Source organism: Eubalaena glacialis, chromosome 12 (assembly GCF_028564815.1).
Source record: "Eubalaena glacialis isolate mEubGla1 chromosome 12, mEubGla1.1.hap2.+ XY, whole genome shotgun sequence".
NCBI lineage: Eukaryota > Metazoa > Chordata > Mammalia > Artiodactyla > Balaenidae > Eubalaena > Eubalaena glacialis.
The window spans coordinates 30,896,115-30,962,206 of NC_083727.1; the positions used below are offsets into that span (position 1 = coordinate 30,896,115).

Genomic DNA, 66,092 nt, shown 5'->3' on the forward strand with positions numbered 1-66,092 from the left:
GTGCCATAATAAACATATCAAATCAACATTTGTATACCTTAAACTTACGCAACGTTATATGTCAAACATATTTCAATTTAAAAAAAAAGCCTTAGTATGTGAAATTTTGCCTTAAGCTGTATTTTTTAGGAAACTTGGACTAAGACCCTTCTGTGAATTGTCTATGCTGAGCTTTTGCTTATTTTTCTAGTGTGATGTCTTAGGTTAGTTTTTCTAGATGCAGAAACTAAAGTGGGGAGCAAGAGAAGGTGAGAATAAAGTTCAGAAGAGAAGGGGAATAGGGAAAGGAGGTTGAGCCACGGGAAAAGCTAAGAATGTGGTCTCAGCTAGAGACCAGCTTCAGTCCATCCCACAGGGAAGTTCTAGAGCACAAGTTGCACCAGAGAATCTGTTCTTCCACAAGTCCAGGAGCTGAGGTCAGTCAGTCATTGACTAAGTCTATGGGGTCAGGGGATCTTGACTCCTGAGTAGGGCTGCTCACCTTGGGCCAAGGGTAACTCTCCAAAGAAGGTGGTTGTGATTTGTTCTTAGCAGGTACAGCAACTGTGGTTTGGTTCCAGTGGCAGTTAAAGGGAATTTGATTGGAGAATCAATAGCATCCTCTACATGAGATTTGTTTTTCTTATAAGTGATGAGGATGTGAACCATTTGTGTTAGAGCTTGCACATATTTTCTGTTCATTTGTCATTCTCTTTCATTTTGTTTATGATTTTAATAAAGAAATTATAAATTTTTGTGTGAAGATGAACAGAATATGCCACCCCAAAATATACTACTTTGACATAAAGATAGTTTTAAGCTGAAAACATTTGAGATTCAACAGATGCAAAAACAAAGAAAAAGAAAAAAAAAAAGTCTTCTCAAAGCTCCTCTTACCTGACAAAAAGTAGCAACTTCCAGGAAATTAGGCTGCTATAAAGTTCCTTTTCAGTGCAGATCTACTCCCAGAAGGGAGAACTCAAATAAAACCTACCTCCAATCCCTTCTCCAAGGGAGTTTTAGTTTTAAGACCATTCATGCCTGTATAGATGAACATTAACCCAAACTTAAACTTTTGTCCTGTTAATCTGTCTTTTGTTAGTTTAATTCACAAGCCCCAGGTACTGAACTTAAGAGGGTAGAGAAAAAATTTTTTTCTCCACTGCTACATGTATCAAAAATACAAATCATCCTATTCTGCTTTCCTTGCCTTTTTCACTCCAAGATGAAAATAGTCATCAAGGTATATGGAATATGACATAGACCATAAACTTGGATCTACACAAAGAAATGAAGAGATTCAGAAATGAAATGTATGAAGGGAAAATAAATTTTTTCCTCATTTTAAATTACTCTAAGATATGGACAACTATATCAAAAATAGTAAAATATATTTTATAGCATGTAAAAGTGAAATGTATGACAATAGCACAAGGAGAGGGAGGACTTAGGAATATACTGTTATAATGTCCTTAGAAATATATTACTTGAAGGTAGACTCAGATTAATTCTAAAAAGAGGTATAAAATATTTCTAAAAGAAGTATCAATATATATAATAAGTCAATAGAGGAGATAAAATAGAATCATTTAAAAATTCTTAATTAAACTCAGGGAAGGAAGAAAAAGGAGAATAAAGAAAGAATAAATGGAATAAATAAACATCAATTATCAGGATGGTAGATTTTAATTCAAGCATATCAAACGTATCATAGATTTAATTCAAGCGTACTTTAAATGTGAATGATCTGTACATATCAGTTAAGATCAAGTGGAATTTGAAATAAAAAATACATTTATATAGTACCAAAACAAATGAATAAATTACATATGACTTACAAAATATGTGCAGGCTTTGTATACTAAAAATTATAAAACACTGATTAAAAGTAAATAAAAGGGGACTTCCCTGGTGGCACAGTGGTTAAGAATCCGCCTGCCAATGCGGGGAACATGGGTTCGAGCCCTGGTCCGGGAAGATCCCACATGCCAGAGAGCAACTAAGCCCGTGCGCCACAACTACTGAGCCTGCGCTCTAGAGCCCACGAGCCACTACTACTGAGCTAGTGTGCCACAACTATTGAAGCCCGTGTGCCTAGAGCCCATGCTCCAAAACAAGAGAAGCCACCGCAATGTGAAACCCGCGCACCGCAATGAAGAGTAGCCCCTACTCGCTGCAACTAGAGAAAGCCCGCGCACAGCAACAAAGACCCAATGCAGCCAAAAAAAATAAATAAAATAAATAAATTTAAAATAATAATAATAAATAAATAAAAGAAAATCTAAGTAAATGCAGAGATATACTGTGTTCATGAATTGAAAGTCTCAGTTTTGTTAAGTTGTTAATTCTCCTGAACTGATTTTTGACAAGAGTGCAATAGTAACTCAATGGAGAAAGAATAGTCTTTTCTATAAATGGTGCTGGAATAATTAGACATCCATATGCAATAACAAGCAAAACTTTGATATATACCTCACATAAACATAAAAATTAACTCAGTATGTATTGTAGACCTAAATGTAAAGGGTGAAACTATAAAACTTTAAGAAAAAAATATAGGAGAAAATCTGTGTAACTCTGGGTTTGCTAATAAAAAGATTCAACACCAAAAGCAGGATCCACAAAAAGAAAAATTTGGCAAATTGGACTTTATCAAAATTAAAAATTTTGCTCTGTGAAAGACGCTGTAAGGAAAATAAAAAAGACAAACTACAAAATGGGAGAAACATTTGCAAATGACATATTTGATCAAGAACATATAAAGAACTCTTAAAACTCTACAACAGGGAGATAATCTAACGAAAAAATGGGCAAAAGATCTGAACAGACACTTCAGTAAAAAAGACATATGAATTTTAAATAGGCCTATAAAAATATGTCCAGCATCATTAAGAAAATGAAGTTAAAACCACAGTGAGATGCCTCTACACACCTATTAGAATAGATAAAATTAAAAGAGAAAATCTAACACTACCAAATGTTGACAAGGAATTAGAGCTACAGAAATCCTCATTCACTGCTGGTGGGAATGCAAAATGATACAGCCACTTTGGAAAACAATTTGCATTTTCTTATAAAACTAAACATATATGACCCAACACTCCCACTTCTAGATATTTACTTAAGTGAATTGAAAACTTATACTTGTATCAAAACCTGCATGCAAATATTTATAGAAGTTTTAATTGTAATAGCCAAAAATTGGAAACAACCGATAGGTGAAAGGCTAATGGGCATTACATCCTGACAATGGAATAATACTCAGCCATAGAAAAGACAAACTATTGATTCATAGAACAATGTGGATGTATCTTAAATGCATGCTGCTAAATGAAACAAGTCAAACCCAAAAGGTTACTCATTGCATGATTCAATTTTTATACCTTTCTGGAAAAGGCAAAAAGCTATAGGGAGAGAAAACATAAGTGGTTATCAAGGGTTGGGGGACAAATTGACTAAAAGTTACTGCAAAAGGGAACTTTTAGGGAGATTAAACTGCTCTGTATGGTATTGGGGTGATGGATACATGACTCCAGGGATTTGTCAAAAATCTATAGAGATATATACCAAAAAGAGTGAACTTTACTTAAATTAACAAAAAAAAAAATCAACCAGTATGTTTGGTGAGATCCAGATGGAATACAGGCACATAACAAATGAACCAAAGTGCAATACAAACATATAATATACATTCACTGAAGGGAGTGAGGAAAAAGAGCTGATCTTGGTAATTTTGGAAAACATTGTTTTGACTCGGTACCGTAAGGCTAAAGGCAAAAAGAATTGTCCTTACACACTGTTCTCAAGTTTTTCTCTCACAGGAGTATGAGTTAGCAGTTCTGAAACTACCTTACATTATACAAATAAGTAATTGATGACAGATACTGGGGCTGGGTTCCTTACTGTCAGAAGAGGAAGTTAACAATAAGGAAGCAGGGCTTCCCTGGTGGCGCAGCGGTTGAGAATCCGCCTGCCAATGCAGGGGACACGGGTTCAATCCCTGGTCCGGGAAGATCCCACATGCCACGGAGCAACTAAGCCCGTGAGCCACAACTACTGAGCCCGTACGCCTAGAGCCCGTGCACTGCAGCAAGAGAAGCCACCACAATGAGAAGCCCGCATGCAGCAACGAAGACCCAACAACAGCCAAAAATAAATAAATAAAATAAATAAATTTATATATATTAAAAAAACAACAATAAGGAAGCAGAGAAGGCTAGAATGAACCCTGTGATGCTGGATGAGAGTTGGAAATAACTGTATGAACTCATGTTTATTTATATATTCAATAAAGTCAGATAAACTTATAGATACATGTGCATACATGAGCTAATACACAGACATTTATTTCCTAGTCCTGTCCACTGAGAGGGCACAGAAGCAATGACACCCCAGTAGCAATAAGAAGGCTAGTGCCCAGATCTTGGTTTCTAAATACTATTTTCTGGTAGAAGGAACAATGACTTCACACCAAAATGACGGATTTTAGAGCTGGAACAAGGAAGATACAAGATAAGCCTGGAGCATCTTGTTATACTAACAAGTAAGGAAGTGCTAGGGGAAAAAAAAAAATGGGGCCTGTCAAAAGGACACAGGAACCAACCTGAAAAAACCTGAAATGGTGGAGAGGTAACTTAATTATAACCTAAAGAACAAAATAAAAATCCATAAATTCATAGTGATATAAATAAATGATTGAAGAAATAAATAAATTTGGGAGAAGTAACAAATATTCCTCATAGAAGAATTGAAGAAAATAGAAAATCACCTTTAGAACACAATAGTAATAACTGCGGTAGGCAGTATGGCAATACCAGAAGAGAATACAGGAAGGAAAAATTGAGGTTCAAAAGTGTAAAGAGCTAGATGAAACATTCACGGTCAGGATCTTTCTTTAGAAAAAGAAGGCAAAATTACAAAAACAAAATTAGTTATGTACATGAAGTTGAGAAAAGCAATCACAGCAGTTTCTTAGTTTCTGCCTAAGAAACTAGGTAGAGTGGAGCCTGAGAATTTTTCTTATTATCAAGCATCTGATGTGAGAGGTACTTTCCATAACTATCCACTTGAAAATTTTTTCTTTCCATAATAATAACTGTGGCCTCTGATGGTTTAGCCTCAAAGGATCTCTGTCCAAATATTTATTAGTTCTTGTGGTAGTTTCAACATATGTTCATAAATGTTTAATATTCCTCCCTTCTGGAGGTAGAACTCAATTCTCCTCCTCTTGATTGTGGACTGGACTTTGTGATTCTCTTCTAATGGGTATAGCATAGAAATGGAAAAATAGTAACTCAAAGACATCACCTTAACCAAGGTGTGAAGATTAACATCACCAGAAGACAGATCATTCTGATATCATGTATCCTCTGAAATGATATGTTGAGAACACTTCACCTCCCTGGTATTCTTTTCAAAAATCTGTAACTCAGTCTAAACGTGAAAACATCAGACAAACCTGAATTGAGGGACATTCTAACAAAATGCCTAACCAGTACTCTTAAAGTGTCAAGTTCATGACAGAAAAGGAAAGACAGAAAACTGTCACAGATTGGAGGAGACAAAGGAAACATGCTATGTAAATACAATGTGGGATTGGATCTTGGAATAGAAAATGGACATCAGTGGAAAACTAGGGAAATCCAAATCAATAGTTTAATTGAAACGACTATGCCAATGTTAATTTTTTAGCTTTGACAAATGCACCATGGTTATGTAAGATGTTAACACTGGGAGAATCTGCGTGAGGTGTATATGGGAACTCTGTACTATTTTTGCAACTCTTCTGTAAGTCTACAATTATTCTAAAATGGAGTTTACTTTAAAAATGAGAAGGAAGAAAGCGCATTCTAGTTAAAGGCAACTGATAGAGCAAAGCACAGAAATAAGGGAACCCCTGGTGTGGGTTTGGAGAGCTGGTGGGAAGGAATTGGGAGCAGAAAGAGATGGAGAAGTTCTTTAAGCTAGCATATTCCAAAGCATAAATTTTGGTGCAGGGAAAGGCAGAATCCAGATCACATAGGTCCTTTTATATAAGGTGACCATATAATGTATCATCTGAATTGGGACACTTTTGAGAAGGAAAGGGAGTGCTCAGAGACAGAAGCCTGGAAAAACCAGCCTAAACTGGGGCTGTCCTGGGCAAACTGGATGTATGATCACCCTATTTATATGCCATGATAAGGGGCTTGGATTTGATTTTCAGAGCATGTAGATACCATGTAGATCTCTACAGATAATAATAGATACCATGTAGATAATAGATACCATGTAGATAATAGATACCATGTAGATCTCTACAGCCATTAAGTATAAAAAAAAGTTCTATGGTCAAATACATTCAGAAAATACTGGGTTAAAGAAAGTTATACTTGTTTCTTTACCGAACCACTTCTCAGATCATTTAATTTATAAACATGCATCTCGAATCTTCAGGAAGGCATCGTAATAAGATTTTCAGACATTTCTCCATAGATGCCCTTCTATGATTCCTCCCCCTAATCTACACAACCTTTCACCCCTGACCAACCCCAGCACTTTTATTTTTAAGAAGTACATTTGGGGGCATGTGGCAATCATGGTGATGGCATGAAGCCTGGAGTGATGTTTTCAGATTTGCGCTTCAAATACTCAGTGGTGGCTTTGAAGATAATGACGTTGAGTAGAAATGGAGGTACAGATGCCAATGAGGAAGGTATTGTAGTGGACTGGGACACAGAGAGAAGAGGGCACACAACGATACTATGTAGGAGGTAAAATTAGAGATGAACATACCAATCGTCATGCTATGATGGTCCATGTAAGATTTCTGTGGGATTCCTATTAGCTCTATGTTTAAAAGTGAGAGCGGGCTTCCCTGGTGGTGCAGTGGTTAAGAATCTGCCTGCCAACGCAGGAGACACAGGTTTGAGCCCTGGTCTGGGAAGATCCCACATGCCGCGGAGCAACTAGGCCCGTGAGCCACAACTACTGAGCCTGCGCGTCTGGAGCCTGTGCTCCGCAACAAGAGAGACCGCGACGGTGAGAGGCCCGCGCACCGCGATGAAGAGTGGCCCCGCTCGCCTCAACTGGAGAAAGCCCTCGCACAGAAACGAAGACCCAACACAGCCAAAAATAAATATAAATAAATAAATAAATTTATAAAAAAAAAAAAGTGAGAGCAAAATCTGCTCTGTGCTTGGCATATAACTAGGGGCAGAGTGGTCTTAGAAAACAAGCAGACTGCAGAGGGAGATGAGAGGTGCTTAAAAACAAAGCACAATGGAACAAACTCTAGTTTATTAGACATTAATTTAAGCTGACTTTTTTGGGGGGGGTGGTGCCACGCTGCTCAATATGTGGAATCTTAGCACGTGGGATCTTAGTTCCCTGACCAGGGATCAAACTTGTGGCCCCCTGCAGTGGAAGCGTGGAGTCTTAACCACTGGACCGCCAGGGAAGTTCCTAAACTGCCTTTTAATCTAGCACAGATTTCTTAAAACAGCTTTGGTTTTCCCCTACATTATAATCAAAAACAAACTTTCACAGGTACACTTGTACCTCTCATTTATCAATAAATTCCTTGCCTTTTTGTATTTTCCTTTTTGTGTCTTTTACTTCTCTGGCTGTCCCACAAGATCACATGGTGGGCCTTTAAAAAAATATTTTAGTTCAGGGGCTATTATGTGAACAGCCAATTGTCTCCTATTTGCTAGAACTGCTATTCCAAACACTGGAGATACAGCAGTGAAGAGTTCCCTAGCCTACATGGCAGAGGTTATTTAGGTGGTATTTACATTAATAAGGACACAAGTATGAAGATAACAATTCCCACTCAAAGACTTACTTCTGATTGCCCTTCGAATTATTTCCAAGAAGACCCAAATTCCCCAAATTACTAGCTCTGAAAAATCCAAATCACAAGCCTTCAGACATAGGGAATTCTTGCAAGTATAAAGGATTTGTTTGGGGAGAAGTGAAATGATCACCTGTTAAATTGGCAGAATTTTTGATCCCTGCTGTGTTCAAGGCACCTGGCTAAGTTTCACTAAGAAGCAGGCTGATGCTCAGGTGGGATACCATAAATATCAGGAACTCTTCTGGAATTCATTTATCCTCTGTACCTCTAAATTTTGCAGGGCTACCTAAACTATACCTATTTTTTTTCACTTGAATACAAAGGATACAAAGGAGTGAAATCTTATTCCTAGTTTTCAAAAGACCTGGAAGAAATCCACTCATGTTTTGAAACATGAGAAATTGGAAGGAGCCCAGGAGGAGGATTCAGACAGCTGAGCTTTGGTCGTCATTCAGTCAGTAACTAGCAGGGTGACCTGAAGAGACCACCAAGCCTCCAGTTCTTCAACAGTGCTTCGTGATGTCCCCTCTCACAGCCCAGGGTTCTATCAAACATGATAGGATGTTTGGAAAGTGCAGCAGACACTACGTAAATGTAAATTCTTTGCGTGATAGTTCCTTGAATGACTGAAATGCCTCTTCCGAAATTTACCAACCACTTCCTAATTTCCAACTCCAATGCACAACTTTCGGTTCTTAATTTACTTGAACTTTCTGTGACATGTGCTATCATAGACCATTCCCTCTTTTTTGAAATGGTTTCCTTCATTCTCTACTACACCTTTTCCTGGTTTACTTCCTATCTCTCTGATTACTCCTTTTCAGGGTTTTTCTTCCTCTGCCCTCCCTTAAACACAGAAAGTCCACAACATCCCATCCTTAGAGTTAGTGAGCTAATCTCTTCCTGTAGCTCCAACCAGAACCCCATCCGGAACTCCAGATCACATTCTCAAGTACCTGTAGGACACTGGACATCTCAAACTGAGTCTCACTTCCCCAAAATCTTCAACACAACACGTCCCAAGCTAAACTTACTGTCACTTTGCTCCCTCATTTCACCACCTCCATCCTCAAACTGCAATTGCTTTATCAGCAATCTTAGATCTCAGCTACATCATGTTCTGCTCAGTTTTGTGTCTTAAAAAGAGGAGTCATCTCTTTCATTCTCCATATCTAATTGATTTCCAAGTCTTCTTAAATATTTCTCAAAGCAGTCCTCACCTCCTGTTCTCCAATGTATTTGCCTTACTACAGTCCTTCAATATCTCTGATATTGGGGAGATTCTTAGTTGGGGGATGCTACCATTGCAACAGCCTCCTAAGTGGTCAAAACTCTCTCTCTCACTTTTATTTCCCTTTATTTCCCCCCGTTCTCCAAAGGTTTCTTCAGAGCATGGAATTATGAGCACATCACACCTTTGCTTTCATAGTTTAACTCCTATTAGATATTCATTTAACATGATATAGAGGCTTTTCATTATATAAACTCCACTTGACTTTCTAGTCTCATGCCCCTCCATTCCACCCACTCTGCTTTAGTCTAATGAAAATTATAAGAGATCCCGGAGAGTTTGCACTTGCCTGTGATTTTATGAAGTTTTATGTGTTCTTCCTTTTGGTTGGAATGTCCTTTCGCATCTTGTCTTCCCAGTGAAGTCTTACACATTTTTCAGGATTCTATTAACACTTCCCTTTTGGAATGGTCCCTGACCCCACAGTAAGTCGTCCTCATCTCTGGGCTCCCTCTGTGCTGTGTACAAATCTTTATCACAGCATCTCTTGCAGTGTTCTGGGAAGGATCTCACTCCTTGAGCAACCTGAGGGAAAATACTGTATCCTACTCATCTTGATATCTGCAGTGCCTGCCACAGTCCCTGGCACATGGCAGATTCCCAATGAACATGTGCTGAGTGAATTATATGGTAGGAAGAAATCAAGATTCTGAATTAGGTCATCTGGATCTGTGCTTCTCATAATTATTTGTGTGATTTTTTTTTTTTTAACTTTTGGGTTTATTTATTTATTTATGGCTGTGTTGGGTCTTCGTTTCTGTGCGAGGGCTTTCTCTAGTTGTGGCAAGCGGGGGCCACTCTTCAACACGGTGCGTGGGCCTCTCATTATCGCGGCCTCTCTTGTTGCGGAGCACAGGCTCCAGACGCGCAGGCTCAGTAATTGTGGCTCACGGGCCTAGTTGCTCCGCGGCATGTGGGATCCTCCCAGACCAGGGCTCGAACCCGTGTCCCCTGCATTGGCAGGCAGATTCTCAACCACTGTGCCACCAGGGAAGCCCTATTTGTGTGATTTTGATGACATTTCTTTGGGTTTCAGATTTTTTTCATCTGTGAAATGAGGAATTAGAGGTAGCTTTTCTGGTAGGCTTTCTCCAGCTTTAATACTCTATGGCTGAAACTATCGCCTATTACAAAGGCTGAAATACGTATTTTATTTGATCACAGAATGTTTTATAAAAACTTATGGGGCTTCCCTGGTGGCGCAGTGGTTGAGAATCCGCCTGCTAATGCAGGGGACACGGGTTCAAGCCCTGGTCTGGGAAGATCCCACATGCCGCGGAGCAACTAGGCCCGTGAGCCACAACTACTGAGCCTGCGCGTCTGGAGCCTGTGCTCCGCAACAAGAGAGGCCACGATAGTGAGAGGCCCGCGCACCGCGATGAAGAGTGGCCCCCGCTTGCCGCAACTAGAGAAAGCCCTCGCACAGAAACGAAGACCCAACACAGCCAAAAATAAATAAATTAATTAAAAAAAAAAAAAAACTTATGGATACTGAAAAAAAGATTTTTCACATAAAAATTAGAATTTACACTGTATCTTGACAAAACATAACTTGATTACATTGGGCCAATATTCCTAAAAGTCTACAATCGGCTCTAGCTGAATCATGCTGTCCCTTTCGATGGGGTGTGTGCCTTCTGTTTGGCCAGCCTGCCCATCTCTCTCTTGCCCTCTCTTCACAGAGGCAGAGTATAAGTTGCTGCTTATTACCACACTTATACCACAGTTTTCTTCTGGAAAAAATGAGAAACAGAAAAATTTTCTTGTTCCCATTTCTCTTAAAAATAGAAGAAAAAAAAGAAGTAGAAAAATGAAAAATAAACGGAGAGCCTCTTATGTTTCTTATCGTTGGTTGACCTCACTCACTTATGCACATATGTATGTATAATTCCAAACAACCTAGAATTTGCTCACGTGGTACCAATCCAAAATATTCTGGTTTTAGTTTTTTTTCCACCTTAGTCCATCTGGACTTTTGATGCCCTGATGATCCTTTCAGAAAATATTATTGCCTTAATACAAAGGCCTAATTAATTAATTTGTTCTTTCTCTCACCTGAAGCATCTGATGCTTTTTATCTAACAATTACCTTATGTTTGAATATTTATCATGAGAACATTCTCTGCTCTTTTCAAATCCTGTTGAAACTACTTCCTGCCCTTCAAGGATGCTTCGAACGACTTGAATGTGCTACGAAAACTTGGTTACTAAGTGAGCACGCGGAAATGACTCCACTCATTGTTCCTGCTACAACTGCGTATTTGCGTTCGCATTTTTTAATGGACTTGGGAATATGTTCTACTGCGGTTAAGGGTTAGGAAACAAGACAGGCGTGAGTTGATGGGGCGGGCTGAAGACACGAGTCTAGGGAGGCCGGCATCACCTGATAAAGAAAACAGCTGCTCTCCATTCCCTCCTGTTGTTTTTTACACGCAGGATAAGGCGTTCACCATCTACACGTCAGGCCTCAAAACGTACCTCCCTTGCAGTTTTGCTGGAACCCCTATTACTTAGCGTAGAACCAGAGGGGGCGGGGAAGGGCCGCTGTCACTCAACCCCGCTGGCCAATAAGAGGGGGGCTATCCCCGCCTCCTTCCCAGGGAGGGATTGAGAGCATGCGCAGTGGGCGTTCCAGCGCCGCCACCCATCAGCTGAGGCTCGTAGCTGGCGGCCCTGGGGCCCTTGGGTGGCCGGGGCCGAAGAACGAGAAGGAAGCCGAGGAGGTCGGGGTAAGAGGAGCCTCTGGAGGGGGTGTCCCTGGCTGGGCGCCCCGAAAGCGCGTGTCTCCGTGGCTGCCGCGCCACCTTGTGTGAGCGCGCTGTTAGGTGGCCGCCGCCCTGCGCTTCGCTGCAGGCTTTCGGGAGTCGGAGGGCCGGCGCTGCCTCAGCGCCGGGAGCGCGCTCCTCCCCACGCCCCCCGGGCCGGCGCGGGTGCGCGGTGCGGTCCGGCTGGTGCCGCCGGCCCAGTCAGCCCGGCCCGCCCTGCGCCGGCTGCGCCGCAGCCTCGCCGCCTCCCCCGGCCGCCCCGGCCGCGCTCGCTCAGGCGCACCGGCGGGCTGAGCGCTCCGGGGCGGGGCTGGAGCCCGAGCCGCTCCGGCCCAGCTCAGGAAAACAGCTTCTGCCTCAGGCTGGGCACGAATTGACCTCTTCCTCTTTTTAACGCACGGATTTAGAAAACGCGCTTTAAAGTTCTCCTCCCGAATATAGAAGAACTGAAGATATATATTTCTATAGTAGAGGAACCGTACACGTTTATTCGGAGGCTCATCGTAGTTGGTTTTGTTTGGCCTGGAGACTTTGACACACTACCTTTCTTTGATCTTTTCAGTACCTGTCCTTAGTTGGTTTGCATAAAGCCCTTTATAGATACATAAAATATTCCAAGATGCCTCCCCACCTCACCCCACCCCTCTTGTTTTTTAGGTTGTTACTTTCTTTAAATTCAGACAAAAAGAAAAAAAAAATGCCTTTCCCGTCAAATGCTATATATTTTTTTACTCTAAAGTTTCTTACATTTGCTTGGTTCTTATAGACATACATTAATTTTTGTTTAATTCAGATCAACAGATTCTGACCATAATTATATATAATTTAAAGCTTGTTCGGGTTCTGGAAGAAAAGGAAATGATTTTGAAATGCTGTGCTGTTTAGTAATATTGGAGGTGGACGTTTCTTCTGGGGTTGGCCTGATCATCCCTCCAGGGCAGAGACTGATAGTAGTGTTCAGCTGTGTCTTGTGATGTGGACAGGCCTCTGCTTTGCAGGCCACTTTGAGAAGGTTGTCTCAGACTTGTGACTAGTTAAGAATTATGCTCTAGTTTCGGAGTTAATATTGATACCATGTGAGCTCATTAACATCTACATTTTTCTTCAGATATTTTACTTCTGCTGCTCCCCATCTCAAAGTCAATCTTAATTTTGGTTATGATCTCAAACTTTAGCCAGGTGCTGCTGGGTGAGAAATTGTATAAAACACCTGCAGTAAGTCTGAATAAGATTTGCCATAATTCTATTTAATTTGAAAGTTTAGTGTGTGTGAAAGGGTGAAAAATAATTCTCAGTATTGTGGACTAAACCCAAATGGTATGATAGTTTAATGGATGGAGGAGCTGAGCTAATGAATGCAGTTAATGTAGTTTATGTAGAGAATGCTCACGTCTGTTAGGAGAGTGATCACCCTCACATTCGTGGAACATCTTCTATGTCCCCGGCACTGTGGATTCTACAAGAAGATAGCCTTAGATTAATCTCCAAAATATATAAACAGCTCATGAAGCTCAATATTAAAAAAAACAAACAACCCAATCAAAAAATGGGCAGAAGACCTAAATAGACCTTTCTCCAAAGAAGACATACAGTTGGCCAAGAGGCACATGAAAAGCTGCTCAACATTACTAATCATTAGAGAGATGCGAATCAAAACTACAGTGAGGTATTACCTCACACCGGTTAGAATGGGCATCGTGAGAAAATCTACAAACAGTAAATGCTGGAGAGGGTGTGGAGAAAAGGGAACCCTCTTGCACTGTTGGTGGGAATGTAAATTGATACAGTCACTATGGAGAACAGTATGGAGGTTCCTTAAAAAATTAAAAATAGAATTATCATATGACCCAGCAATCCCACTACTGGGCATATATCCAGAGAAAACCATAATTCAAAAGACATATGCACCCCAATGTTCATTGCAGCACTATTTACAATAGCCAGGTCATGGAAGCAACCTAAATGCCCATCGACAGACGAATGGATAAAGAAGATGTGGTGCATATATACAATGGAATATTACTCAGCCATAAAAAGGAACGAAATTAGGTTATTTGTAGAGATGTGGATGGACTTAGAGACTGTCATACAGAGTGAAGTAAGTCAGAAAGAGAAAAACAAATATCATATATTAACACATATATGTGGAGTCTAGAAAAATGGTACAGATGAACTGGTTTGCAAGGCAGAAATAGAGACACAGATGTAGAGAACAAACATATGGACACCAAGGAGGAAAGCAGGGGTGGTGATGGTGGTGGTGGGATGAATTGGAAGATTGGGATTGACATATATACACTAATATGTATAAAATAGATAACTAATAAGAACCTGGTGTATAAAAAAAAAGATAACATTCAAAAAAAAAAAAAAGAAGATAGCCTTGTCTCTCTCATGTTTATGTTCCAGAGATAGGGATAGATAATAAATGATATACTAACTAGATAATTTTAAATGGTGATTAGTACTATGATGCAGTAGGTTAGATCAGCAGAGTGACAGAGTGGTGACTTCTCACTTCAAATCAAAGTGAATATGGAATGCTTCTCTAGCACGTGATGAGACTTTGCTGGGAAGAGGAGCAAGTCACATGGATATCATGGGAAGAGCCCTTCAGGGAGAGGAAATGGCACCAAGCAATAGTCCAAGGCAGCGATAAGCCTGGGACATCCTGGATCTGAAAGAAGGCCCTGGAGTTCACTGTCTTAGAAATGGTAATATTTACCCTCAGACTGGGTGTGTGTTCTTAGGAAATAGGTACATTTATTCATTCTACAAATATTTATTAAGCACCTATTGTATATCCAGATACTGAGAGTAGAGCAGTCCACAAAATAGACCAAAAAAAAAAAAAACAAAACCAAAACTGAAAACAAAAAACCTGCCCTTCAGGGAACTTACCATTTTGGAGCACAGGGTGGAGGGAAGTCCTGTGCTTTATACTGGTGCTCACCATTAAGAAAGTGGAACTGACTATTTCTGTTGCTTTATCCGCACAGGATTTATAGAGCATGAGATTTATGTTAATGGGAATCTTAAGGATTCTACACTGTGTCCAGTAGTTAACTAGGGGTAATGTTTGACACTCAAGATTTCTTTTTAAAATTCCCTTTGTTCTTTTATCTGTGCTCTTTAGAAACAGTCTTGAGAAGATTCTCAGTATGAGTATTGCACCTTGATCCTCTCTTCCCGTCTTTCTCTTTATAGTGTTTATATATCCTCATAGCAAGCTAATTATTGAGATTTTTGGTGAGCACTGTTCAATAGAACTTTCTGCTGTGATGGAAATGTTCCATACGTGAGCTATCCAAGCCAGTGGCCACACGTGTGATATCTGAACACTTGATAGTGCAGGTATAGATAATGAGTTACTGTTATTCTGAGCAATACAACTAGGAATTCTGAATGGGCTTTCAAAAGTATACAGCAAAAGTACTTTAGTGCATCTTAGCTCTGGGCTAGGTGCTGGAGACTGATGTGGAAAGCAGACATCAGAATAACTTGGTTGATGTAGCCTGTGTGCAAAGATCGTACACTGTTAAGTCAGTTTATAGTTAGCTGTCTATCTCTCTGTTTATATACATATATTTTAAAGTATAGTCAGTTATTTGGATCCTTTATTTCTCATGTCTCATCATCAGGAGAGCCAACCACTGTTGTCTTTTAGGTATCACTGTTAACAGAATAAGAGAGAAGAGGTGTAAGCTATTCGGCAGTGTTACCTTGATCCTTGCATGTAGTTATCCCAAGCCTATTTCCTCATCTTCCTTGTGGGTTTAGCAAAACTTCATACAGGGTCTGCAGAAAGGTGATAAATTTGGTTTTTCTAAATTGAGTGGGCTCACCTGTCCTTAATTTTGTTATACAGGGAAGCAACAATATGGTTTTGTGTTTTCAAAACATAGACTCTAAGATTTAGTGTCAAATTTTAGCTTTCTTGCATTAAACATGTTGCTTATTCTCATTATGCCTCAGTTTCTTCATTTGAAAAATCATGATTATTGTTGTACCTACCTCATAAGCTTGGTGGAAGAATCAACTAAGAAAATACATGTGAAAGTCCTGAACACAATGCTTAGGAAATAATAAGTTAGCTATAGTTAATCTTGTTGAATTTTTCTTTCTTTTCCATCATTCACAATTTCTTTTCATTCTTTGCTCAGCACTGAGCTGAGGGAATCACCATTGCACCCCTTCTCTAAGGAAATGCCAACCAGTCCAACAGTGGCAGCTCTTTGGATGAATGAAGCTTAGTTATCTCACCAGCAGGAACTTTTCTCAAATTTAGGCGCTTGAGTAAAGGGATGAGGAAAACTGGTAGTATGTAGCTGATTGGTTGATTCTCTAAAGACGGGAAAAGGAGACCATAAAAGAAAACAGGAGAAGGTTTAGGCCAGACTTGTTGAGTGTTGAGGGTTGAGGGAAATGCTACAATACTAAGTGGCAATCAACAGGACTGATTATACTCCCTCTTTGGGGGAGAGAGCAGGCCTCAGCTAATCGTGTGGTTGTGTGGTCCTGATGCAAGTGATCTGATCTGTTGATGCTGGTCCTGTAGATGCAAGTGTGGATCTTTACCTTTCTTCTGTATAGAGTGGGAAAGTTCTTGGTCCCTGGATGTGCAGTATCTTATTTGGATCCTGGCAGCAGGCCCAAATGCCAAGTGTCTTCCCCAAAGTAGAGATTTCCTGTTGCCAGTTCCACTGGCAGCTAAAAAGGCAGTTGGCGAGTTCCTATAGCTTCAAAGGCATATAGACACTAAAGAGAGTTAAGAGTGTGACTCGGAGACGTGGATGTGAGATTCATTTGTGTGTAGGTGTATTTGTGTATGTAGATGGAAGAACACCCCTAAGAGAGTACATAAATAAGAAAGAGGAACACTTTCTCATACAGTGTGTTTGTGTGAGCTAGATTTCAACCCTAGTAGGATCGTCAGATTTGTACTTGTAAACTCCCAGATCGACAATTTGGAAAGTGTAAGTCAGTAACTTTAAAACTGCAATTATGTGACTTTTCTTTTATGTTATTTAGGTGACTGCTTAGAAAACTGCACAGCCCACCAACAGCTGATGAAATTAGGGAACAAGCAAATCAACTATGTCTTACACTCCAGGAATTGGTGGTGACCCCGCCCAGCTGGCCCAGCTTATCTCTTCCAACATCCAGAAGATCACACAATGTTGTGAGTTGAGTTTTTAAATTGACTTCATTGTTTGTTTTCAGTTCTTCTTTGAAACTTGGTGGAGATTCAAAAAAGGACAATTAGTGTTCCTCCAAGAGCAGATTTTAAAAGGCTAGACCTCTTTAGAGTAAAGATAAGGAGTAATTATATTAGAAGAGATAACACTTAACTGCATTTTTCTGTAGAGTGTAAGGCACCTGGTAAACATTCATTAATGAAAGAAAGATTTAAAAGGATAGATACTTAGGTTTGCATTAAAACTATCTGGTTCTAGATGAGATAAATGAGATCTGATGAAATCTCATAGGTTTGGCACTGGGAAGCACTGTCAAGCACTATCAGTACTCCTCAGAATATATATATGAAATTTTAAAAAAATCTCTGTAGCAGATTTGAACCTATAGAGTTTTTTAGTTTTTCTTTCTGAATCACAGCTAATCATATACCTAGATTATTCCGGTCATTTTGCGATCAGTATTTTGGCCCTCTGGGCATGCCTGAACTCTTTCAGAGTGTGTTAATATGTATAGTTTTATTCTTCAGCCTACCTCATTAAGGCTACTCTCTTTACCAGAATGCTAACACACTGTGGAACATCTGAAATGTTTTCAGATGACCAACTGTGTTTCTTTAATCATTAACTTCCCAACAGTTATTACTCTGCCTGAATGACTGAAATGAGATATCAGTGTGTTTTGGAGGCAGAGGGAGTAAAACTAGATTATAGATAGTTCTAAGAAAGTGCTGCCCTGCACAGCAGTGTAGGATAACCCTTATCCTGATTTGGGGCAGCTCCTGTTTTCTTTGGCTGTCCTTGGAGGAGCAAGGAGGGGGATAGCGTAGAGGTATCACTTTGTCCCCAGTAGGGTCTAAAGGATTGGTACGTCAAGGATTGTTCCAGTTTGTCCTGGGGCACCAGCGTAGGCTGGCTCCACCTTTCTCTTCCGGCTTCAGATCTGTTCCCATGGTAGCCAAAAGGGCCTCTCCTTTTTGTGGCTCCCTTGCTGCTGATTAGAAATAGTGCTAGTCTGCCTCAGGCTACTTGTGTGAAAATTGTAATTTTAATTTGCACGTGTGGAAAATCAGGACCTTTATCCAAGAAAGGAGGGCAGGAGGTCTTTTTCTGTAGGATAGGGCAGGTATCCTGTGTTTGGGAAAGCTAAACGGTGTCAGGAATTCTGGGAAGAAGATGAGGAATGACTGTAGTGCATGGAGATTACAGAAGCCGTGTGCAGTTAGTGGTGTGAAAGATACATGGATTGGAGATGGTGTGTGAGCTTGAACTGGAAGGAAGGAAACGTTAACTTCAGTCAGGTCACGCTCTCTCAGAAAGAGATCAGTTCATGAGACCAGCCAGATGATATGAGGTAGATTGGACCACAGTTGCATATTCATGGCGTGGTTGATAGCTAAGTGTGTGACTACATCCTGGTTTGGGGCAGTCTTGGAGTACATGGGAGGGTGATGATAAGACCCGAAACTCTTGTTTTTAACAGCCTTGTGAAGAGCTGTTAAGGAGACTGGGACTGTCAACTCTGAGAAGGTACAATCACCACCTTCGGATATTTGAAGAACTGTCTTGTCTAAACACAAGAAATGTACTCTACTTGATCATAGAGGCCTCCACAGATGAACAGAAGCCACAGCTTGAGAAAGGAATAAGGGCTTTTGAATAATCCTAGTTGTTGAGGGATAGAATTGTCTACCTCAGGAGCAGTGCGGTCCCTGTTACTAAGTGAGCAGCATATGGTGGTGAGATATTTCTCAGGTCTGTAATTAAGACGCTGGAATAATGGTTAAACAAATGACTTTTCATTTTTATGTTAAGTCTTTATTCATTCAGCAAATAATTTATAGAACACCGACTGTTTGCTAGTCACTGTTTCAGACCCTGGGAATCGAGCAGTAAACAAGATCCACAAGGTCCTGTTCGCCTGTAGTTTCCAGTGTGAGGAGAAACTGATGGTTTAAAAATTGAATGAACAGCATAATTCCCTATGAAGGAAAAAAAATGAGAGTGATGTGATGAGAGCAAGTGATGAGGGAAAAGCTGCCTTAGCTTAGGTGGTTCTCTGAATGTGGAAGAGAAGGGGCTGGTAGTGAGAAAATACTGGGAAAGAGCATTTATATGGAGGCCACAGCTGGTATTCTTAAAAAGCAGTCCAGAGCTTAGGGTGTTCAGAAAATAGGAAAAAAAGGAAAAATCCATTGTGGCCGAAGCACAGCACTTGAGGCAAGAGTGGCAGGAGATGAAGTCAGAGAGGAGGCCAATCAGGTCACCTAAAACCTTGGAGGCCATGTGGAGCTTAAATTTCGTTCTAAGAGGCAGGGAAGAGACACAATCAGATCTGCACTTTGAAAAGATTACTTTGGCTGCTGCTTAGAAAATAGACTTTGAAGAAATAGAAGGAGAACACAAAGGCCATGGCAGGGCTCTGATGAGAGAGATGTTGGCTTGCACGAGGGTGGTAGCAAGGGAGATGGAGAGAAGTGATGGATGTACTGTGGAGGTACAGACAGCAGGACTTGCTGATGCATGGGGGTGAGAGGGAGAGGGGAGACCAGGATGACTTCATGGTTTTTGCTTTGAGCAACCAAGTGGATGGTGGTGAGTGTGTACTAAGATGGGAAGAACTATAGTTCAGGAGATGTGGGGAGAGTTTTGTTTTGGCCAAGTAAATTTTGAGGCGTCTTTTAAACATCTAAGCGGAGATGTCAAACATCTAGTTTAGATATATGAATTTGGAGATCAGAGTGTCATCAGAATATAAATGGTATTTAAAACCATAGGTCTAAAATAATCACAGAGGAGTGAGTAGAGTTCAGAGAAGAGTGTTGGAGCATTTAAAAAAATGTAGAAGTCAGGAAAGCAGGGAGAAAGCACCATAGTCAGGGAAGGAGTGACCAGTGAGGTAAGAAGAAAATCAGGCTCTGCTGGGTTTCCAGAAATTCAAAGAGTGTTTCAAGAATGAGTGAGGCATCATGTGTCTAATGCTGCCAACAGACTGAATGAGATGAAAGCAGAGAATGGGATCTGGCAAACTGGTGTCTTTGAAAGAGTAAATCCCTGGATATATTCCAGGGATGCAAAGCTGGTTCAACGACCACAAATCAGGCCATGTGATATACATACACCACATTAACAAAATGAAGGATAAAAATCATATGATCATTTCAATAGACACAAAAAAACATTTGGCAAAATTTAACATTCATTTATGATAAAAATTCTCAACAAAATGGGTATAGAGGGAACATACTTCAACATAATAACAGCCATATGTGACGGGCCTGCAACTAATATCATATTCAGTGGTGAAACGCTAAAAGCTTTTCCTCTAAGATCAGGAACAAGATAAGGACGCCCATTATTGCCACTTTCGTTCAGAAATATTGGAAGTCCTAGACAGAGCATTTAGGCAAGAAAAATAAATAAAAGGCATCCAAACTGGAAAGGAAGAAGTAAAACTGTCACTATTGGTAGAGGACATGATGTTATATGGAAAACCTTGAAGACTCCATCAAAAAACTGGTAGAACTAATAAACAGATTTAGTAATGTTGCAGGTTACAAAATCAGTACTCAAAATCTGTTGTGTTTCTGTACACTAATAACAAACTATCAGAAAGAGAAATTAAGAAAATCCCATTTATAATTGTATCAGAAAGGAATAAATTTAACCAAGGTTGTATACTGAAAACTATCAGACATTAAGGAAAGAAATTGAAGGAGACACAAATAAATGAAAAGATATTCCATGCTCATGGATCAGAAGAATTAATATTATGTCCATACTACCCACAGCAATTTACAAATTCAGTGCAATCCCTATCAAAATTACAGTGGTATTTTTCACAGAATAAACAGTCTTAAGATTTGTATGGAACTGCAAAAGACCCTGAATAGCCAAAGCAATCTTGAGGAAAAAGAACAAAGCTGGAGTCATCACCCTCTCTGTTTTTAAAGTCTGTTACAAAGCTATAGCAATTAAAATAGTATGGTATTGGCATTAAAGACAGACACATAGATTGATGAAACAAAATAGAGAGCCCAGAAATAAACCCATGTATATAACATCAGTTAATTTACAGCAAAGCCAAGAATATACAATAGAAAAAGGACAGTCTCTTCAATAAATCGTGTTGGGAAAACTGGACAGCCACATGGAAAAGAATGAAACGGGACCACTGTCTTACACTATACACAAAATTAACTCAAAATGGATTAGACTTGAACATAAGACCTGAAACCATACAACTCCTAGAAGAAAACATAGGTGGTAAGCTCCTTGACATAGATCTTGGCAATGATTTTTTGAATCTGATAACAAAAGTGAAAGCAACAAAAGCAAAAATAAACAAGTAGGACTACATCAAACTAAAAAGTTTCTGCACAGCAAAGGAAACCAAAAAGACAAGAAATAACAGGTTCAGTGAGGATGTGGAGAAAAGGGAACCCTTGTGCACTGTCGTTGGGAATGTAAATTGGTTCAGCCACTATGGAAACCAGTGTTGGAGATTCCTCAAAAAATTAAAAGTAGAATTACCATACAATCCAGCAGTACTCTTTCTGGGTTTTTATCCAAAGAAAACAAAAATACTAGATTGAAAATGTATCTGCACTCCCATGTTCATTACAGCATTATTTACAATAGCCAAGATATGGAAGCAACCTAAGAGTCCATGGATAGACGAATGGATAAAGAAGATGTGGTGGGTGGGTGGGTGGATGGATGGATGGATGGATAGATAGATATACACAATGGAATATTATTCAGCCATTAAAAGAAAAAGAATGAAATCTTGCCATTTGCGATAACATGATTAGACCTCAAGGGCATTGTGTTACGTGAAATAAGTCAGAGAAAGGCAAATACCATATGATCTTTCTTATACGTGGAATCTAAAAAAAAACCCAGACCAGAAAAACTAAGTTCATAGGTATGGGGAACAGATTGGTGGTTGTCAGGGATAGGGGGTGGGAGAAATGGGTGAAGGGGGGGGTCAAAAGGTAAAAATATATATTTTTTTAATTAAAAAAAAAAAGATGGTTCACAAATTTTGATAATTCAAAAAAAGAAAAAAAAAAAGAAAGGTGGTTTTCTATCCACGTTCCAAGTGTAGATGGAGAGACGGAGGCAGAAGGACTGACCTCTTCCATTTAAAGAGACTTCCTAGCATCCTACTCACCTCTGCATATATTATTGACCAGAATTTAGACAGTCACATGGCTACACCCACTGCTAGGAAAGCTGAAAGCATCTTTTAGCTGGATTGCAATGTGCTCACTAAAAATGGGGACTGCTCCACTTGAGAGAGAAAGGAGAAATCAGTATTTAGGAGGCAACTAGTAGATTCTACCATGGAAATAGAAAGAGGGTCAAAGAAAAGGTGCATTTTTTCCACTACAAAAGAGAGATTCTAGTGAGAGTATACTTGCAAAAGAATTGTCTTTGAAGGTGAGAGGCGATGGGGAATAGACCACTAATGAGTGGTTTGCCTTTTATCTACTGTACAGATTTGGTGCAGAGTGTGATGGGTAAAGATGGAAAGTTTCTGTCTGAGTGTTTCTAAATAGGAGGCAAAGGCATCAGATAGAGAATGGGAGGGAAAGTTGTTAGAAGTTTATGGAAAGAAGAGAAGGTGCATTACATGTAATTTTGACAGTTGAGAGAATGGATGTACGAGGGAAGCAGAGAAGCAGAGAAGCATTGTGTGGCAGTTTGAGTACTCGTTTGAGGTTTGGGTTCATGAATTTAGTGAAACCAGTCATCACGGTGTATATTTTTAATTCTAAGATTCAATGTTTAAATGATGGGAAGTTTAGATTTCGGTAGAGCAAGTTATTGCTAAAAATCTAACCTGCCATCCAGTGTGCATTACTGATAAGGGCTATGCAGAAATCACGTGGAAGTGAAAGGGAGAAGTGTGAAATTTCAGTTCACTTTTTTCTACATCTGGTAATGCTAATAATACTGGATGTGATTGAATAAGATGGTACTTTGCACCACATTAGGTGCTTCTCTTCACACTGCATTTGCATCTTTTGAATTTGTGTCAGTACAAATTACCTAATTTTACAAAAGAAATCTAAAGAGAAGGTGCTGTAAGTAAGGTAATCCCCTTGTACTTAGAATATGTGCATCTGTTCAACTAAAGCTAAAGTCTTCCTGAGTACTGCAGTGGGAAAAGTTTATTTTCATTTTAGCTTTGATTAAGATCAACAAAAACTTGTAAAATATTGAGTTGTATGGTTTAATTTATACCAAAAATAGCAATCAAAAGACTTTTGCTTCTTGGAGGAACCCAAGAATAACATTTAGTAAGACTGGAATTTTGTGAGTTTTTAAAATAGTATTCTGGCAGTTCTGTTTTACAAAGAGTAGGATAGATGAAACAAAATGTTTTTAAACTTAAGTGTGTTTTTTTTCCTGTTAAACTACTTTTTGTTAAAAAAGTAACCTATAGTCTTATTGATTTGCTTTACTTGTGAAGTATTTAAACCACATTACAATAATGTAATTTATATTAAACATAAAATATTTAAATACTATAAATACATAAATGTAAAATATATTAGACAGAAATAAAATCGTATTAAATAATATCACTTTCTAAGTATAAGTAGTAAACAGATGTTGTAAATTAGAACTTTATTAGAGATTTCTCTGTGGAGCATTTAAAATGGTTAAGAAACTATTTTTATCCTAGGGGAGAAAGTGTTCTGTTGACTCTGAGTCAGCAAGGTGTCTGTGCTCCATCCTTTGCCCTGGCATTGACAGTATTCTCTGTCACTGGCCCTAACACAGCATTAAATCTTTCTCAACCCAGTGCTCCAGGCAACCATTCCCAGTAGACTGGAGTCGACATCTAAATAAAACCGATTGTTATCCAAGGTCTAGAAGATCATAGTGCATCAAAGACATGCTTAGATTTAGTTCTCAAACTTCAGATTTAGTTCTCAAGGTTTTTTTTTAAAAAGTACCATTTTCATTAACAGTATGTGGAAAGGAGATATACACTCATTTACCTTTTTTTTTTTAACATCTTTACTGGAGTATAATTGCTTTAGAACGTTGTGTTGGTTTCTGCTGTATAACAAGAGTGAATCAGCTATATGTATACATATATCCCCATATCCCCTTCATTTACCCTTTAACATCCGTCTGTATTTTCTTTGAGACAGGCTCCTACCTGTGACATATAGGACAAGGATAAGCAAGCCTCTGTGGGTTGAAAATGCTGAGCCTATTATATGAGGTGACCCAGAGTAGGGTATTTCACAGGGGCCCTTCATCCTGGAACAAACACACACAATACAGAAGAATGGATTCGGGACACACAGAACACACAGAAAGAACTCGTGTTTTTGAAAGAAGCAGATAAATATATTGAAATCCATCACATAATTAAACATTGGGTTTTTTTTAACTTTAAAAAAAATAGAAGTATATTATATATATTGAGTTGTATACCAATTATTAGTATATAGCTCAATGAGTTATGTTACAACACCACACATGTCAGGAAATAGAATATTACCAGCCCTCTGAAGCCCTTCTCATGCTTAGAGCCCCCTCCATACTCTCCAGAGGTAACCAGTGTCCCGACTTCTAATGTCATTGATTAATGTTCCTAGTTTTTAACTTTATCTAATGGAATCAAGAAATATGTTTTATATTGAAGTTCTTTCTCCCGTTAGGTTTGTGCAGTTCATCTGTGTTGTTGCAGGTAGCTGTCAGTCATTTGTTTTCATTACTGTATTCAAGTATACCACATCTAGTTATTCTTTCTACTGTTGGTGGATATTTGGAGTGTTTTTGTATTTTTGCTTTGTTTGGTTTTGTTTTTTGCTTTTATGGACAATGCTGAACATTCTTGTATGTTCTTTTATTTCATATGTGTATCTAGGAATTGGGTTGCTGGGTCATAGGATATGTGTATGTTCAGTTGTAGTAGATAGAGGTAAACAGTTACCTAAAGTCGTGGTTCCAGATTGTACTCCCACCAGCCAGGGGATCAGAGTTTGTGTTGCTCCAAATCCTTGCCAACATTTGGCATTTATAGTCTTAAATTTTACTCATTTTAGCCACAGTTGTGTCCCACTGTGATGTATATTGCAATTCCCTGATTAGAATCAGACTTTCAGAATGTAGCTGAGCTAAGAAAATCAGTGGGACAATAGGAAAAGTCTCTAATTAGGCAAGCTGTATGTGCGTGCTTGCACGTTTCCTGAAATCACATCCAACAGCAGTGTGGCCTGAGTAAGCTGTTTTACCTTCCAAGACATGATTTTCTTACGTATTTTTTCTGTGGGCCAGATTATGGTCTGTTCCAACTTTAACAGGCTATAATTTTAACCAAGTTAAAGTTGTAAAAAATCCTGAAAGCTCTTCTAACATATGCAGGATTATTCTCTTTGTTATTGAGAAACCAGTTGCCATATCTGGACCCATCATGCATGCTTTTAAACTCCCCTAATGGAAACAGTCATTCACAAGTTAGCCACAAGTGGAGTTCCACTAAGAGTTACATATCTGAGTATTAGGAGGTGGGAGAGTTGCGGTCACAAGGGATTCTGGAGTGAATCATGTCAGAAGTAACTAAGTTATGAATTGCAGGAAATTGATAGAAATAACCACAGCTGACCATGAAACACAGTCATTGAGATAAAATTTTCCCATACGTACATATTACAGTAAATCTTACCAGTGCTAATGAGAACTCTGGCATTTGAGTATTGGTTTAAAGAATAATGTAAAAGAGGGCTTCCTTGGTGGCGCAGTGGTTAAGAATCTGCCTGCCAATGCAGGGGACATGGGTTCGAGCCCTGATCCGGGAAGATCCCACGTGCCGCAGAGCAGCTAAGCCCGTGTGCCACAACTACTGAGCCTGTGCTCTAGAGCCCACGAGCCACATCTATTGAGCCCACATGCCGTAACTTCTGAGGCCCGCGCGCCTAGAGCCCGTGCTCCGCAGCAAGAGAAGTCACTGCAATGAGAAGCCTGCGCACTGCAACGAAGAGTAGCCTCCGCTCACAGCAACTAGAGAAAGCCCGTGTGCAGCAGCGAAGACCCAATGCAGCCAAAATAAATAAATAAAATTTATTTTAAAAAAAAGAATAATCTAAAAAAGGAAGATAGAGAGTGGCTAAAAGCTAACCTTTGGAAAATGAACCCAATAGATCCATTGGTAACTTTATAAAGTATACTCAGCGGAATGTGTAAGTGCAGAAGTTTTCTGCTTTTTAGCAGAAATATGCATGATATGTCGTATGTGCTTATGTGTGTGTTCCGGAAGATTTGAGAAGTCAGAACTTTTTAGGGGGGCATAAAATGTGTGAACTTAAGCCCATGTTATGAAGGTTAAGAGAAGGTGACTGAAAAAGGTCTGTGTTGAATCTTCATTGTTTTATTTTTTATCATTTATCTCCTATAGGTTAAAGCTGTTGGTCCAACACAGACTTGTTTAGATTTGAAGTAAATATTATTGGTTTCTCTGTGTTGCAATTAGCTTCTCATTCTGTGTGCGTCCTTTTCTTGTTTATTAGGCAGGATCAGTGCTTGGCTCTTGTCCCTGTAAGGTCCTTAGGACTTTGAGATGAAACATAAAATCTCTACAAAAGCTTGAGCCCTTTTGTTGTTATACTTTTGAGAATGAATGCAGTTCTTTTAACTACAGTCTGGTGAAAGGGACACTAGTTTTGCACCTTAACACATGACTGCAGAAAAGGGAAGCTAGTATCATTGAGTTCTCCTTTTTGGTTGCCAGGGCAAATTTTCTTTAAAAAAAGAACTCCAGTCCTGAAAAGTTAATGAATTGACTGGAACTGTGTATTTACCCAGGAATTGGAGGTGTTACCTTTTGTTTCCTGGGGTGGTCTGGTGGATAGGAAGGCAGTTTACAGAGGGGAAGGAGTTGAAAACGTGTTCTTCTCTCTTTCTCTCCCTCCTCTCCTCCCTCCCATAAAATGCCCTTTGTTATATCTACTTCTACGTCACACATCTGAAAATACGTGGTCGAATTTTTTTCCCCTTGAGGAGAAAAGCTTCAATAGCTTTGATTTCATTGTTGTGATTTTCTTCATGCCTAAGGTGTTGACATAGAACAGAGCTAGGAGTGGAAATTAATGTCTTATTCAAGGGAATATGAACAGAGAACAACCATCCTTTCTTCTCTCTGGTGATTTTTCCTACATGAATGAACACGAGTGCTGTTTATGACTGAATGTGAGTGAACATTTTCTGTTTGTTTCATGAACTAAAACTTTAAGATATGCTCCAGGGAGCTCTGTCCCTCTCTGCTCCTATATGTGAACCATCTACATGCCTCTGTCCTGAACATGAATTTTCTTACTCTTGGTTCCAACCCCAATCCCTAGTACTGTGTGTCTTTGCTCCCCATTTGCAACCTAAGTGTACATCCTGTTGGTTCTCCCTGCAAAATTTGTCCATTTCTCTCCATCTCTGCTGTCACCACCCAGGTCCCAGCTGCTCCTCTTTCTTCTCTGCATGACTGCAGCCTCCGAAATGTTCTCCCTGCTTCCATTCCTGCCTGTCTGCAGTCTATTCTCCATACTATAGCCCAGGTGAACAATCAGTCAGACCATGCCAACTCACAGCTGGAAACTCTGCAGTGATTCCCGTGGCACTCACAATCTGATGTAAATCCCCACAACACCCTCCAGATCTGATCCTGCCCCCATTTGCCAACTCCTACCACTCTCCCCTTTGCAGCTGCAGGATTTCAGATTTCAGCCACATTGGCTGCCTTTCTGCTGCTTGAACAGTTGAGCTCCTTCTTACCTCAGGGCCTTTGTGCTTACTTTTCCTCTGCTTCAGACATCTTCCCGAATCTTCACACAGTTGGCTTCTCCTTGGCTTTTAGGTCTTAGCCCAGAGGTCACATCCTTAGAGATGTTTTCCCTGACCTATCATTTTTGTTCCTCCACTCATTCTTTTTCTCATTAACCAGTTTGTTTTTGTAATGCCTTTGGTCAGTAAATTAAACTACCACACTTGTCTGCTTATTTTCTGCATTCCCTACTAGAATGGCGGCTCCTGAAGAGAAAGGGCTTAATATGCCTTGTTCACAGCTCTGTTTGTATTGTAAGAACAGTGCCTGGCCATGAGTCAGCCCTCAATAAAATTGGAATGAATGACCTCAAGTAGGTTACCCAATGTATCTAAACTACATTTATCTATTTTCAACAAGTAGAGATAAGTGTGCCTCACATGTAGTAGCCATTATAAATGTTTATTTCTTTTCTTTCCTTTGACCTTATGGCAGCAATCTCCCCTCACTCATTTGGTAATGAGATGCTGGCTTGTGAATTCTTTTGTATTTCATCTTTATAATTTTTTGTAAGTGCCAGCATTTTTTTTCCTTAACTACCAGGGTCTGTAATCTCTTCTGTGGCTGGGGATCGTACCTTATCGTACCTTTATGCAGAATTAAATCCCTCAAGAGTTTTGCATACAGAGGCTAGTAAGGGTTTATTGGATGATGAAGGATAGAACAGAAAGGATAGAATAGAAAATTTCAAAAAAAAGAATGTTGTGATTCCAAGATGTGACACTGGAGGGAAGGAACATGGTTTGATAAGATGGGAAGCTCTCAGAAATCCTGACTGCAATGTAAAATCACCTGAATGAGGAAGAAACAAGTTATATAAAGAAATCTTAGTGCTCGCTTCAGCAGCACATATACTAAAAATGGAACGATACACAGACGATTAGCATAGCCCCTGCACAAGGATGACATGGGAAAAAAAAAAGAAGAAAAATCTTAAAGGAAAGGCACGTTACCTTTCTACCTTTCTGTGAGCCCAGTTCTGAAAAAGAAGCAGTTGTTGAATGTGAGTAATGGAAAGAGAGAGGGGAATGAGAAGGGTACAGAAATCACACTGTGATACATTGATACACGCAGCATTTGGAAGTACTAGGAACACTTCTAGGGGGGCTGGGATTGCTGCTTCAAATAATTGAAGGGGTGTCAGGTGGAAGAGGGTCACCCTTCCTTCTGTATGATATTAAGGAGGGCAGTTAAGAGATAAGTAGAAAGAAGTTGCAGCAAATATGAGTGGTCCTTCCAGCAGGGCTTTCTAAGGATGCTGTGGGCTGGTACAAGTTACTCATTCATACAGGTGTTTGCGCTTAGGTCATACATACTTAACAGGTATCTTTTTACTCATTAGTACTGTTTTTTAACCTTCCTCTCACATAAGCACTGTCAGGGTCCTTGTTATGGACTAAATTTTGTCCCCCCAAAATTTGTATGTTGAAGTCCCAATGCCCAATGTGACTGAATTTGGAGATAGGGCCTTTATAGAGGAAATTAAGGTTAAGTGAGGTCATAAGGGTGGGGCCCTAATCCAGTATGACTGGTGTCCTTATAAGAAGAGGAGAGACACCAGGGATGCCCAGGCACAGAGAAAAGGCTACATGAGGACACAGTGGGAAGGAGGCCATCTGTAAGCCAAGGAGAAGCCTCAGGAGAAGCCAGCCCCACTGGCACCTTAACCTTAGACTTCCAGCCTCCACCCAGAACTGTGAGAAAATAGAATTCTGTTGTTTAAACTATCAGTCTATGGTATTTTGTTATGGCAGACCTCACAAACTAAACACAGCCCTGCATTCCTTGGCATGGTGCACTGGGATTTAAAGTTATGGGAAACCCAGATAATGGTGAAGTTTGCTTTTGAATCCTGAGATTCTACAGTTTGTTGTAACTAATTGTATTTCAAAAGTAATGTGCACTACTGTGCTTAGGAAGATATTATTGATCACATGATACAGAATGGGAGAAGAAGTATTTATTTTAACTTCTTTTGACTTTTATGAAAAACTCAAGATTCCAAAAGATGTTTTCATTTACTAAATAGCATGTTAAGAATAGTTAATGGATAATAATATAGAAATACCTTTATTAAACATGCATTAATTATAAGATTTGCTTCCATTTGAAGTGGCTAGTGATAATGATCATAAAGATAAATCAAGACTGACAGTGTGACATCAGTGGTTTTTCAGCACTTACCTACCAAAATCACTTACCTGTCAGAGTGCTTCTCCTCAATGGCAACCTGAGGAAAACAGCATTAAAGTCAACTTGCGTACTCTTTTATTTCATAATAAATCTAAATGATTCCAGAAATATTTATACATAATTACATTCTTTCTTTTTTTAATGAAAATAAGATAATACTATACCTTTCTTTTTTTTTTTTTTGCTGCTTGCTTTTTCTCTCTTCTATGTTGCTTGCATAATTTATTATATGAATTTGCCATACATCTCAAACCTCTGTGTTTTTTTTGTTTTTGTTTGGTTTTTTTGTTTGTTTTTTAGTTGTGAGTTAAGTTTTATTTGGGGCAAAATGAGGACTGTAGCCCGGGAGACAGCATTTCAGATAGCTCTGAGAAACTGCTCAGAAGTCAAACCTCTGTTAATGGACATTTTATCCTAAAATTATATGTTTAAAAGTTGAGGAGCTTACCGTTTATGCTGCCTCCCAAATGAATCCTTACTTCTGAGTTCTGTATAGATAAAATGTGGTGCTTATTATACAACAAAATTTTTCATATATGTTTCCACTCTTTTTTTTTTTTTTTAATGAAAGCTTCTTTATTTCTTTATTTATTTTTGGCTGTGTTGGATCTTCATTTCTGTGCGAGGGCTCTCTCCAGTTGCGGCGAGCGGGGGCCTCTCACTATCGCGGCCTCTCTTGTTGCGGAGCACAGGCTCCAGACGCGCAGGCTCAGTAGCTGTGGTTCACGGGCCTAGTTGCTCCGCGGCATGTGGGATCTTCCCAGACGCGGGCTCGAGCCCGTGTCCCCTGCATTGGCAGGCAGACTCTCAACCACTGCGCCACCAGGGAAGCCCCTCCACTCTCTTATTTAAAAATTAATTTAACTATTATTAGATTTTTCCACTATAAATATATTCAATATGCTCAGTAATTGTATTACAGAGTGGCTTCTCTTATTAAATAAAGTTCGTGGTCAGTTGTGTAACTGCTGCTCAGCTGCCCTGTGATGCTGCCTGTGTGTACAGTTTAGTTGGCTCAATGCTGGTGTGAGAACAGGACAACAAAACTCAGGCTGGGCTGTTTAGTTTTGGTTTCCTGGAATGGTTTTGACAATTCTTGTCTTCATCTCTTTGACACTTTTTTGTTGTTTTTCACCAATTAGTAAGCAATATTTTTCATTAAAGAGTATATTGCCTTTTATACTTACTCCAGTCTGGGTTTTTTCTTAAAGCAGTTATTAATTGGTTTGCATATTAATTGATTTGGAAGAACCCAACGGTCATACAAAATGGTGTTCTGTAAGTCTTGGGACATTTCCTTTTCGAGTCATCTTTCTTGTTACAGTGTCATTATCATGATCATTATTTGAAGAAACCATTGTTGTAGTAGCATATTACTCATATTGAGTATGGCCACCGACTTCTCTGGAATAGTTTGTTCTTCATCCCATTTAACGTCCCAAGAGAATGCCTGCAGACATCACCAAGATCCCCTCGTAGCCTGTGGATTATTATTTTTCTACTGGGGAATGTGGAAGCCTTTAGCTAAAAATCCAACTAAGGCCTGTTTACTTGGGAGTGCTCAGAGCACTGCCTTTCTGCTGGGGTGGAGGAGGAGAGCTGGGCAGGGTGGCCCAGATACATCCAGTGACTTTAGTTGTATAGTATTGCCTGTATACCTTGCTTTACTCAAAAATCTCGTTCTGAAAAAAAAAAAAAATCTCATTCTGGAAGATATGTAAGTTAGTATCTTTTAGCTCTCTTTACTCTTTACTCTGTGCCTCATATTTGGTATTTTGAATCTGTTTTTTTGTACATTGTTATTTGATCTTCTAGCCAACTCTGTCAGATGAGAAAATTTAGGTTTGAAGTGGTTAAGTCACTTGCTCAAGTTCATATAACTATTATGGAGAGGCTGGCACTTGAACCCAGGACAGTCTGATTCACATAACACTATGCATTTGGATCATGTTTTATATTGTACCAGGTCATTGTGCGTTTATGTGCATTCATTCATATCATGAGTATTAAGCATCTGTGATGTGCTAGGCACTGTCTGGATGCCAGAGATACTTCAGTGAATAAAACAAGCAAAATACCTGCCTTTATGGAGCTAACCTTCAGTGAGAGAAGACAGACAGGAAATAAATAAATAAATAGTGTATTGGAAGGAGGTGTTAAGTGTTATGAGAAGCAACCTGACAAAAACATAACAGTGGGGATCAGGTATCCTGGAGAGGGGACTGCATTTCTAAATGGGATACACAGGGAGCCAGGGTAGGCCTTACTGAGGAGATGATAGTTGTACAAGTATTTAAAGGAAGTAAGGGAATGCACCCTTCAGTGTCTGGGGAGAGAATGTTCTAGATGGGGGGGTGGCAGGTACAGGGCCCTGAGGTGGGAGCCTGCCTGGGCGTTGGAGGCGTGGGGGAGGGGTGTGTGTGTGCAGAGCACAGAGAGGGGAGAGTAGGGGCTGGTGGGGGGGCTCGGAGGGGCCTTACCGGCTACCGTAAGAACTCAGGCTTCTACTCTGGGTAGAACCAGCCTTTTGAGCATGTAAATAAATGGAAAGTGGATACATAGATAGAATGTTCTCATCTAGTCAGCATTACACTTTATTTTCTCTCTGTATAATAGAACTCAGAAGGATTCATTTGTAGAGACAGCATAAACGCTTAAGTTCCCCAACTTTTAAACCTATAAGCTTAGGATAAAAATCTCCATTAACAGAGGTTTGGTTAAATGACGTATGGCACAGTCATATAATAGAGGAAGCACAGTGTTGGGCTTAACTAGAGTTTTGGATTTGTCAAGTGGTTAAGATAAGTGGAGAGAGGGGCTTGAGGATACAAGCAAGAGAGTGAAGATGATGACATTTAAGCTGACTGTGGCATTTAAATTGGGTCAGGAGGCAAGCGAAGACATGAGGGGAAGGGGAGGTCATGCGAGGGAAAGTGGCAAAGTGGCAGGACCAAAGGATGCTAGGTCCTGGGGGGGTCAGAGGCTCGTTGGGGTCAGGGTGCCAGTGGGAGAGAGCTAGACATACAGGAGGTGGTGATTTGTAAGTGGTGTGTATGAAACCAAGGTTATGGAGGAGTTACGGTTGCTGGTAATGAGAAGGCATTTGGTAAGATCTCGGAGTGTGTGATTACGGGAGGGTGGAGGACAAGATCATTTGGAAAAAAGCGTGCAAAGAAATGAGGCCAGGATGGTGGCAGGATTATCAGCATGGGTATTGAAATCACCAGGAGTTGAGAGAGGATTTGACAGTGACAGTGAGCTAGGAGCTAGCTAAAGCCATCAGCAATTCAAGGGCTGTGGCCTGAGCAACCCAAAATGGCAACAACTGTTAACGGGGCTCATGCTTTCTGTGTGTCTAATCTTTCCTGTCATTTAGTCTTCATTTCTGAATTTGTCTTTCTCTTTTCTTCCCTGAGTTCCTCTAGTTTCTGCTTTGCTGCTGCTTATTATCTGGCCATCTTGTCTATGAGCTGTTTTGTGATTTTCCTTTAAAATTGCAATTGCCTCACTGAGTTAAAAAAAAAAAATGTGGTGCTATTTTGGGTTATAATTTTCACCTTATCCACTTCTGTGGCAACATTTTTTCCTGCTGCGTTTTCTTTGTAGCGAGTTTTGCTGTTCTTTTCCGCTGTTTTGTATAATCTTTTGCATGGCTGCTCTGTCTGTTCTCTTGGTTGTTGTTCAGTGGAATGAGCTTGCTTTTCGTGGCAGGAGACAGCTGGGAAGGGAGAGGGTGCCCAGGCTGTGCTCTCTGGCTCCTTCCTCTCTGCACTGCCCTGAGGCACTGTTTCTTTCCCCCTCTGCCTCTCAGAACCTAGCCTGGCGTAGGAGAGTTCCCCCTCCAGTCCAGACGTCCCCCCGTCACTCCATTGGTTCCCCAGTGCATAGCCACTTCTTTCTAAGGCATCCCCCTCCTCTTAGGGAAAGGTGACGCTTTCAGAGATGAGCAGCCTGGGGCCCCGAGCATGGTCCAAGCCTCCGCTCTCCACCTCGCTCAGCAGAGTGCCTGCTTTCTGTCTGCCCTGCCCCGGTCCCCCTTGGGGACCACCATCATCTCCTGGTGGCACACACTTGCTGGTGACATTTTGGCGCTCTGCCTCCCCTATTCTCCTCTGCAACACCCCTGTTTCCTATCCCATCCCCATGGCTTCCCACTCACGATCTGTTCTTTTCTGTTGCTTCTGGCCACATGTACGTATTTTTGAGAATTCTTTTGTGGTCTTAATTTCTCTGAAAATGTAACTTACGTGGGTTTTCTTTTTTCCCGCCTCTCTGTTCTATATGGCTTGAGGAGGGAAGAAGAGGGAAGATTCAGGAAAAAACTTGTATCATGTTCCTATAGGAAGCAGAAATCCATTTGCAGTGTTTTAGCAAAATCATATGAGCAGCAGGGTCTTGCAAATAAAACTGATCAGAAATTCGGACTGAGATAAGCAGTTGAGGAACCACTGCCATATGTGCTGGAGGTGAACCTCCTCTCACGGCTAATACTCAGGCTGCTTTTGGAGCAGAAGGAGGGCTGTGGGGCCATCCGGTGGATGACAGCAAGGACGCTCATTCAGGAGGTGAGGAGGGCCGAGGAGGGCTCGGGAAGGCTGGGGAGCCGTGAGGAGGAAGGCTGCCCCGCTGGCAAGTCCCCCTGTGTTAGCTGAGTACACAGATCACCTACTCAAGGGGCCACGTCCTCCTCTTGGCCTCTGTTACTCCCGATTCTAGACTCTCTCTGAGCAGGTCAGCTGAGCAGGGCCACATGATAAGATGTTAGGACTGAACATCTTTGCTAAGACAGAGCTTGCAGTGTTCTGGCCATCTTAGAAATCCAAAGTACTGTTTACATACAGTTTTCAAATGGCTTGTTTTTGCACTTTGTTCATTTTTAAGAATCATGACTTTAGATTTAACTCTTCATTAGTCTACAGTACCTTTAAAATGCCCTAAATTTCTACTTTGTTAGCCTGTGTGCCTTTCTCCCTCTAAATATTTGGAAAGAAAACCAATGAGAAATTTAAAATTAAATGTGTTCTAAATGGGAGATTGCTTCATGGAAGCAGGACTTGCCTGCAAGTGTTGGAGTGCCAGGAAGAAGAGCACAGTAAACCAACAGGCTTGGCCCCGAGGAGGCGCAGGCTTGGCCCTGAGGCGCAGGCTTCACCTTGAGCTTCTCAGCTCAAGACTCATCCTTTAGAAGATCCTTCAGTTTCCTCCCCACCCTTCTCCTCCCCACCGTTCACATCAGTTCTTTTACCCACAGAGAAGATAAGCTCCCTATTCAGGTCATAAGACAGAGCATGAGATAGAGAGCCTATTGGAAAAAAGCCCATAATTATTTTAGTAGCTTTGTTTCAGATTCTCTAAGGAGTTTTTCTACTTACCATGTGCTTTTTAGAATTATAATATACTTTTCTTGGACCTAGTTTACTTGATTTTTTTTCTCAGAACCTTTTTGTGTTGAAACTTATTTTCAACTAGCTGATATATTTTCTCATGATACATTATCCTACGCACCTTGTACTGTGTAATGAGCCCAACCTAATGATTCTAACTCTGATTATAGTAAACTTACCAGTAATAGCATCTCGTGTTCTTACAGAAATCTATGCCATTTTGAAAATGTTTTTATATATATCATCTTCTATAATATTTCAAACCACCCTTTAAAATAGGTAGAGTGTTTGATAGATGAGGAAAGAGTTGTCTAAAACAGAATTTGTTTTTATTAATATTTAGTTGGGTTTTTTTTCTAGTTCAGTTTCTTACTTATATGTATACGTGTCACTGTCAGGTGGTAGCTGACTTCCTTCCTAATTAGGGGTTATAACTGTCTTGTGTCAATTGATATTTATCATTATCTCTACAATTCTCATAACTATATCAGAGTTTATTAAGTTTCAACACCCTCCTACAGCATGGTTCACATTAATATATATTAATAAGAATATTCTTACTGTCCATTTCTGACTTTCAGGAGAAAAACATTAAGCCACTTCATACTGTTTGCTCTCATTTATTGAACTTTCTGTTTCCAGTACAAGGTGCTTACATACATTGTCCTCAGTTGAAGTTCATCATAACTGAGGAGGAGGTGATTCTCCCTCTGCTTGACTGGTGAGGCAGTTATAGCTTGGAAAGATGAGGTCAGTTGCCCAAGGTCAGCAGCCATCAGCCAGCAAGAAGTGAGGTCAGGTTTCCAAATCAGACTGTCTGGCTCCCAGGCTGCTTGCTGGTCAGTATTACACTCTACTTCTTCTTCCTCAGTGTGATGTGGGTGAGACTGAGTCAGAATCTCAAAACCACTTGTCCAAGGGTTTTAATAACCATTGTTTTTTTTCTACGATTGACAGTTTCAACTGTGAATTATTTGGGGTTGAGCAACAGAGATATTACGTGCTAAAAGAGCAGGTAGTTGTATTCTGTTCTCTGTTGTTTGGAGACATTTCTTTGAAGGTGCACATGCCTGTTAGGGCTGGGCCAGGCAGCCCAGCCACTCTCAGTGGTCAGACAGCATCCTCCCTGGTCCCCAGGGCCCTCTGACAGGTGGTGACATTACACAGCCCCTGATGCCAACTGTTGCCTACAGTTTGTACAGCAGAAAAAAATACCCTTTGCTATGAAGCGTTTTTTTCCTTAGGTCATCCACTAGATGGCAGCAGACTCACATGGAACAGAATGGGTGTTTGGTACTGAAAATAATGAAGAGCCAGAAAGGGGATGGTTTGGGTTTTGTGGAAATAATAATGCACCTTTTCTGGATGTGTAGGAAATAGTGTTATCTTTACGTCATGAAAAATGTAATATATACTGTAAAGTCACCTCTCTAGAAGTAATGGTGCAAATAGTTGCAGATTGTGGATAACGCAAAAATAATTTGTTCATTGTGTTGTTGTAGAGGTGCATCTTGGTTTAATCCTATCTCAGTGTATCAGTATCAGGTGAATTTTTCTTCAAGTAACTGTTTATGATTATGTAAAAAATTTGTTCCCTAATTTTTATGTTTCACAGGTTTTTTTTTCTTTCAAATTAGACATATGTCAATAAAAATGAATATGACTGCTTCATAAATTCACAGTATCCCAGGCGAGGTAATGAAATGAAACCCAGTAGACACGACTTGGAAGAAGCTAGGAGTGATTATCAGTTTTTCCAGATCACCATCCTGTTTGTCATCTACCTAGAAACCTCTTTTTTGTCTCTCTCTCTCTCTTTCTCTCAACTAATTTTTCTTAAACATTTTTGAACATGGTCAACTTGAGTAAGGCAAGAGATCCTATGAACCACTATCCTAAAACTAGGAGATAGTCAAAAACTGGAGAGTAATAAAATAATAGATTGGTAACGATATAGTTACTTTACAAAAATGTTCATCCAATACAATGAAAAAGTAACCATAATTGTTTCTAAATTAATGTGAGAAGAGCAGCAATTGAAAATAATAACCCATACAAGCCAGCACCTATGATGTACTGGTAACATATTCTTTCTGAAAATTGCAGAAATCCAACCTAGTATACATGCATGTTCAGTGGAAGATTTGCAGCGTTGTTCAGTTTTGTGTGAAACAGACAACATAGTGAGTACTTAGTACACTCAAGTACCATACTGAATTGAGTTTGTGAATACAAAGTTTTAGTAATTTTTACTAATTTAGGACAAGGATCAGCCAATTTTTACTATAAAGAGCCAAATAGTAAACATTTTAGGCTTTGCTACCCACATATGGTCTCTTGTGTATTCATTGTTATTGTTTTGTTCTTTGTTAACCCTTTCAAAATGTAACAACCATTCTTAGCTGGAGGGCTGTACCCTGGTGTAAGAGGGTAATACTGCTTATATGTAAATTGATGTCTCTGGAATCTTGCCAGTTCATAAGACCTGAAGAAAGGACAGGTGTTTATTTCCTGATCAGCTTCAGCAGGGCAGAAGAATCCTTGTGGTCCACTGGTAGGCCTTGAAATGTACTTTGAACACTACTTGAAACACCTAAGCATCTCAGCTCAACTCTTATTAAGTTACTCCAAGTTAGCACAGACTTATTTTTCCTTTGTTTGCTTTGGCAACTATCATACACCTGGATTATGAAATAATCTTTTTAAAAGCCTTTTACTTTTAGCCCTTTTAGCACACTGAAAAATACTGTTCTAGAAACTAAGAAATCTATATTCTAATCCCAGCTCTTCTACTTAAATAGCCATAGTTTCTTGGACAAATCAGTTATTCTGTTTGGTTCTCAACTTCATGTATATAATAGAATTGAACTAATGCCATATAATATTTCTCCTAAATTTGATTCAGTAATTTCAAATTTATGTTTCCATAGGCCCTTTATCACCTGATCAGATGATACCTTTACTTGATCCTCAAGTTTAGAGCTATACAAAGTAAAGAAATACAAGTAAATGAGCGTTGATGTCCAGAAACCCTTCACTGTGCCCGGTGGATAGTGGATGGCCAGACCATGTCGAATGAATGAGTAATAAAGGAACATACCTACCTTTCTTAGCTTTCTTCTTATATATGCCTTGTGTTTTAGAAATACATATGACTTCTTATATAGGATTCAGTCTTTCTAATGCTCTTTTGTTGTTCGGTTTAAAAAATACTCGTTGAGTGTGAACAATATGGTGGGTTCTAGAGATACGGTAATGAACAGTGGATGCCTAGTTCTTGCCTTTAAGGAGTTTACCCTTGTGGTTGGGGGAACCAGTCGGTAATCTGATCATTTCAAGTCATGTCTAAGTATGGTATTAGAGGTTTGAATCTCCAAAACAAAGTGTCTAGTGTCTTACTTCAAAAACAATACAAATGCCACCTCTGTTAAGGCTTTTTGGATTGTCCTTCAATTGAATGCCTATATTATAGGTCCTTGTTTGAAACATTATTATAACATTTATATAATGTACTTTTTTTTCTCCTTTTCTAGATTACATGCTGCCTGAGTGTAAGGGGCCTTGTCTTACATTTGTATTCATGAAAAACATCTAGCACTCATTAATTTAATGCACTCTGTTAGGCAAAACATAATGGTTGCATTTCTAAGAAACTTCAATTTATGAGATGCTGTGTTATTAAAATTATTGTTTCAGAGTGAGAAGACGGTTGTCAGCTAAAGCATTTGACTTGTAAAGAACTTCAATATTTATGAAACCTAAATAGCGCTAAGTAAATCTAGCTTTTGATTACAAGTAGCTTGTTTTATGAGTCTGGCCTCTGTTTTTGTGATTGTTGCTAGGACTCTGACTATTAATCACCTGCATCACTCATAATGGAGGTAAGCAAAGCTCAAAGACTCTTAGACTAGTTTAACAACCAGTTTTTTCCCTTAAGACTGGTTCTGTAGTGATACTTCCCAGTGGTCATGGTATTACAAACCAAGAAGAACCAATGTAATAAGGATTTGGGGTATCAGATGACCAAAAATAAATGTCCATTATAGTTCATACTTTTTGTTTCCGATAATGAACATATTTCCCTTTTTGCATACTTAAGCTTGAAAAAATTAGAAAGCCCCTGTCTAACATGGTGCCACTTTGACTCATACAACCTGAACTCCTCTCCCATCTCTACGGATGGGTAGGACCAAGGCCTGTTTATTTCCTGCATCCAGTGCCAGGTCCAGTGGGTGATTTCCAGTCCATTCCTCCTCTGCTTCTACCAGGTGGAGGTGGGGTTATATTCCTTATTTGGATATTGTCTGTAAATCACCTCAAGGGATGGAAGAAAATTTGCAAGTGAGTAATTAGGTGTAAATGTGAACTATTCCTCTTCGCTTTTGCCCCTTAGTTCCTAAATCTGAGTGTTCTTTCTGGCTGTGGGTGAAGCAGCACCATGGAGTGGTGGTTCTTTGAGAGCGTAAAGATCCCATGGGGCTGCAGTTCACCTTCCCGAGATACTGTCTCTCAGATGACACCGTAATTGGGTCTTCAAAAGGCCATTAAAAATTCTAGAAGTCCAGCAGCTTCCAGATAATGGAGTACTGGGAGACCAAGGAATCCCATTGTCCTTGGAAGTTCTGTTAATTTTTTTTTCTCTGTAAACTGAATATCTTGATCAAAAGCACTGGTGTGTAGAATACCATGATTGTGACTAATCTATGGATTAGGAAGCTGGTAGAATCATGGGGGGAGGGCAGTAGAAGAAGCATAACAAAATCCATAGTACTGCTGTTTCAGTGAGTATAAAATTCTGCCTCCACCACGATGGAAGGAGTATCATCATCTTGCCACTGGGTGACTGGCTCATACCCCCATAGATGGCGCCACATCACATATTTACTTTTGATTGCTATTGCTGCAGATTGGTACATGGCATTTCCAGTAATCATGTTAATCTGAGAAAGGGGAAGTCCAGTTGGTGAGCCTACATGTGGTTTTTATTCTTAAACCATTGCTGGTTTATTAGTCCAGTGAACAAGTGCTGTAGAAGTTGGGGTGAGGGGCATGCTGGTTAACATACATAGAACAAAATCTAGAAAGAGATAAACCAACAAGATAACATAACACCTAACACATAGCAGGCAGCTCAGGTCACTGGGTCACCTAGTATACCACTGTTTACTTTTTATCCAGGGCTTAGTAGCAAGACTAGAACTGTTCCTCAGAAGATAACATTGGTTTGCCAAAGAGAGCATGATTTTGCTCCAAGATTCTAAGGGACTCTTGTGGTCTTTTTTTCTTCCTAGTGGGACTTGCCACTAGTTTTATACAGAACTCTGAAATTGCATAGGCGCTTGAGTTACCATTGGATCAACCAGGTCATTAAAGCCAAGTTGTAGAGCTGCTTGTACCAACACTTGAACTAGCTGGATAGCCTTTTCTTTTGCGGAGTTGAAGCCAGAGCTGGCAGCCTTTGGGGGCATTCAGTAAAATGGGTTGGAGCCGCATAAAAAGTCTCACTAAGCACTGTTTCCCCATTTGTATTTGAGACTGCAAAGAAAAGCAATTTGTCATTTACTTTGCAGGAGTATGTCAATGATCCATACGGATTAATGGACCAAGATTCTTCACCAAAGAAACAGGGTCCTGTATTTTCATGGAATTTATCTTCTATCTACTGGCATACTTCCATCCTTCGAAGGCATCTAAGAGTGCATGTTGCTTCTTGCCTTTCAGATCCTAAAAGCACATGTAAGCGGTGTGTTGGACTAGTGTAGTGTCCCATTGGAGGAGAGGATCAACAACCTTGACAAGTAACTTGTAGTACAGAGATAAAGAGTATATATAACCCTAAGATAAGACTGTGAAGGCTCTACGCCATCCCATCCAGTTGAAAACAAACTCCTTCTCGTGTTTTCTATTTTTTAGGTTAGAGCAAAAAGTATTTACCGTATCAGCAGGTTTATACAGGGTGCCAGAGATTGTGATGATCTGTTCTAGTAAATAGATCACATTTTGAGGAGCACTGCAGTTGGAGTCACCATTTGAATAAGCTTCTGCTAGCCATCATAATTGCCTTCTGCATCCTCCAGACAGGCCAGTTAAATGGGAATAGGGGAGGCTTCACCCCGCTCAGCTTGTCAGGTCTTCGGAGGCATTTCTGAGCAGTACACAAGAATAGGTGTTGCTCCAGGTTTTCTGTTTTGTTGGAGTATTGTGCCCTCAGGGGCTCCCGGTTATCTCTTCCTTTGCATATAAGCCCTTACTCAGGGAGAAAGGGTGAAAACGGGTTTCTGAGTGTATCTGTTTACAAAAACTAGGGAAATAACTACTTGGGAGATTTAGGCTCCTTCCCACTGGGCCTATCAGAAGCATGTCTACTTAAATTTTTTAAGGGCGGAACAGTTTTATATAGCGTTCATACATTAAAGTTATTTATCCTTTCCAGGATTGATATTCTTTTCAGTCTTTCTTTTGCTATTCATGTTTTCAGTGAATATTATCAATTTTTAAAGTTCCTGTTCCTGGCCCATTTTTGTACTGGCTTGTCTGACCTTTTCTCAGTTATTTCTGATTCTTTCTACATGATGGACATTGCTCCTTCCTATGTCTTTACCTTTTTTCAAGGCTTTTGATTGTAATTATATTATCATCTGCTTATTTTTCTTGATTTTTACCAATCTGATATGTGTTGATTATCAATGAAGTTTAATTTCTCATTTTTTTTTGCTTGTTATAATTTTAAGATGATACCTTTTACCCATTTTTCATTGAGCTATTTTTATATTTCCAGTTTATAGGATTTTTTTCTATATTAGGGATATTAACCCCTTTACTCATTATATGCTGCAGGTATTTTCTATCATGTACACACACACACACACACACACACACACACACGTACGTTACTTATATATATTTGTAATGTAGATACATATTTTTCATATAGTATTTTAAAATTTTGTGTATGTTTTGCCAGTTTGATATATTTTCCTTCATGGTTTTTAGTTTTGTATCGTACTTGGATAATATTTTATACCTCATGCCAAGATCATAAATAAGATTGTGTAATAAATACATGTTTATAGTTTTATGTAGCAGTTTAATAGTTTCTTATATTAATAATTTATTACAGATTTATTTTACTTCATGAGGTAAGCTAGAGTTCTCTGTTTTAACCCCCAAGTGGTTAGTCAGTTTTCCTGGTGTCATTTATTGAGCAATCTATTTTTTTTTTTCACTTATTGTGACCTTTTTTAAAAGACAGGAGCCCTCTAGATATGTGATAAATGCCTGCATCAGTTTGTCTTATCAACATACTTTTTTTGAAAATAAAAGCTTTAAATCCCTATAAGGTAGCCCAAGAAAATCTGTTGAGGTTAAGAAGGAAATATGTAATTGGAAGCCGCCATAAGTTATAAAACAGCAAACAAAATTCCTCCACCTCACAAAAGAAAAATCTGTTACCAAAAAGAATGGCAAAAAAGAAATTCCTTTGTAAGTAGCTGAATGGTTAACAGTTGCTATATGATTTCCTCTCCAGTACTTATATTTTCATCTTTGACTTGAAACCAATATTTATTACATCATCCTCAGTGAACAAAAGTTATCCTGTGTTTTGGAATACAATCATTCCTTTGATCCCATAAATATCAATAAATAGTGACTATTTAAAAGCATTTAAGCTATATAAATAAACGATTATTTTAAATGAAAAGAATGGGTGGGTTGAATCATTTTTCTCTAGTTCTTGGAAGTGTGAAAGTTTCTTACTTTGAGATGGATTTTCAACTTGTTTCTACTTGACATTTTATTTGTGTATATGAATGCATAAAGCTAGGACCTCCCCTTTTGTAAAGAGCCCGTTTTTTTTATTACAGTGGTCATAGACTTCTGAGTGGTGAACTTAGCATACAATATTTAAAACCTACAGAAGAGTAAAAGTATATAGTACAGTGAACTTTTTATATACCCTTTACCTGGGTTCACCAGTTGCTGACATTTTTCAACTTTTGTTTGGTCTCTCTCTCTCTCTCTCCAGATTCAAATTCAAGTTTCTCCAGTTGTCTCCACAACTTTTTTGTAGTTTTTGTGGGGTTTTTTTTTTTTTTTTTCCTGATTCAGAATCCAGTCAAAAATCATACACTGGGTGTTTTAGTATTTTGTGTTTTTTAGTTCTTTAATTTAGAAAGCTTTCCTGCTTTCATACTTTTTTTCTTTTGTTGACATTGACATTTTAAAAAGTACAGGCCAGTTGTTTTGTAGATTATCCCGTAATTTAGATTGGTCTGATTTCTTTCTCATGATTAGATTCGGGTTAAATATTTTGGCAAGAAAAATACGTAGGTCATATTGTGACTTTCTTGTTGCATTATGTCAGGAGTCTCATAATGCTAGTTTGTACCATTGGTGGTCCTAAATTTGATCATTTGTTTTATAAGCAACAGATTTATCTTTGATAAAGTTAACTCAAAGTAGTGACATCTGTGTGATGATAATTTGAGGTCATGTGAGTATCCCCATGGTTTTAGCATCCTTTGATCTTTGCTTGAATCACTTACTACATAGATAGTTGAAAAATAATTTTTCTAATTTTGTTATTCCCCCTTCATTTATTAACTATAATTCATTCACTTTATATCCCACTGAATTATGTAATTGTAACAATTATTTTCCTTACAATTTTTATGCCAGTATAGTTACGTGAAAGTCCATGTGCCATTGTACTAAATGTTCTGATGGAATAGGGAAGACGATAATATTTTTGGCTCATAATTGCCGTTTCACGTGGTAAGGGCCCCACACAATACTCTTGAAAATAAATCCATTGTCTCTAATCTTGAGTTTTAATTTAATTAATTTAATTAATCTTGAAAATTAGTCCATTGTCACTAATTAGATTTGAATGAACCATTTCTTTTTTTTCTCAACTAATACTTCCTATATTTATCTCTTTGTTTTTCTTTTTCTAACTGTCCTATTGTTTGTATTAATTTCTATTGCCCTAACATTTGAAACAATTACACATTTATTTTCTATCATAATAGCTGCGGAAATACAGAGGACTCTGAATCAACTTGGAACACCTCAAGATTCACCTGAATTGAGGCAGCAGCTGTAAGTATTAATTAAACAACAAAAAGGAAATAGAGGGGAAAAACCACCTATTGTTATGTTCCTTTGATAGTGTGTAGTGTTATGTTTATTGGAGAAAACAATGGAAAATTAATAAGGTTTTTCTGCTGCCTCATTTGTACTAAGCTTTTGTGTAGTTTTTTTCCTGTCCAGAGTGGGCAGATGTTTTTCTTTATTTTAAAGATCTGGCTTACTCTATCAAAGCAGAACTTCTTTGGTTAGCTTTTTTATACCTTTTAATAAGTTGTTTTTGATGGCTTTGAAAAACAGTACTCTGAGCTTCTCTATTTGTGTGATTCATTTCCCATAGCTAACAATCCATATGATGATTTTTATTTCACTTAGATTCAATGCATATCCAATATGAACTATGCCCCTAAAAGTTTATATTTACATCTTTGAATTTCAGAAAACATTAGCCTCTGTTTAAAAAAAAAAAAAGTTGTAATGAAGTTATTTAGTACATATTTGAATAAATTAACATGCTATTAGAAAAACAGCAATAATACCTCGTGGTGTTACAGATTTTACAGAGTGTTTTTACGCATTTTGTCATCTGAACCGTACAAAATTGGAGTGAGCTAGATAGATTAAAAGAACTATTTCCATTTTGCTTATAAGGAAAACATGTCTGTTTCGGGTTTGATGATTTGCGCAACATTGTTCTGAACCTGAATCTTAAATCTTAGTTCAGCACTGTTAACAGCTACAAATTTCAAGTAATATATATGTAATAAGTGATATGCCAAAGGAGGAATATATAAGTGATATGCCAAAGAAGGAAAAATTGCAAAGAAGAAATTAAGAGATAGGTAATAGTAATTCATATTTTTATGAAGTACAATTTGAGGAATTTGCAGTTGTCTCTAATTTGTATTGCATTTTTCTGCAGTGGATAGATATCAAGGTGCTAAACATGCCCCAAATCTAAATAATAAACCATCATTTATTAAAATGGACTAGAAACCGTAATTCTTAATAGTTAATAATATTTTGCTAAGGTTAATAGTGGAGATTCTGAATATGTAGACATCATTAAAGTCTTCTTTTAGAATTTTAATTATATTACTTTTTCTAAAGATTTTTAAAAGGCATATTAAAGATAGGGCACTTGGTAAATATATATAAGTAGGGTATAATTCTTCCTTATCAGTCAAATACAGATATCTATACTAAAACATATTTTTACATAGTATCTCATTATTTTAAAGGATCCTAAGTGTGACCAATACATGTTTAAAATGAGAGAGAATATATATGAGAAGTACTGATGTTGTGACTTGTAAAGCATCACATTAATACAGGCTTTTTTTTAGTGTTAATTTCTTTAGTTAGAGATCTTAGTTTTTACTTTATAAGCTAGCTAGCAAGATAGATATAAATAGCTATATAATTTACCTCTTTTACTGTGTTCTGTTCTTTTTACAGAGAAGTGCTATTGTTTTTTCCACAGCAAACTTAAATAATAGTAAATTTGTATTATTACTCACGTCTCTGCTTTTTTTTTTTTTTTTTTTAAAGTATCTATAGGATATAAATGTTCAGGTAGAGAAATATGAGAGGCTGGCTGTACCCTGAGACCTGGGAACTGGGCAGAGTTAAAGACAACAAATCCTCTTTACTTATTCAGCTGACCTCCCAATTGTGGGATGCACATAAAAGGCTCCCACAGCCACCAAATCTCAAACATCAGACACTTTACAATCTCGTGTTGGCTTTTGTCCTCTTCCTTTCTAAATGGCTGCTGATCTATTTCTCAGAGCTTGGTTACTCCATGTATGAGTAAAGAACCTTCCACATAGTATTTGTTCAATATTTATCAAAGAATAGAACCTGAAAATTTTGTTTTCATAGAAAAAATTTGGAGCCAGTCTATAAAAAAGTGATTTTTCTAAAACTATTCATCAGGGTTGAATCAGGTGGCAGAGTTGTAGCTTAAAGAAATGTTTTAGTTCTTTCGCTATAATGCATGTTTTCTCATTTTAGGCAACAGAAGCAGCAATATACGAACCAGCTTGCCAAAGAAACAGATAAGTACATTAAAGAGTTCGGATCTCTGCCCACCACCCCCAGTGACCAGGTATGAAGCTTTAAGACACACTGTTGATGTATTGAATGTGAAAGAAATCAAATGTATTGTGGGATCTTTGAACTGTTGTGCTAGAAGGGAAATTAGGGGGAAAAAATCAATTTGAGATTAGTTCACAGAACACAAAACTATATTTAATTGCCCAGGTAGTATCCTTTGGTTCAATAAAGCAAAAATTATTTCCATGCACTTGCCCTGACCCATAATTAAGTAAGTGCTCAGAAAATGCTTCCTGAGTAATTGTTTCCTGGCCTTCCAGGACTGACTTCACATAACATGCACGCTCATTCAAGATGTGAGGTTTCCTAGGGGCACACGTATTTATTACCCTGCTTATTACTTAGTGGAAGTTATTACTTAGGTGAGTCAAAGGTTTTAATTTCATTTAAAAAAAAAATACTTTAACATAAAATCATGGCCCAGTTTTTAGGATGAGAACTTGAGGTGAGAAATCCAACATTATGGGCCTTTTGCCTCAAGGTAAAATAAGCACAGTATTTGAACATATTGTTAAATTGTTCAAAATGTTATTGAGTTAATCAGTAAGGCCCTGTAATAGGAGAGTGAGTGAAATTTTCAGAATTAAATAAAGAGCCAGCTACTGGCAAAACAACTTTTGCAAATTCTCTGGAGCTTCACAGCTTGATTCTGGTAGGTTTCTTTCCCCCCCCCGCTTTCCTCTAGCGTCAAAGGAAAATACAGAAGGATCGCTTAGTGGCGGAATTCACCACATCACTGACAAACTTTCAGAAGGCGCAGAGACAGGCTGCTGAGAGAGAGAAAGAGTTTGTCGCTCGAGTAAGAGCCAGTTCCAGAGTGTCTGTAAGTATTTAAAGCAGCACTGTGAAAAGAACATGGTACCCTCCAAGGGCCCCGTGAAGAGCTATACGGCATGTTTCTTGAGTCCTAAAGACCTGTGACTATCTTGGAAATCGGTATTTGAATACTTATTTTCCGGTGTTTCTAATCAATTTTTAAGAAGGATGATCATTATGTATTATTGTGGTTATTCTGTCGATGTTGTGGAACAAAAGATTATGTAAAAATATAGAAACGTTTTGTCAGAAAAGATTAGGGGTCAAATCCTAATTTGAGCCCGAGGCTGTTACTTTGTATTCGTGCTGGTATAGAGAGCACTTTAATCCTGCATTATATGAAGATGATGTAAATGAATAGTGAATATATTGTATGAATATTTAAAACGAATGTACACCTGGAGAAAATAAAGGATAAATTAGAGTGGAATCTTGACTTAATCTAATTTTAAATCTCCCTAGAAACTATCACAGGTTGTTTCGTTGTTCCTTAATATAGAGGTTTCAAGACTACATTATGTTTTGATCAAATAATATTTGTTATTTGGCCCTTGAGAATATTTAATGAATTCCTTCTTTGTCAGCTTAGGATATAATTATTTTTACTACTTGAAGTAATTGACCTAAAATACTAGAACAAGAACTTTTCTCTCTCTTTTCCTACACCTACACTCCAGTGTGTACATAAATCAGTTTAGATTATTATAAAGTAAAATGTGAGTGTTGTGCGTTTTTCCTTTGCATCTTCTCAATCCATTCTGTTACTAAATTATTCAGGGTGGTTTTCCTGAGGAGAGCTCAAAAGAAAGGAATCTTGTGTCCTGGGAAAGGTAAGAAGTATAAAACATTATACAGATCAAAAGATAATTTTTCAAATATGTTTTTTACATCACAGTCCCTGGGCAGAATTAAAGCTTTCAGTATATTATATCATGACTATCCTAAGTTATTTATAAATAGAAAACAATAAGTTTGAAAATTTTTCAAAGTAATTATTTATTATAAAATATATAAAAATATTCCAGTATAGCAATAATACTCTTAAAATAATTATTTGTCCAAATAAATATTATTGACTTAATTAATTATTATTTGATATAGATTATTCCCATATGTGAAGTTTAAATCAACCAAGAAGAAGTACTCACTTGGCAAATATAATAGTTTCCAATAATTAAATAATAACTCTAAACATAACATCATTGAAATGAAACATGAATAAAATTTGGTTAACATTTCTGTTATATTTTTAGAATTTAAGTGAGCAATTCTATGACTTTGAAGAAAAAATATTCTATTCAATAAGTATTTCTTAAATAAAAAGGAAGCCTCATTGTTTTCATACCGGTTTTTCTTTTTTACATATTCTTTTCTTTTTAATAGCCAAACTCAGCCTCAGGTGCAGGTGCAGGATGAAGAAATTACAGAGGATGACCTCCGCCTTATTCAGGAGAGAGAGTCTTCTATTAGGCAACTCGAAGTAAGCTTTACATTGTAGAATTGGACTGCTGCTCTGTTCTTAGTGAGTTTGTCCTCGAGATGCTTAGATGATGCTGGGAGAGAGGTCAAGAAAGAATACTAAATAAATATATAAATTGGTGGCATATTTCACATAAATTAGAGTCATTCTGTTAAAAAAAAAAGTAATTTCTTTAGAATTTGTGCAAGGATGAGAAAATATACTTCCCTCTACTCCAACTTTTTTTTTTCTGTTAAGTCATCTCAAGCCACCTGAGCATTGAGAAAATTATCAGTCTAGAGATAAAGGTCTGTTCAGAGAGTCTAGATAGCTTCCATGGCACATGATACACATCACACCTGCATGAATAAGACTTTTTCCAAGGGCTTTAAAAGTGTTTTATTTCTCTTTAGTGTGTGTAGGATATCAAAGAGGTATAAAAGGTTTAGTAGCCTTAGTTCTTAGGGAACCTACCTCTTCCCTAGAAAGCGGGCTAATAATAGCTAACAATAGCTACCATTTATTGAGGGCTTCATGCACCAAGCACTGTGTGATAAATTCTTTATGTTAATTGTCTTATTTAGTTCTCATAAAGCTCTGTGAAGTAATTAACTGTGTCATTATCATTGCCCTTCTACAGATGGGGAAACTAAGGCACAGGATGAATATGTAAATTGCCCCACCTTTCCTGAATAAAGTATTTAAACTTTACTTTTTAATCAAGCAAAATAATAGTTATATATTGAAGAAAATTAAATTTATAACTTATTTATCCATCACTATTCCATTGCATATTCAGATTTATTAATGTGAGGCTTTGAATTTATACCTAATGTTTTATTCTTTTAAAGTGTCAAATTGACATATACATGTTTACTAGAAATACAGTAAGAATATTTTTTACTTTTTTGAGGAAATACTATTCATGATAACAAAACTAATCAGATTGCATGACATAAATTCAGTAACCCACAACCCTTCTCTATTGTATAGTTCCTTCATTTCCACTCTGAATCACTTGATATTTTTAACATCACAGACTTATTTTAGAGAACTGAGATTCAGAGCCTACTTACTTGGGATTGCCTGTAGTAAAATAGTTTTCTGATATTCCCCAAATATATGTTATTAGGTCCAGATGCATGCTCACCTAGGTATGAGCAGTGGTTTGTGTTTTTTAAAATTTTCTCCTTTTGTGGATTGGGGACTGAATTTCTGATTCCAATAATATGTGCTTTTTTTCTCTTAGGCTGATATTATGGATATTAATGAAATATTTAAAGATTTGGGAATGATGATTCATGAGCAAGGAGATGTAATAGGTAAGCCCTACTCATTAGATTTCATGAGGCAGAAGCAAGCTACATGCAGTTTACCTGTGGTAACTTCTCAAGCCAGGGTAGCTCCTTCCTCTCTCTCTTTCAGTCCTCCTGAAATCAAAAGTACAGTGTCTGTAATAGACAAAGCATCACCCTTGGCATTATCTAAAACAGATCTCGTTTTTGGCTCCTACTGGTGGAAATGACCAGCTTTATTTATTTAAGAAGTCCCAAATTTAATCAGGGTCTACTGCTGCTGAGATCATGGAAGGTAACATTTAACATTATTCTAGCTTATTTCCAGGACCTCTGGTTTCTGTCTTATCCCAATTTAATTCTTACCACACCAAGGACTTTGGGGAAAACATCTGTTCATAATTGTGCACACTATCTTGTCTTTTAAAGTAGAGGGAATAAGTAGCCATTTGCCTGAACATTAATTCTTATAGCTTTTTTAGTACGTTAATTTAGTTGTATTACTTAGATACAGAGAATTCTTTTTTAAAAATTCTTTAAAAAAAAAAAAATCAGTGACTAAGACTTCCTTTAAGTTTTAAACGTAATTGTAATTCATTTAAGGTGTAGTTGTCAGCATTGATCAGGATTCTGATCATCTTTATCGTTTTGATATATGAAGATATCTGTGGGTATGCTAAAGACATATCTAATACGTTTTCTGAATTTGGTTCAGTTGAAATGCTTGGACCTATAGTTTAATATAATTATTATTTGTCCATTCTTACCCTCCTCTGTAGCCCCAGTAGATCACAGGGTAAAATTTCAAAAACCATTCATTCATCCAATAAATATTTATTGAATGCCTACTATATCCAGGCATAAATCTAGGCCTTGAGGATTCAGCTGAAATTAAACAACATATAAAAAGATCTTATAATCTAATTGGAGGAGAGAGACAATTAAAACAGAAAGAAAAGTAAGTAGATGGTGATAAGTGTTACGGGGAAAATAAGGCCAGGTCGGGGGTAGGACTGCAGGAGGTGGGGAATGTGCTGCTTTTCTGGGGGAGTCAGGTAAGGCCTCACTGATAGGTGACATTTTAGTGAAGACTTCACGGAAGTAAGGGAGCAGGCAAGAGAACGTGTTCCAGGCAGAGGGAACAGCAGGTGCAAAGGCCTTCAGGCAGAAGCACGCCTGACATCTTGGGCCAATGGAGTGAGCAAGAGGAGGATGGAGACGATGTCACAGGAGAGCAGATCACATAGGCCCCTGAGCCACTGTGAGGACTGTTTTTGTATTAATGGAGGGGAAGCCACAGGAGGATTTGAGCAGAGGAGCGTTATCATTTGACTTAGGTGAAAAGACTGCAAAGGGACAAGACGAAAAACAAAGAAAACGCTTAGAAGCCTATTGCAGGAATCCACGTGAGCAGCTATGTTGTCTTGGATCAGTATGGAAGCAGTGAAGTGATGAGAAGCAGTGAAGTGGTGAGAAGCAGTGGGATTCTGGATATTTTTTAAATGTGGAGCCAAAAAGATCTACTGACTCTCTGGATATGGATGTGAGAGAGTAAATTCAAGGATGACTGTAAGGTTTTGGCCTGGCTCACAAAAATCATGGTGGTGCCATTTTCTGAGATGCGGAAATCTGTATTTCCATATGTTATTTCCAAAAACATCCATATGTTTGGATGGATATAAATCAATGATTTTGGATATATTAAGATTCAGGGGCCAGTTGTCACCCAGGTAAAGGTTTGATAGGCATTGGTAAAGAGACGATGGGGTAAAGGGGAGACGTCTGGCCTGGGGGTATAAATCTGGGCGTTATCTGTACATAGATGGTATTTAAAGCCATGAGATTAGGTGAGATCACCTAGGAGATAAGTATAGGTAGAGAAGAGGGGTGTTTGAGGACTTGTAAATATTTAGAGCACGGTCGGCAAACTACATCCATTCGTTTATGCGTTATCTACAACAGGTTTTGTACAACAGAGGCATAGTTGAGTATTTATGACAGAAACCATATGAATGAACTGCAAAGCTTAAAGTATTTATTATCTGAGACAAAGAAAAAATTTGTTGATCCCTGATTTAGAGCCTAGGGAGCCAAGGAGGAACGAACAAAAATGACCAAGAAAGAATAGCTAGTGATACAGAAGAAAACCACGTGAATGTATAGTTTTAGAATGGAGGGGAGAAAGCATTTCAAGAGCAAAGGCAGGTCAGCTCTCTCAAATGCTGCTATTCGGTTAGGTAAACTGAGGCTTTAGAATTGATTGCTGAATTTAACAATGTGTAGGGCATAGGGGACCTCAGATGAGAGCTGTGCTGGTGAAATAGTGCAGGTGAAAGCATGATAAAGTAGGCTCAAAAGACACTGGGAGGAGAATGACTGGAGATAGCAAGTGGAGATAACTCTAGGAGTCAAGTGAGGTCATAGCTGCCAGTGGATGTGGCATAAATGAGAGGTTTGGGGGTTTGTTTGTGTGTTTTTAAGATGGCAGCAATAGGATTGATGGGAAAGAAGTATTGATAGTGAGAGGGAGGAAATTGCTGGCCTGAGGTCTTTGAGCTAGGCAACAAGGAATGGGATAAAGTACACGCATGGGGAGGTTGGCTCTCGCTGAGCGTGGACAGGTCCTCCCTAACCATGGGAGAGAAGTCCGAGCACAGAGACTGTTGCATGTGGTAGTGGGTAGGATCAAAGGAGAATGTGGAAATGTCTTCTGATTGTTCTTGTTGTCTCAGCGATCTAGAAATAAGGTCACTGGTGGAGAATGACAATGCGTGACGAGGCATGAGAAGTTAGGGGAGAGAGGAGGAAGTATGACTTAGTGTTCCAGGAATTGGGGAGATGAGGCAGGCGTGCTGTGCAGTCAAGAATTTAAAGTGAAATAAGTCATCACGGTGATTCTTTTTTGCACCCATGTTCAGCTGCATGGGACAGGTTGGGGTTTTGTCACCTAACTGTGACCACAGTAGGAGGGAAGAAGGCTGAGGATAAATGCAGGAAACCAGTGACAGATGATTGTGTCTGGAGTCTAGGCTAGGGAAGAGGAAAGTGAGGACATGAAGTATGTGAGGGGCAGTGAGAAAGTGGTAGGATTACTAAAGCTGGGGTCTTAGAAGGCGAGAACTCTAAAGGTAGCAGATGGTAATCAGAGAGTGAGACCTGGAACGGAGATTATAGAGAAGCTGCAGTTATTGGTAATGACAGGTTTGGGGTGTGACCATGGATGTGGGTGGCTCAGAAAGTGCCACAGGCAAAGTCTTTGAAAAACATGTGTTCAAAGAATTGAGAGGCCTGGCTATTAGAGGGTCAGCAACTGGATATTGAAATCACCGATATGTAGGGTAGTAGAAGCATTGAAAAGAACACCAGTGACTCAGGGGCTAAAATATTCAAGGAATGAGGAGAAAAGACACCTGTGGATGTCTGCAGCAAGGAGGGCTGAATGAGTTGGACAGCATGAGCTCTAAAACTGAAAGTTGGCAGGGAGGAGGAGGAAACAGTGGTCCCCCATCCTACAGACGGACACCTGTTCCACCCCCATGTCAGAGGAGGGGGGAAGGAAAATGTCACCGCTTGAGAAGGCTGTGGGGACCCTCAGGGAGCCTAGATTTCAGCACAGAAGGAGGTTGATGAGGGCCGCCCAGCAGATGACGGTTTTCAGTTCTCTGTATTTACCCTAAACCAAAGTTCAGATGCTTGCTTGCTGCTGAGTTGGCCATCACAGAATGCAGGTACTGGTGACGGTACTTTTGGGGGTTACCAGGTAGAACTGGAGTGCACTATAATGAAAATAATCAAGTTTCTTTCCTTCAAATTCTTCTGTGTTGTTTGGATCACCTGAGAAGTAGCATCACTAAAAAAAAAAAACTCAACCTTACCCATATACTATTAATATTAACCTTTGAATAGTGAACATGTTTAATCTTACCTTGAATAAAATCTGGTGATTGGTACAGCTCTGTTACTAGAGCATCAACACCTGTTTTGTGTGTATGTTTTATTTTAAAGATAGCATAGAAGCCAATGTGGAAAATGCTGAGGTGCACGTCCAGCAAGCAAACCAGCAGCTGTCAAGGGCGGCAGACTATCAGGTAATATTAACTGTGCTAAATTGTCTTATAACTCAGACTTCTAAACGTTTGTGTGTGTGTGTAAAATCAGGTTTAAAGTGGCTGGAGATGTTAAAATTCAAAATGCCATGGAAGGCAGGCTAGAAATATGCCAATCAGTTCAAACTGCGTGTAGCCTGTCTGTTCTCAGGGTTGAACCGGTGTTGTGCCCACAGGGATGGGAAGTTTAGAGTCTTGAGGGGAGCAGTACACAACTCCAGTCTTTTCTGACAACTTTTGGTCTCTGATGTCATTTTGACATTTCAACCCAGAAACCTCTTTGATAGCGATTTCCCTCTGTTTCTTGCTGTTCCCTTCTACCTTTCTTTTTTGTCAATGATACTATGGACTAAAGAGGCAGAGATCCTTGTCCCAGAAAGATCTCTTCAGGTCCTGTGGAAATTATATTAGCTTAGAGTGTCCTTGGCCAGTGGGTATTCTGTCAGCATTCAGCAGACTCTTCACCAGGAATGAACTGATTTCTTAAGTGAATCAGGTTAGTATAGGGAATCCATAGGTATGAGTCAAATATAAATATATATAAAGGACTACAAATATTAGCACCATGGACTATTAATATATCACTTAATATGTAAATCTTTGACGTTTAACAAAGATTAAGCCCAGGCTCTTTGGGAACCCCTAAATACCACCCTAGCATTTGATTTCCCTTTTAAAACTTCATTTTTTTTTGTTGATGTAGTTGTTCATAATTATTTTCTCAGAAACTTATTACCTTCTTATAAAATTTCTAAGATATTATCACCATCCTAGGTATTTTTAAATTGCTTTTCACTTTTCTCACTGATCTTAGAAGTTCCCTTTAGTTTCAATGCCATTTTTTTCACTGGACAAATCAGTGCATATAGAGGATGCTGAGTTATGCAAGCAATTGTGCTCACCGACAGAGTAACTCATGTTTACTGTCTTTGTGCATGAGATTCAGATATGCAGCTCAGGATAGCTAATGTCACCATGTCCTAGAATGTAGGTGTCATTCATGAATACTTGAACACACACACACACACACACAGAGTAATCTGTAAATACCAACAGTTAAAGCTGCTCAGAGTGTTTAGCAGGATTTATCAGTGACTGGGATTCCATGTAATTTCATTTTCCTTTTGGACTTCAGGGGGGATATAGATATATCCCCAAGTTTTACTTTTACTCTTCCTTGTGGAGGGGAAGGCCTATAGCCACCCTGGGGAAAAGGAACACATCTTCCCAAGTTGTACCTCCAGAGCAAGAGCTGCCCCCATCCTTAATCCCACAGGCCCTGGAGGGATGAGGAAAGAGCCATGCAAACAAGGGCTGGAAGGAGAGCAGCTTCCCAGTAGTCCCACTTGGCAGCCCTGATATTAAACTTATGCCTCAGCAAAATATGGTGCAGTGCTTCTAAATAGTTTGGATGAACCATGAACATAAAGGAAGGTGGAAAATGCTTTCATCACCACGGCACCCCAGGACTCACCACCACACGCTGGAGAGGTTGCCCCAGGAAAAAAGATACTCTAGTGGAACAGCTGTCATTGTTGATGAAGGCATGTTACATATGGGTCTGCGGTAACCAGGTGGAATCTGGGGAAAATACATGGGCATGATTAGTTTGAAACTTGAACTGTGTTTAATATATGAAGAGTATATTCTGTTGAAAAATTAGATGGCCATTTGGAATACTGAAAAGTATAAGTAGTTTTCAGGATAATTTCAGAGTCAGGAACATATTCTTTTTGTAAATTTTATGCTACTTCTAGTTGACACAAAATAAATTTACAAATTTTTCTATTTTGTAAGAAAAAGGATTCCTGCATGTAGATGTGAGATATACAAGCCATTGGAGAAATATAGAAAGCTACATCTGGGCCAGGAATGAATAATGGAGCAAAACTCTTAACCTTTATATTTTATTTATTATTTTTTTTAATAAATTTATTTATTTTATTTTATTTATTTTTTATTTTTGGCTGTGTTGGGTCTTCGTTGCTGCATGTGGGCTTTCTCTAGTTGCGGCGAGCAGGGGCTACTCTTCGTTGCGGTGCATGGGCCTCTCACTGCGGTGGCTTCTCTTGTTGCAGAGCACAGGCTCTAGGCGCACAGGCTTCAGTAGTTGTGGCACATGGGCTCAGTAGTTGTGGCTCATGGGCTCTAGAGCGCAGGCTCAGTAGCTGTGGCACACGGGCCTAGTTGCTCCACGGCATGTGGGATCCTCCTGGACCAGGGCTCGAACCCGTGTCCCCTGGATTGGCAGGCGGATTCTTAACCACTGCGCCACCGGGGAAGCCCCTTTATATTTTAAATGACAGTATTAGAATTTTTTTTAGCTCTTTGTGTTTTATATTTTATTTGAATGTTGAGAGATTTTGAATGCAGTTTCCATTCATATTCAAGGATGGGAATGATTTGGGAAATTAATAAGTCTACTTTAAGAAACATTGCCAAACATTTGCATTTGCTGATATTGTCAGAGAACTCATTTTGAAGAGCAATTTTTTGATAAAAGTTTAAAAATGGAGCTGTTTTTTGTTTTCACACATAGGTAAACTCTATTGCTCAGGTTATTAATTTTTATTTGTCTGTATCTTTTTTTAATTAAGCCCAACCACACATCTAGAAAAAGTACCAACAGAAGTTGAATAATTACCCCCTGAATTATACCATTAATTCAAGAATATTTTTTGAAAGCATAGTGCTATATGTATTGAAAAGCAAAAAAATATAGCCCAAATGAGGGCAATAAATTACTATTGGTTTTACTCTAGAAATGAACCAAATGATCTTCACTTGCTATAGAGGTGCTCCACTACATCTGTAAATGTGCTTTTTGTTTTTTCGCATCTGCAGCGCAAATCCAGGAAAACCCTGTGCATCATCATTTTTATCCTTGTTATCGGAGTTGTAATTATCGGTCTCATCATATGGGGAGTGAAAGGCTAAGATTATAAAGGAGCACACTATTGCACTACATTATGTAAATTATGTAAGAAGATTCCTTTAATCATGGTAGGTTTTTTTTATTGTTTTTATTTTAAAGCTGTTGCTTAAAGGATGGTTCCCATACTTTGTTATTTTTATTTGGGGGGAAGTTTTCTTTGGATTAAATCTGATATTTTCTAATACTGGAAGTTTTTCTAAATATCACTGCTGGCATAGCTTCATGCTTTTCGACCTAGTAACTGTTAGGTTTTTGCCCACATTGTATATGCCTTTCATTTATAATTTATTTATCCTGTTGACTTAGTTTTTGGAATTAGTAAATTCAGAGGTGTGTGTGTGTTCTGTGTGCACCTCTCTGTCACAGTGTAACACGCACCCATATTTGTGTTACTTCAATTACAAATCTTAAATTTAATTTTGATTTGGGCCAGCAGAGGAAGTATTGTCAATAACTTTAAAAATTAACATATATGTTTGTGTTTGGAGTTTTGTTTTTATCTAGTTCACAGCAACACAAATTGTCTATTTAACTTTTACTGTTATTTTTCTCTTAAGACCCTTGTTTATTCTGAATGAAATCAGTGAATAACTTCCTAGTATATCTCTTACTCCTGATGTGTATATAGTAAACATTTGCTGTAGATTGGCTAGTAAAATACTAAGGATAGATTGTTTTTATATAGGTTCTGTTTAAGTCTGACGTTCGTTTGCAGGGGATTGTGTGGTCACTATAAATGTTTAATGTGATTTGGAGGAAGAGTATGACAGATCAATGCCTATTGTGTTAGAATACTAAAGATCCCAACTTGTATTCGGCTGTGTATTTCCACAGCTGTTATGATGGAAAATTAATTACCTTCTCTTATGTCCTACAGAATAATAAAGATTACTTTTGGGAAGTAACTTTCCCACAGTTACCGTTTTTGAGCACCTAACACTTAAAATTCTGTTTCCCTTCATACCATTTTGTACCATCCTTCATTAGAAAGGGAATTGGATGTTCACCACTTAACTCACTTGCCTTTTTAAATCGATGTTGTTTTAATGCACTAATCTGAATACTGTAAAGAAGATTATCTTAGTTTATAGTTTGTATTTTATAATGTTCTTATATAGCAGTTTGATAGTGAAGGCAATGTTTTACATGGCAAGCTATGAGACTTCAAATGGGAACAAATAAAATATTAAGTAACTAAGTAAATTGTACCTTTGCAACCAAAATAAAGATGATTTTAAAAAGTGTCTGGATAGTTTTATTTCAGGAGAACTCTGCTTCCGTGGGACTTGATACTTACCTCACACTTTTGCCACTGCAATCTCAACAGAGGAGATGTAACCACATGGCCACCATTCTGCATCTTGCTGGAGTACCGGCGTACTCAAAGTTTTTATTTTGGCAATCTTAAAAGGTTTTGCCGCTAATAGGTAGAAGCTGCTTTGCTTGTCATCAGAACTCAATTTTTTCCACAAAAGAGTAGTCTTGATTAGAAAAAATAAAATGAAAAACAATACAGTAGCCAAATTTTTTAAGTTCTTAGCAAAGTTTTTCTTTAGGTGAGTTTTAGAATCTCTTTGAAAGGGTGATGCTTACTTTCGTGACTGTCAACATATCTGGATCTGTTTGAGTTGAACTGAGTCTCAAACTGAAGAACTTTCCTTATCAAGGGACACATATTGTTCATTTTAGTGTGTTCTGAAGACGTACTTGAATGACGCAGACTGAGATTAACCAACCTCTTTGCTTAAACTGAATGACAGTGTGGCATGAAGGGTTTGGCTGTTGTACTGGTCATTAAATATTATGAAAATGTTTTGGTTTTGCACAATGATTAGTGGTAGAAAAATAACTGGTGCCGTTTCAACATAATGCAGGTTGTTTTACTAGGCATGGGATCAACCCTAAAAAAATACAGATATGGACACAGATGGAGCTTGATCTGAGACAGCAAACCATGGAGGCAGCCTCTGGAGTCAGGCCCACTGAGTACACTGGGTGCCCGGCAGCTGTATCTGTGCCGCTCACTGAGAACACTGCACCTGGAAGAGGTTGCCACTGGATCCTTCTTCAGGGTCTTCACTGCTTTTGTTAAAAAATAGTAAAATCTTGCACACAAAAAATCGTGTTTTGAATACCGATCTAGACAAATTTATAATGAAAAAAGAAATGACTTTTGGAAGTTTGTTCCACAAAAATTAATCTGTGGTTTAAGCAAGGAAAATGCAGAGTAGTTTCTCTAGTTGGTGTGATTTTCATTTGTTTCTTCGTGTAGAAAAAGGAATGTCACAATAAAAGATAAAAGCTATATAAAGGAAAAAAAGGTCATTGTCTGCCTTTATAGTGAAGAGCAATTCACAAGGGTAACTTATTCAGCATTTATTTTTTGAAAAGCAAAACTGACTGTATTTTTTACACATGATCAGTTACTACAATAAAAAATTTCAGAAGGAGATGAGAGTTGTTTGGGTAAGTTATGAGTTAAATGACATTTTTAGTTCATTTAAATATGATGAAAATTTCTCATTAGTGGGAAAGAACATCATCAGGCATCCTTCTTTCCTGGAAAAAAAAATTGTGTATTTTCATAATTCACTTAGGAAAACAAAAAACTGACCTCTGGCTCCCAGACCTCTTCAGTACACCATAAGATTTGAGCAACTTGACCTTGTATTTCTCAGCAAGAAAATACGGTTAGCAAGATTGGCACGCACAGGAGCCTGAAAGTGTTACAATGGACCACTTCCTTGACAGAATGCATCACATTTCTGCTTAACGACTGTCCAGACATAGTTCATCAATCAGTGAAGATAAAAGCATTTCCCCCACTTTTTTAGGAATCTGTGTCCTCAAAATACTGTCACACAGGAAATAAAGAAATTGCCTGATGTAAACCTGCAGGTTCATCTTTCTTCATTTCAGCTGGGTTTAACAAAGTCAGTAGACTCAGTGAAGCATTATCTCTTTCACTAAGTTAAGACATGTAGGAAACCTGTTTTTCTCTTAATGCTAAATTCAAGTATTTTAACCTTTCTATCTGGGTTCAGTCAGGAAAACAACCACCTGATGATGTAAGCATAAAGGGTTTCAATGTGAGGAGTCAGAAGCTTCCACCAAATGTCAGAAGGGCAGGCGAGGGAAGGTGCATCTGCAGTACCGCCCTGGGCAGATCTCGGGAGCTGGCCCAGGAGCCCGTGAGAATCTGGAAGCATCCAGGAAGCTCCTGTCACCTCAGCCTGCAGCACCGACACAGTGAATCTCAAGGAACTGTCACCGGCTATCTAGGCTGTTGACAGCACCAAAGCAGGTGACCTGTGAGAGATCTTGAAGCTGCTGCGACGCCCGTGCCCGCGGGCCTGTGCACACTTCTGCCTGGATGGCCTCCAAGGGAGGGTGGCCTCTCCCTTCTCTGCCTCCTCAATCCTCTGGAAATGCTTCTCATTGGGCCACGCTGACTTAGAACCAGAAAGCAAAGGAGGTTCTGGAAAATGTAGTTTCTGGCTTCCCTGCAGTGCAAAGAACACTACGGAAGGACGGGACAGTGATGCAGAGGTGACAGCAGACAGCCCGTCACGATGGTGAAACGCTGATAGATAGAAAGAGCACAAACAATGTGAAGCAGAAAGCCTCACAGAATTCTCTTCCATTAGGGGTTCTTTGGTGGGGAAAAAAAATAACACTGATTTTAAATGGTAAATAAGTCCGTTTTCCCAACCAGAACAAAGTCTCTGTATTATATATACTCTGGGACCCCAGCAGCTAGCTGTTTCCTCCCTATCTCCCTCCCTAGTTGCCCAATAAATATTTGTGTACTTAATTTGGCATTTATTTTGTGCCAGGCTGCCACGTGCCCAGGCACAGAGGGTATTAGAGTGAACCAAAAGAATGTGGTCCCTGCCCTCAAGGAGCTTACATTTTGATATTAAGCACGTAAAAAACACTTGATGTTAGGAAGAAAATGGTGGGTGGGAGAGGAAGGAGGTAAGGGAAAAACAGTGAATGAGGATGGATTCATCATTCTTTGGACCACCTACACCTGGGGACTGCTCATTCTTAAGGACTGGCTTCCTGTTTATCCTGTTACCTCATTACCAAGTAACTGAATTTCATTCTCTCTTCTCAGTTAACAGACTACTAGAAAAGTGATAGTTTTCTAAAAAAATAGCTACTAATTTGAAAGTTGATCTGTATGTATTGTCTCCAGGAAAGAACCTTCCATCTTTTGGTGGCAGCATCTGGATTCAGAGCTAGGGCGTCCTGATAGTCAGGACTGACATTTATAGGACTTTTGCAAAATTATTACTCCCAATAGAGGGAGGAGCACTGGAAAGAGAGGAAAGAGCTAAGGGAATTTTGGAATCCATGTTTCTTCAGAATGCACTCAAAGCCAATGCATTATGCATGCTCCTAGTAAAATGTCCCTTAAACCATTTTTAATTTAACCCTGCCCTATCCCTTGGCAATTTTTATTATTTTTTTCTTTGGTATCAAAAGGGAATAAAGAACACCCTCAATGGCTCACATTAACCCATTTTCTCATAATTTAAATACTGTTTCAGTTTGTCAATTTTAATCCCTTGTTTTCACAATCCTTTGGTTAACATGAAAATCATGAATATTAGGAAACCTTATTTTTCTCCAAATAATTCTAATTTTAAAAGCAGAAGTAGAACTAAATAACTGACACACTAAATAGATTTTTATAGACCCTGTTGCTTCTGGCAGGTTTTTAAGAGGTTGGTCATTTAATTACTCAGAGTGGGATTCTTGTAGGTTTTGTGTAGTGATGGCATTCCTGCTTAAAATGTAAGTGGTGGAAGGCAAAACCAGATTTCCTGTGCAGTCGTTACATGCATAACACCCTTACTTGTTTTAGAGGGAGTCTGCTAGAACTGAACTGAGTCTTTAAATAAACTTGAAAGGGCATTAATTCCCACTTTGGCAAACCCAAAGTACAAATTTTTAAGTGTTTACTGTAAGTACCGTTAGACAGTAGTTACTAACTCCAAAATCTCTTAACATTGGTGGAAACTTAGAAATGCAGTTATTTACCCTCAACAAAGATTTACTGATACTAGTTTAAGTTTCTAGTGAGTGCCTTCTGGAAGTTTCATATCAGCTGTTAAATGGTACATCTGAAATGCTAAAGTCAGACCAGGATCAAAGAAACCAAGTTTACATCTATAGAAACTAGAGATTTAGCCCAGGAGTAAGATACAAGCTTTTAGTAACTTGCATAACTGAAGACCTAATCATGAAAAGCTTTCATGAGTAGTTAGTTAACTGAGAAAATAAGACATACTCTAGTAAGGACAGATAAGGAGATAGAAAATATGAATGACAGGTGATGAGACCTGAAAGATTGAATGAGAAGATCTAAAATGTGTCTAATCAGAGTCCCAAAGATGGAGAATAGAAAAAAATGGAAGAGATAGATGATTGCTGAGAAATTTCGAGAACTAATCAGAAACATGAATCCACATATACAAGAAATAAAATGTATATCAAGCAAGATAAGTAAAAGGAAACTGAAGAACAACAAAGACAAAGAGATCTTAAAAGCAGCCAGAATAACTAAATATCCACATGCAAAGGAATGACAAATTGACAGTCGAATTTTCAGTGCCAAAAATTGAAGCCAAAAGACAGTAGAATAACATCTTCAAGGAGCTAAGTGACAATAACTGGCAATCTAGAATGAGTGCCCAGTGAAATTATCTTTCAAGAACAAGGGCAAAATAAAGACATATTTAGGTGGTTTTTTTTTTTAAAGGAGAATTTGTGACCAATAAACTTTCATTTAAAGAATAAGGATGAATTTAGAGTAGAGAAAAATGACTAGAAGGAAGGTCTGAGATGCAAGAAGGAATGACGTGCTAAGAAGGAAAATGTTAAAGAATGTTTTTATAACCTCTAATTAGGGAAAATTTTCTTAGAAACAACTCTTTTATTTAAAACCTCTTTGGAAATAGCACTGTTAACTGTTTAAGAAACCCTCAAGGCCAGTCACCTGATCAATGTCTAGCTAAAGTCTAAAACTCCACTATACAGTAGATGGTGTCCTATCTTAGGGTCCCTTCCTAAAAACAAGAGCATGGCGTCAAATGTAACTAATTTTTTTTTTTTCCAAACCAATTTAAAGGAGCTTTTTTTTAAATCTTAAGAGAGAAGGAATGATTTCTAACATATATTCATCAGTTTTTCATTGAGTCATATTGAAAATAGAAATTACATTGTCAGTATGTGTTAGTTGCCTACCCAGAAGCCATGCAACTCTTGCCAATTCTTAATGGTCTCAGACTTTCCTTTGGAATATTTTTTCTCCTCTCTTGGGTAGCAGCCACATGCTTTGGGTGGAATTGACTCCAACCTAACTCCAGAGATGGTGGGCACTACTTTAGATAAATCAGCCCATCCCATTCCTTTTGCCTTAGTGATTGGTTCAGGGATGGGCAGAAACCCAGTCTAAACAATCAGCTCAAAGATTGCTCTCCTCCAAACTATAATCCAATCTGGACAGCATGTGGGTTGTGGTGCACTGGATATGAAGCTGGACACTAGTGCAATATTTTAATACTATGAGGGATGGTACAGCTTCAAGACAAGGATGTGAAGTTGGGTAGAGTCATTCATTTATTCAATAAGAATTTGCTGAGTGCTTAATAAATACTGGGCCCTAGGAAAAGCAAAATCTTATTTAGCAAATTCTGACATTGGGGGCAATGAAATTGTTTATAGCTTCCACAATAATTAGAAACATCTCTTAAAACTTCATCCTTGTATCTAGGAAGACTTTTGCTTTTCCAATCAGGAATTTTAGTTCCAGAAAAAGAACAAGACAATGAAAACATTGTATGAAAGGTTTCTTTCAAACTTTTCTCAATCAGCAGTTTCTACCCCAATCATCATGATGCTGAGAGGCTTCAGAAACACAAGTGACTCTGTGTTCAGACCAAGTACTTGGCCTCAGGAAGATGAATGATCAGACCTACTCACCATATGATTATAAGGGTCAGGTAGTTTAAAAAGAAATTACAATCTGAATTGAACCATGGATGAACAGTGTTGCTATTGAGCTTCAAATCCTAGCTAATAAGCATAACCTTGTAAAGAGAGGTTAGTGTTTGGGAAACTGCATGTTCTTGCAGAAGAGCAAAGCTTTTGCAATATAAATAGTTGTGAGTGTACTAGCTTTCATCTTTGATGCCTTAACCCTCTGTGTTTAGAGTTTTTGTATCCAGGTCTGGATTGAGAATTTTAGAAGCTCCAAATACTAAAAAGATTGTGATGACAACCCCATACGTAATTCAAAAGAAAATTTATTTTTTCAGAAGGTCATAAAACACCTAAATACTGAAATTAAAATGACTTTTTCTAGATTTTCTTATTTTGAAATGCTGCATAAATTCATCACAGTTAAAATTTCTTAGTAATTTCTGGTTCATCTGCTTTGCTGGTATCTTAAGCACTTAACTTAGTCTGTTGGGTAATAATTCAGCATCGATTGCATTTTACATTATTAATTTTTCTGTAATTTTCAAAATGCAGACGGAGGAGAAGAATATTATTTCAGAGAGGGATTTGATCACTCACAGCAAACAGTATCCTTTGATTTGGGGGTAGTCTAGACTTTTTTCCTGAATAGTTCTAATAAGCAACAACCTTTAATCCCCAATATATTACACACTGACAAAGTAATATGGGTTTTAGAAAAACAAAGTAGGTCTTATTTTGGTACTGTGCAATGTTTGGTTTAGATTAAACATGGTTGGGGGGGACACTTAGGTATGTAAGGATCACTGAGATTCATGGGTCAGGCCTTTTGCTGATTTGCTTTTCTAAGACTTGGTAGTAACGTGCCTCAGAGAACTAGGGTGAGGTTAGCCAGTCGTTTGTGACTAAACAAAGAAGACTGCTTAAAGGTCTACTTTTTTCTAATCCTCAAAGCTATTTATGATTTGTAAAGTAGTATGATTTAACCTTTTAAAAAAAAAATCATTGTATTAAGAGAAAACGAAAGACCAAAATCTCCCACCTAATGATTTCAATATGACATTTGTATTCTTTTTTTTTTTTTTTTTTTTTCCATCTAAAAACCCCCTCAAGCTCTATGGAACAGAGCAAAGAGAAATTGACTGCTTTTTGTTGGGTGAATAATTAACTGGAAAACATTTGTCATATCAAGATCTTAGAGCAAGAATAAATATTGCCCTCACTGAGGAAACCAAAAAACCTCAGTTACATTATCCTTCAATACTTTTAATTTAACTTTTATTTCTCTGCTTATGACTATTTCCAAATTATCTAAATTTAATGATGTGATTGTTTTTTATATAATGACAGTACTATTTGGAAGACAGTATTCTTTTTTATTGAAGCATAATTATTGAGGAGAAACAGGGATACACACAGGCAAGCACATACTACAGTGGCACAATTTTATCGGTTGAATAGCATTTAAATCACTAATATGTGGTGTTTTCCTTTGGGTCATCAATTATACCAAGTTATCTCAGACTCTTAGCTTCTTTGCCCTTGTAATTCCTTTAAAACTATTGGGGGTACTGCTGGGAAAGCCGTTAACAGGGAGAGGGGGAAATGGCCTTTCTATCAATAGCAATATTTTAAGGGGATAAAGCTAGGTAGTTGTTTTCATTTAAATTATAATATGCAACTAGAGACTCTCAAAAAGAATGAGAACACTATAATTGAATCACAGTACTTCTTAGTTTACATCAACATTCTATCACCCATTCTGTAGGTCTCTACCTTTTAACCAGCAAAGAGATAGT

At 38.5% G+C, this 66,092-nt stretch overlaps 1 protein-coding gene and 1 non-coding gene across 3 annotated transcripts; both read left to right on the forward strand.

The window, feature by feature from the left end:
* The first annotated feature begins 11,740 nt into the window (after positions 1-11,740).
* Positions 11,741-60,593, forward strand: STX7 (syntaxin 7). Of its 2 annotated transcripts, none has more exons than XM_061206888.1 (10): positions 11,741-11,836; positions 16,904-17,054; positions 44,517-44,586; positions 46,591-46,684; positions 47,378-47,515; positions 48,286-48,338; positions 48,892-48,988; positions 50,217-50,289; positions 54,268-54,350; positions 60,348-60,593. In XM_061206888.1, the coding sequence occupies exons 2-10, from the start codon at positions 16,970-16,972 to the stop codon at positions 60,591-60,593; spliced, it is 939 nt and encodes a 312-aa protein (XP_061062871.1). In that variant the 5' UTR covers positions 11,741-11,836; positions 16,904-16,969. The 2 variants fall into 2 exon arrangements, with proteins under 2 accessions (XP_061062871.1, XP_061062872.1); XM_061206889.1 differs by lacking the exon at positions 60,348-60,593 and adding an exon at positions 57,213-58,530.
* Positions 28,738-28,844, forward strand: LOC133102709 (U6 spliceosomal RNA). Its single transcript, XR_009703060.1, has one exon. It is a non-coding gene; the product is annotated as a U6 spliceosomal RNA (small nuclear RNA).
* Positions 60,594-66,092: the final 5,499 nt, after the last annotated feature.

Excerpts from the sequence above, each read along its gene's own strand:
- STX7 (XM_061206888.1), top strand. The coding sequence starts at position 16,970 with ATGTCTTACACTCCAGGAATTGGTGGTGACCCCGCCCAGCTGGCCCAG. Across the intron at positions 48,339-48,891 it reads AATCTTGTGTCCTGGGAAAG|CCAAACTCAGCCTCAGGTGC; the intron begins GTAAGAAGTATA and ends TCTTTTTAATAG. Across the intron at positions 50,290-54,267 it reads TGAGCAAGGAGATGTAATAG|ATAGCATAGAAGCCAATGTG; the intron begins GTAAGCCCTACT and ends TTTATTTTAAAG.